The sequence below is a fragment of the Haliotis rubra genome, unplaced genomic scaffold (assembly GCF_003918875.1).
Source record: "Haliotis rubra isolate DU_JTF1 unplaced genomic scaffold, ASM391887v1 Scf229, whole genome shotgun sequence".
Classification (NCBI taxonomy): Eukaryota; Metazoa; Mollusca; class Gastropoda; order Lepetellida; family Haliotidae; genus Haliotis; species Haliotis rubra.
The window spans coordinates 1114696-1186784 of record NW_025766325.1 but is presented as its reverse complement, the minus strand read 5'-3'; the positions used below and the strand labels follow the sequence as shown (position 1 = coordinate 1186784).

General features: G+C 39.9%; 2 protein-coding genes across 4 annotated transcripts; both read left to right on the top strand.

The window, feature by feature from the left end:
• Positions 1-3234: 3234 nt before the first annotated feature.
• LOC124277880 lies at positions 3235-7607 on the top strand. Of its 3 annotated transcripts, none has more exons than XM_046713608.1 (2): positions 3235-4499; positions 4585-7607. In XM_046713608.1, the coding sequence occupies exons 1-2, from the start codon at positions 3235-3237 to the stop codon at positions 4586-4588; spliced, it is 1269 nt and encodes a 422-aa protein (XP_046569564.1). In that variant the 3' UTR covers positions 4589-7607. The 3 variants fall into 3 exon arrangements, with proteins under 3 accessions (XP_046569564.1, XP_046569563.1, XP_046569562.1); XM_046713607.1 differs by having other exon boundaries at positions 3235-4502; positions 4588-7607; XM_046713606.1 differs by having other exon boundaries at positions 3235-4583; positions 6251-7607.
• Positions 7608-19213: 11606 nt separating this feature from the next.
• On the top strand, positions 19214-51784 carry LOC124277879 (solute carrier family 41 member 1-like). The gene is given in 13 exon segments (XM_046713605.1): positions 19214-19457; positions 26682-27230; positions 39586-39630; positions 39632-39694; positions 40418-40489; positions 40954-41098; positions 41402-41548; positions 42100-42247; positions 42816-42889; positions 44272-44327; positions 44329-44407; positions 44926-45074; positions 47765-51784. Coding segments are annotated over 12 exon segments (1656 nt in total). The 5' UTR covers positions 19214-19457; positions 26682-26738; the 3' UTR covers positions 47951-51784.
• Positions 51785-72089: the final 20305 nt, after the last annotated feature.

Below are 72089 nucleotides of genomic sequence, written 5' to 3'. Positions count from 1 at the left end.
TTTTGGAGAATGTTTTTTGCTTTGGTTCAAACCTTTACCAACTGTTCTGTTTTTATACAATTACTTTAAAAGTGATAACTTTCTTTTGCCCGGTAGTTTAATAGCAACCAGACAGGACATCGGAGGTGAACACAACACGAAGGTCAACCATGAGATGGAGTAAACAATCCTGACTATCGGGGCTGTACATACAAGATAAGGTCGGCGTTCCTCCATGGACGCGGCCCCAAGATTATATCAATGAAGCGAGCAGGATAATGGGATCTGATATGAAATTGTGCATTTGTATACAGAACCTTCACAATACGACCACAACCAGACAGCAACAACAACGATTGACACATCACTTTGTTCCTTCGGCGGTAGGGTAGTCTAGTGGTTAAAGCGTTCGCTCGTCACGACGAAATCCCGGGTTCGATTCCACAAATGGGTACAATGTGTGAAGGCCATTTCGTGGTATTGCTGGAATATACGTAAAACTAACTCACTCACTTTGCGCCTGAATGATTCTTGTTAGGCTTAGTTTTCAGCAGCAGTTTTTGTAAGAGTCAACTCATGGTATCGGTTGGTGAGACTCGCTGACTAAAGGATCTATATCATGTTTTCTTATTTGAGTAGATGCATTCTCATGATGTCAGTTACTGATAGTCTGGTCCATACACGATTAAATGACAACAGCTGCTTTAAGCAGTTGCAACACACATAATATTACAGTGCCATTTATTTATTTATTTATTTATTTATTTATTTATTTATTTATTTATTTATTTATTTATTTATTTATTTATTTATTTATTTATTTATTTATTTATTTATTTATTTGAGCTATCGTTCTATTCATTCATACATTTATTTATTTAATTATTTATTTATTTATTTATTTATTTATTTATTTATTTATTTGAGTTATCGTTATTGTGCTGATAACTCTAAACGCATTGTCATTGAAGTAAGCATAACTCTCAAAGCTCAATGTTTATGTTATACCGGACTCCGTTTTAAAGCCTCGGTTTTCACAAGAACCTCTCCATACCAACATACCACAACATCAGAAATAATTGCATTATCAGGAAAACATATCAATCCACGCGTGACTGCATTTCTCATTCAGGCTTTCATTGTATCTCGATTGTATGAGTACAATGCTCTACCGTATGGGTTACCCAAATACAAGATTCAGCATGTTCAAAACGACCCTACCACAGTGGTGACGCGTGCAAAACGTACAAACATATTACATCCGTAGTAATGCAACCACACTGGTTTCCTATAGCAAAGGGCATCAAATTAAACATACCTTTGGTAATGTGCAAAGCTTTTGTTTGTTTCTTTGTTGTTTACGCAACAAGTCAACAAGCCTGACCCCCCGATCCTGTAAGTCGCCTCTTACGACAAGCACGGGTTGCTGGAGACCAATTCTAACCTGGATCTTCAAGGGACCGAATACAAAGCACTTGATGACATTGATCAGGGCGGCGGGGTAGCCTAATGGTTAAGATGTCCGCTCGTCACGCAGAAGACCCGGGTTCGATTCCCCATATGGGTACTATGTGTGAAGCCGTGATATAGATGGAATATTGGTGTAAGCGGTGTAAAACCATACTCACTCAATCACTCTGAACTGATACAGTATTTATTACCAGTAAGATCACCCAAGTCTGATGCCAGTCACCTCCTGTGTGTGCACCAAACCAAATCTAGATGATCTATGCAAAGGCCGATCCTTACGACAAGCACGGGTTGCTGGAGACCAATTCTAACCTGGATCTTCAAGGGACCGAATACAAAGCACTTGATGACATTGATCAGGGCGGCGGGGTAGCCTAATGGTTAAGATGTCCGCTCGTCACGCAGAAGACCCGGGTTCGATTCCCCATATGGGTACTATGTGTGAAGCCGTGATATAGATGGAATATTGGTGTAAGCGGTGTAAAACCATACTCACTCAATCACTCTGAACTGATACAGTATTTATTACCAGTAAGATCACCCAAGTCTGATGCCAGTCACCTCCTGTGTGTGCACCAAACCAAATCTAGATGATCTATGCAAAGGCCGATCCAACGTCTTTGGAGGACAGTTTCGTCAACATGAGAAGCGCCATGATATCAACCATATCAAGGGAAAGTTAAAAATCATTGTTCCAATCGCCTACAGCTCTAACATACATTCATTTACCATTACCATGTGAAAGCGCCTCTTGAGCAGATCCAAACTGGAAATTTGTGTTATATGAATTTATAGTGTTACTATTAATCAATATTCTATTGATGATCATCAGTTAAATTCTATTCATGACCCTCCAACTACTAGTATGTCATAGCTGTCGACCCTCCTCCTATTACCTAACTGTCGACCCTCCGCTAATGCCTAACTGTCGAACTTCCGGTAATGTCTATCTGGTTAATCACTTCACCTACAACGGCTGACATGGCGAGGCACTATTTATAGAGGCTAATGAAGGGACAAGCTGAAAGTCACCGCAGATGACAATATAATGATATGAGTGGGAGATTGTAGTGGCGGGGGATCAGTGGGAGGGGGAGATACGAGACATCATCCGGGCTATATCTATGTCAGATGCAGCTACACTTCCCTCTCCGTCTCGCTGCCTACGACGGATGTCGCTGCTGCTGTTTCCCACCGATAGCCACGTGCGCGTCACAGATGCCGCTACTAGCTGTAAACATCTGCAACGTAAGGAAAATGATATTTTAGTTAAGATTTATTACTATGGGAATCGTCCGACAACAATCTCGTCCGACAACAAGAATCCGTAGCTGCGCATATAAATTGATCCATTTACTCTAAGGCATTCAGCGACATAGGATACAGTGAATCAATTATTTATTAAGAGAGAGCTCTCTCTCCCGTGAAAATATTTTCCCGAAGAGCATTTCCCCCTAACTTCTGGACTTCTCTAGCCCTGGGTCCGCCCATTCTCCTTCGGCATCAGGTCACGTGACCTCCCATGAGATTGCGCGTGAGGAATCGGCTTCAGTGCGCTTCCGCATCGGCGCGAGGTCAATTAGTTTTCATTATCGCTCAGGACTTTAATTGGATTTTTACTGTGTTTTCTTGGATTAGACTGTGGAAGCTGTTTGGATTTCCCCAACCTGTTGAATGTAAGTCCGAATTTGACTTTGGTCGTACTCGATACCCTGTCTGAACTTTCTACCTGGGGGGACAAGTTTTGAACTTTGACTGTGTCCAGTCTAGATTCTAATTCCTAAAATGGCGACCTCGGGCAACGACGGCGCCAGCTCCAGCAATTTGCTTGAAAAGTTACATTCCGAATTTTTGCGGGGGAAATCTTCCACTGTTGATGCTAGCAAATCCAAGGATTGCAGCAAAAGCCCATATACACTGCCTACTGACGAAACTGATTGTGAAGAAATTGAAACTCGGCCAAGCCCTGCACGGGACAGCCACATTGTGCACAACCCGCGCGATCGGGGTGCTTCAAGTACTGCAAGTACTTCCAAGGATGACACCGAGAGTGCATCGAGTGATGAACATATGAACTTGCTAAAATCTATGCAAGCAACCTTGAGTGCTGTAGTTTCGAAGGTTGACTTTATGCAAAATCAGTGGTTTGAGGAAGGTGACGATGGAATGGACACAGAAACAGGAGACAATTTAGCTATTAATAGATCGCCCAGGGACCAAGTACCCTATTTGCAAACCCCATCGGCAGCAAGCGGTGGCCAGTCGTGTCACGTGACACTGGCGGATGCAGAGCACGGAAGAGGAGTTACCTCCCCTGGCGCTGTCATGGCCGCCCCCATGCCATCAACATCCGAGAGCGTCGAAACTCCTTCTGCCATTCGGAATCTGGCCGAGAAGTTCAGGCCAACTGAGAAGGTTAGCCCCCCTGTCGACAAAGGGGTTGCGGAGCTTATTGACGGCCTCATGACAACAAGGCTGGAGGAGAAACAAAGACAGGATCTCGGCGAGAAATATAACCCACCATCAAACATGACAAAATTACAGCCTCCTAGAGTTAACCCCGGAATTTGGCAGATTATGGACACAGACAGCAAATCAAGGGATGTAAAATCCCAGAAAATACAGGAATCTCTCTGCCGTGGACTAGTTCCCATCACCCTGGCTATCAATAGCCTGAATGCGTTAAGCTGTGAGTCTGAACAAATCACACAGATTTTGAGTCAGGTGGTCGATGGTGTGGCCCTTATTGCCAGTGCCAGTTATGAACTGAGCATTCGTAGGCGTGACCTTATTCGTCAGGACATTACTCCAGAATTCAAATCTCTTTGTGCACATGGTATGCCAGTGTCAGACTTTCTATTTGGGGACAACCTCAATGAGAAAATAAAGGAACTCTCCGAGACAAATAAGCTTATGCTCAGAGTTGGCCAGCGGTCCTTCGCCCCTAGGGGTCGTGGAGCAGGCCGTGGAGGTTTCCGATTCAGAGGACGTGGTGGCCGTTTTTTAGACCAGCGCTCATTCCGCCAGTCTTACCCCAAGCACCCACCTCATTACCCGACATACAGGCCCCAGTCTCAGAACAACCGCAGGGCTCCATTGAGGGGGGTGAAGCGACGCTTTCAGGAGTAGGACAGGTTAGTGACACTGTTTTTCCTATTGCAGGTAGGCTAAAGGAATTCATTGATGAATGGGAACGATTGACATTTGATGAACACATTCTCCAGATTGTGAGAGGATGTAAGATTGACCTTGTAGATCTACCATGCCAGAATTCTGTCCGAGAAACCAAGCTAAATGCTACACAAGGTGCATATTTGGATAAAGAGGTTAAGACCATGCTAGACAAAGGTATCATAGAAGCAGTTCCTTCTACTCAGGAGGGTTATGTGAGCACTGTGTTCCTAGTGCCAAAATCAGATGGCACTTATAGACTCATCCTGAATTTGAAAAAACTGAACAACTGTGTTGAAAAACTCCATTTCAAGATGGAACACCTTAAATCTGCTCTTTGTCTCATTTCTCCGGGCTGTTTTATGGGCTCTATTGACTTAAAAGAAGCCTATTATGCTGTCAGTATTGCAGAGGAGGATAGAAAATATTTGCGTTTCATTTGGAGAGGTAGAACATATCAATATCAATGTCTTCCCTTCGGCTTGACGTCAGCTCCTCGCATATTCACAAAACTTTTGAAACCTGTGTTCAGTACTTTGAGGGAGATGGGTTACTTATCAGTTATCTATATTGATGACTCTTATCTCCAGGGACAAACATTGGCATTATGCAAGGAGAATATTCATGCTACGAAACATCAGCTTGAGAAACTAGGATTTCTGATTAACTATGAGAAGTCAGTGTTACAGCCCTCTCAGAAAATTGTGTTCTTAGGTTTCATACTGAACTCTAAAGAAATGACAATCTCTCTCACAGACAAGAAAGTCCAAAACTTTCATCTTCATTACCGTAACTTGATTGAGAAAGACTTTGTGACAATTCGGCAGTTGGCGAAAATCACTGGAATTGTTGTTTCTTATACTATAGCAGTGCCATTCGGCAGTTTGTTTGTGAAACGGCTGGAAATTGAGAAAACGTGTGCCTTGAAAGCGGCGAGAGGTGATTTTGAAGCTCACACCTCCCTTTCTGAGAGTGTAAGACAAGATTTAAAATGGTGGGAGGACAATGTTGACTCTAGTGGTGCTCCGATTCGCAGAGAGGAGCCAACACACACACTGACTACTGATGCCTCTGGTCAGGGCTGGGGGGCAGTGTTAGATCATGAACAGCAAAAAACTGGAGGTAGATGGTCTCTGGAGGAGCTGGAATACAAAACCAATATCAACTATCTGGAGCTAAAAGCTATCCTCCTAGGCCTGAAGTGTTTTGTAGACAATTTATCAGGGCGTCATATACGCCTTCGCATTGACAATGCTACTGCTGTCTCCTACATTAATCATATGGGAGGTACCAGATCCGAGCTGTGTAACAGTATGGCCCGTGAAATTTGGCTGTTGGCGCAGCATTATGGTATGTGGTTGTCAGCAGTCCACCTTCCAGGTACCCAGAATTGGGTAGCTGATAAAGAGAGTAGAGTGTTCGAGGACTCAACTGAATGGATGTTAAAGCGTGAAATTTTTCAATCAATTACCAGTAACTTTTTTGTGCCTACAGTTGATTTGTTCGCTTCTCGTTTGAACAGTCAGGTACCTGTCTATTTTTCATGGAAGCCAGATCCATATGCTTATGCCTTTGATGCTTTGATGTATAGTTGGACAGAATATAAATTCTATGCATTCCCACCCTTCAGCCTACTGGACAGAGTCATGGAGAAAGTCAGATCAGACCGGGCGGAGGGCTTGGTGATCCTACCAAGGTGGCCAACGCAGAACTGGTACCCAGCGATGCTGAGAATGTGTGTGTCTCCACCCCGTCTACTGCCGAGGGGGAGGGGTACACTTGTGCTTCCATTCAAGGAGTTGTCGGTTCACCCTCTCCACAGGAAACTTCAGCTGATGGTTTGCCATTTGTCAGGCAGTGTCTACAGACTCAGGGACTGTCAGATGACACCATATCCATTGTCATGCATTCATGGAGGGGAGCACCCAAAACAGTACAGAACATACCTAGTAAAGTATCGTGATTTCTGTAAAAGGGAGGGTAGAGACCCCTTTGTACCTAGTGTTAATACAGTGTTGGATTTTCTGAGAAAGCTCTATGACTCTGGTTGTGGATATAGTGCCATTAACACGGCTCGCAGTGCTTTATCTGCCATATTACAATTTCCATCAGGCTTACCTATAGGTCAGCATCCCTTAGTAAAGAGATTTTTGAAGGGCATTTTTAATCTTAGGCCAGCCTTACCAAGATATCAACATACTTGGGATGTTGGTGTAGTGTTAGATTATCTAGTTAGCTTAGGTAGCAATGATCAGTTGTCCCTAAAGACCCTCACGTTTAAACTTACTATGTTATTAGCCCTAGTTAGCGGTCAGAGGGTACAGTCTCTACAGTTACTGAGCCTGGATAACATGAAGAGATCCAGAGACAAAATTGTGTTTGTTATCCCTAGTTTAGTCAAACAGTCTAGACCAGGTGTTCATGTGAAACCTGTAGAGATCTGCCAGTTTGAGAAGGAACCTCTGTGTGGGGTTCGCTGTTTGGATGAATATATTTCAAGAACAGAGACCCTAAGGCAGCATTATCAGTTGCTTGTTAGTTTCATTGCCCTTACAGAGCAGTGTCCAGAGACACAATCTCCAGATGGCTGAAGATTTTACTGAGTGCAGCTGGAATAGACACTGAGATGTTTAAAGGACACAGCACACGGGCTGCTTCTACCAGTGCAGCTCACAGTGCGGGTTTGTCTATGCAGACTATAATGAGTGCAGCTGGTTGGTCTTCTGCGGGTGTGTTCGCCAAGTTTTACAACAAGCCTGTGGACACTCAGCTGTCTTTTTGGTGAAGCAGTACTTGCCTCAACTGAGTGACATTTGTTCCCAATGTTGAACACATTTCCTGATATTAATTCCCTAAAAGTTACAGATGTCATGACAGGATTGCATTGATGTGACTGTTTTCTCTATTTTGATTCTTATTGATGGAAACAATACTGATACATCCTTGTATTACTGAGTCAATTTGTTTAATTAAAGCCATTAATCCTTTTGTATGGTTTTCCTTGCTCTGAAGAACTGCTTTGAATTCTCATGGGAGGTCACGTGACCTGATGCCGAAGGAGAATTGAGAAATTAAACGAGACTTACCTGTAAGTTGAAGTTTGATCGAGATTCTCCGAGGCATCAGGGAACAAGTGAGCTCACATGCCACTCCCACCCTCCCAGTATATACTCAGTGGTTTCTAGTTGGTTCAGTTTCTACAGAGCAAAGTACTTTAAAGACTGAAGCCGATTCCTCACGCGCAATCTCATGTGAGCTCACTTGTTCCCTGATGCCTCGGAGAATCTCGATCAAACTTCAACTTACAGGTAAGTCTCGTTTAACATCGTTGTCTGTACGCCTTTGCCCTGCAATCTGAGCTGTCCAGATGAAATCTCGACTCGTCAGTGAACAAAACACCGTCCCAATCCTGTCTCATGTGCCCTAGATGCTGTCTGCACCAGACATGACGTGCATGCCGGTGACGTTGGAACAAAACTGGACGTATTGCAGGCATTCGGGTTCTGATGTCGATGTCTGGAGTCGATTCCAATGTGGTTGTCTTTCTGACGTGACGTCACGCGTGAATGGCCGATCCGAGGCAAATCTCTCGTGTTGCCATAATGTTGAAAACGTCTCCATAGAGATGAGATCGTGATCGATGGACATTTCATTTTGGGCCATTAATGTATACCCACAGCGCGGAGACGCTGGTTTTTTGTAAGCCGTGGCATGACGTACGCGCAGTTTAGGTTGAAATTAACGTGTTCTCCACAAAATTCAAAGATTAGAGAATAATCAATCGTTTTTTTCAATTTTCAATATCAGGTGTGCGAACTTAAGGTGTCAAAAAGCATGCAAAAAGTGAGTAAGTTCATTGTGCACAAAATGTACATGCCACGCGCGATGCGTGACATCAAATTCCGTGCAAAGTGCTTTGCTACATATATATTTAGAGTTATTTTTATAACTTTTCAAATACATGTAACTTTTATTTTATGCAATTTTATGTTATGCACAGTTACTTTTTTCCGTTAGTATATTATAAATATGTTTGTAAAGGTCTTCATAAAGCATTTCGTTACATGTTTAAGTACAGATTACAGTACCCTTGAGGGTTTGAGTCTTAACCGGGATACGCACCCACACTATCAGAGTGAAGCACCGGGCCACGACGTATACAAAGTCAGCCATCTAACCCACTCGGCCACTGGGGCTTTCACAAAAATCTGACAACTGGGAGTCTGAGTCAGGTACTTTGTGTACCCCTCTGACTTCGTTTGTCATAAGAATAGTTTTTTGAATACGTATTAACTACAGGTGACCAGATATCGACGGGGTGGGGGTAGAGGATGAGACAGGTGAGGGTAGCAAGTCAGTCTCCAGGAACGCTGTGCCACCCTACTCTGTTTGTACAAACTTTCTTTAAAGAATAGAAATGTGGGTGATTGAAATATGGCCTTATGGGTAATTGAATAGAAAGGTTCATACATTTCTAGTCCAGACAACTGTGCCTATAACATGTCTTTTTGGACTAATAGTTCTCTACTTTTCTGTTGTGCAGTTATATTTTCATTCAAAGTCAGAAATGATTGACTTTTATTTGAAAGTTAAAATCAAAACCCAGAGAAATATGGTTTTTTTCTGAGAAGGTCATGGGACGCTTAATAGAGTAGAAGTTACATGCATTGGTAACGAGAAAATACTTGAAATAAGTATTAAGGAGAAAATAATCGGGATTGTTTTCAAATGCTCTGTAATTGCACATGTTGGTCACAGATGAGATTGTTCTGTACTGCTGACGAAATGGGGATTTTACAGGCACTTCAAGGAATACAGTAGTCTTTTCAAGCGTTTCATCAACGTCCTTTTGAATCAGGCTGAATTTGAAATATCACCAAAATATTTACTCAATACTCGTAGGTTTAAAACTGTGTTTTAGCTAAAATGTGGTTACATCCCAACACATATGATATTTAATTTGATAAACAATATCTTTCACCGAAAATGTAAACAAAACAACCTAGTGGTGAAACCTTTGGGGGGAAGATTAAAGAAAGATGCTAGATTTTAGTGCTTTCTTTGCGGACCTTGTTTGACGTTTCTCAGCCAGTTTCCCTGGTATGCTGCGCTTGCGCTATACAAGCTCACAGCACACACACTGAACAAGGCTGGACTGTTCGCAAATCCATTGTGTCCGGTGACAGAACAGAATGAAACAAAGAGTTCAGAAACCTGTTTTTCATCTAGTGATGCCTGAAAAATAGTGTTTCCTAGGAGAAATATAATAAATATACAATGAAAGTAATATTTTTTCCGGTGGTTGAGTTGGTTGACACATGTCATGGTATCCTAATTGTGCAGGTCGGTGCTCGTGATATCCACCACTGGAATGTCTGGTCCAGGTTCGACTGGAATGTCTGGTCCAGGTTCGATTATTTATTTACGTCGCCATGTAGATGGACTATTGCAGGGTGCAACGATGACAACTCAGGGCCTTACTGAAAACCCAAGAGTTACCCGACGTATGACAAATTTGTGTTTGGCGTTTCTGTAAAATAACATCTAGAAACGGGCCTTACTGTTCGGTGGAGAATATATTCCCATCAAGATACACTATCAATCTGGGGCTGTGGGGTAGCCCAGTGGTTAAATCGTTTGCTCGTCATGCCGAAGCCCCGGGTTCGATTCCCCACATGGGTACAATGGGGCAAACCCATTTCTGGTCTCCCCCGGTGGAATATTGCTAAAATCTCCGTAAAAACATAATCACTCACTCACTCACTGTCTACAGTGATACAGGTAATGAAGTCTCGGTACATCCAATTTAATACCACATCAACATATGAAAAATAATGTTAGTATATACGGTGTTTATTAAGACATGGTGACAGAACCTTCACGATGTTGGTTCCACAACTGCCCACATTTAATGCGATGTGTAAGAATCTGTTCTACATTAATGTTTGGACTGAAGGTTCGGCGCGTGTAGGGGTGAGCCAACGACATAAATGAACTCGATAATCGTCTCTTAATGGTTTACCCAGTGTGTGTACAGGACACCCAATGTATGTTTGTGAGAGGCAGACAATAGTTTGGTGAACAAGTCAGACAATAGTTTGGTGAACAAGTCAGACAATAGGTTGGTGAACAAGTCAGACAATAGGTTGGTGAACAAGTCAGACAATAGGTTGGTGAACAAGTCAGACAATAGGTTGGTGAACAAGTCAGGTTGGTGAACAAGTCAGACAATAGGTTGGTGAACAAGTCAGACAATAGGTTGGTGACAAGTCAGACACTAGGTTGTTGAACAAGTCAGACAATAGGTTGTGAACAAGTCAGACACTAGGTTAGTGAACAAGTCAGACAATTGGTTGGTGAACAAGTCAGACAATTGGTTGGTGAACAAGTCAGACAATAGGTTGTTGAACAAGTCAGACAATAGGTTAGTGACAAGTTAGACAATAAGTTGGTGAACAAGTCAGACACTAGGTTGGTGAACAAGTGAGAGAATAGATTGGTCAACAAGTCAGACACTAGGTTGGTGAACAAGTGAGAGAATAGATTGGTCAACAAGTCAGACAATAGGTTGGTGAACAAGTTCGACAATAACTTGGTGAACAAGCCAGACAATAGGTTGGTGAGCAAGTCAGACAATAGGTCGGTGAGCTAGTCAGGCAATAGGTTGGTGAATGAGTCAGTCAATTGGTTGGTGAGTAAGTCAGACAATAGGTTGGTGAGCAAGTCAGACAATAGGTCAGTGAATGAGTCAGACAATAGGTTGGTGAGTAAGTCAAACAATTGGTTGGTGAGCAAGTCAGACAATAGGTTGGTGAACACGTCAGAAAATAGGTTGGTGAACAAGTTAGACAATAGGTTGGTGACAAGTCAGACAATAGGTCGGTGAGCTAGTCAGACAATTGGTTTGTGAGCAAGTCAGACAATTGGGTGGTGAGGAAGTTAGACAATAGGTTGTTGAGCAAGTCAGACAATGGGGTTTGAGCAAGTCAGACAATAGGTTGGTGAGCAAGTCAGACAATATGTCGGTGAATGAGTCAGACAATAGGTTGGTGACAATTGGTTGGTGAGACAATTGCTTGGTGAGCAAGTCAGACAGTAGGTTGGTGAACACGTCAGACAATAGGTTGGTGAGACAATTGGTTGGTGAGCAAGTCTGACAATAGGTCGGTGAATGAGTCAGACAATAGGTTGGTGAGTAAGTCAAACAATTGGTTGGTGAGCAAGTCAGACAATAGGTTGGTGAACACGTCAGACAATAGGTTGGTGAACAAGTGAGACAATAGGTTGGTGACAAGTTGGACAATAGGTTGGTGAGTAAGTCAAACAATTGGTTGGTGAGCAAGTCAGACAATAGGTTGGTGAACACGTCAGACAATAGGTTGGTGAACAAGTGAGAGAATAGGTTTGTCAACAAGTCAGACAATAGGTTGGTGAACAAGTTCGACAATACCTTGGTGAACAAGCCAGACAATAGGTTGGTGAGCAAGTCAGACAATTGGTTTGTGAGCAAGTCAGACAATTGGTTGGTGAGGAAGTCAGACAATAGGTTGTTGAGCAAGTCAGACAATGGGGTTTGAGCAAGTCAGACAATAGGTTGGTGAGCAAGTCAGACAATATGTCGGTGAATGAGTCAGACAATAGGTTGGTGACAATAGGTTGGTGAGACAATTGGTTGGTGAGCAAGTCAGACAGTAGGTTGGTGAACACGTCAGACAATAGGTTGGTGAGGAAGTCAGATAATAGGTCGGTGAATGTGTCAGACAATTGGTTGGTGAGCAAGTCAGACAATAGTTTGGTGAACAAGTCAGACAATAGGTTGGTGAGTAAGTCTGACAATAGGTCGGTGAATGAGTCAGACAATAGGTTGGTGAGCAAGTCAGACAATATGTCGGTGAATGAGTCAGACAATAGGTTGGTGAGCAAGTCAGACAATAGGTCGGTGAGCAAGTAAGACAATTGGTTGGTGAGCAAGTCAGACACTAGGTCGGTGAGCAAGTCAGACAATAGGTCGGTGAGCAAGTCAGACACTAGGTCGGTGAGTAAGTCAGGCAATAGGTTGGTGAGCAAGTCAGACAATAGGTTGGTGAGCAAGTTAGACGATAGGTTGTTGAGGAAGTCAGACAATAGGACGGTGAATGAGTCAGACAATACGTTGGTGAGCAAGTCAGACAATAGGTTGGTGAATGAGTCTCATGTACACGTTTTGGTAGTTGAACATGGCACCCTTTGAAACAATATAAGACCTAACTATTATTAAATATAATGCGCATTTGCAATTTGTATGTATTTCGTTTTATTAGATGGAGAATATAAATAACATTTTCACTAACAAAATCTCCGAGAATTTAAATCTTCAGGGTAAAAAACTGGCTTTTTCGCGCCTTTTCTGGAATGCAGCGGTCTGCTCTTGCGGTCCAGATTTGTATACTGGAGGTTTTAACCTGATGCGAAAGATACATACCGTATTTCCTCTATAGACCATTCTTAGCCAATATGCATGACCTCGAGGTCAAATCGAAAGCGAGGCTTAAATAGGTTGACCCAACCTTGAAAATGGCGACCTCGAAAAGGAAAGATTACTGCTGTGTGCCTTTGCGTTGGAGTGATGCCCGTAAGAATTTTATAGTATCTTTTCACCATATTCCCAAGAATAAGATCATAAGAAGGCAGTGGTTGACGAAAATACGGAGAGATCCTGGAAAATGATTCATAGTAAGTACAAAATAATTACGGCACATGGCATAGTCTAGATCTGCCGTGAAATGTACAAACTGTTCACTATATATGCAAGGTTTTAATATTTAGGACACATGTACAATGTGAATGTCACACACACAGACACATTCAAACACCACCCCCCCACCCCACCCACCCCCACCCCACCACACACACACACACATATTGTCATGTTCAAAATCAGTGACCACCCTCCTAGTTCATATGTACACAATTGACCCCCCCCCCGCCTCCCAAAAAACTGGGAGACACCCCAACCCCCACAAACACCGCACCTGAAATCATCATCACACCCCCTAGTCATAAATTATGAACGGTCCATTATATTATTTGTTTTAAAGCATATGGACATATGGAGACACTCTTGTCATGATGGCAAGGGAATTTTATTTGCAAATATTCTGTATCAGTGAAATTTGATTGGCTGCAAATCAAAGTAACATTTCAAGTACATGTATATGCAGGACACACACATGCTGTTAAAAAAAATCTTAAATATGTACTTTCAAAATTACTGCATGCTGACCAGTACTTCAGGGATACAGGACATATTACTGGACAATCTAATTACAACAACTGACACATATTTAGTGTTTAAATATCCATTTCAGATGCTGCTAATTAAGAGTCAGAGAGCATGTCACCAGCTCAGGAACCTCCCATAAGGAAGATACCACAGTCACCATCTCAGATACAGTAAGAATGCCAGATCGTATTAAGTTAATTTTGCCAACTGACATGGTTTTAAAGGATTTAATACAACTGAACTTTATTATGCTATGTTACTTACATATACAAATATTTATTGCCCATACTGTCTTAAATATGAAATGATGTTAGCCTCTACTCCTTGATGTATATTTGTAATTCCAGAGATATATTTATTGTTGTGTGGTCGAAGAGATAATAGTGATGCTTTACAATGCTTATATTACAGTGAAGCAGAGAGTGATACAGCAGCCACTGACCCCAGTCCTACATAGAACAACTCCATCAAAATTACATGAACACGAGAGGCAACTCAAGGAAAAGGTTGACAAAATAGAACCATTGAACAGAAAACTTGAACTTGAAAAGTTTGGACTTTGTAAATTCATGTATGATGATAAAAAATGATTGAACAATTTACAGTATTCCATCATTTCAAACATTGGCACTGATTAGCTGGAACTTTTTCATTTGTTGAATATCTTCCCAGGTTTTGCGAAGTACCTTGCCCAAACAGCACAAGAATTGACAGACATGAATGTAAATGAAATTGTTTCATGCTTTTGTGTTGTGTAAATGATGGATGAAAAAAGAGACAGCTGTAATACATACACATTGATGGATTTAACTGAATAATAGAAAGGTATTTCATAATGGCATAGTTGTAGATGTAACTCATGTAACAGGTAAGAGATTATGATCATGTGTAAGGGGAGAAAACTATGATAAATTATGAATTGATCCAGCTGTAATTGTTGCCATTCATGTCAGACTAATCTAAAAAGATATTTCTATCAACATAAATATTGCACCCAATATATTTTCAATTTGCATCCTCTGAAAATTTTATTGTTATTCATCAGTGTTACAGTTGGAAGCTATTGTGAATGTGTCTATTGTTATTGGACTTTTAAGACACCATTAATAACAATCTCAAAGTCAAGTCGTTGACACAGGTCAACGCGATACGACACGTGTGACGTACGAGATTAGTAATTCAACTACCCATACGTTGACCACGTGGGTAATAAAACACTTTATTACCCACGTGGTCAACGTATGGGTAGTTGCATACTAATCTCGTACGTCACACGAGCGTCGTATCGCGTTGACCTGTGTCGTAACGACTTGATTGATTGATAACCGATGACCTCTCAATTAGGTCACATTCTGACGTAACTATTTTTTCATTCATAACAAACACGTGAATTCATTCATTCTACAACTTAAATGCATTGTGGGAATGTAAACATTGCAAACGTTGCCGTGTCGCTGTTTAATTGTGAGTCGAACTGAGACATTATATCCGTTGAAAAACATAAACGCAATGTTTCCACCAGTGATGTTAGCCGAATGAAGCAACTGCAAACCAAGAAACGGGGTGCTACGGAGTAGTTTACTGTAGGAGGCTGTACGAGGCGATGACAACTGACATGCATCGTGACGTCGGTTACCATGGCAGTGACGTCATTACAGTGTGACGTCATGCAAATATTGTACTACAGTACAAAACTCTTCCGCAACCTCTTTATGAAACCGGTTTCGGTTTGAAACCAAAAACATAACAAAAATACGCTATTTGGTCAATTTTAATGCATGTAAGAAGTGGGTAAGAAATAAAATACCACACTCGGTCTCATTACATGCAGATCATACGAAACTCGTGACCTTCCTATGGTATCTGACCTCGCTTTCGCTCGGTCAGATACCATAGGAAGGACACTCGTTTCGTATAATTCGTATGTAATGAGACCTCGTGTAGTATTCTCTATTTATCAGCCGGGAACGGCTCGGGGGCTGCCAGACCTGCTGCGTGACGTCATATCTGGCGATGCTGACGTCTTGGGCTTTGTCCCTGACCATGGCCTGTGTACGATCGTAGCGCTACGACAGTCGTAACTCCCAACTTTAACATAGACTTACGACTGTCGTAGCGCTACGATCTCTTTGAGGAACGGTTCCAGAAAGCGATCGTAGCGCAAAGGTGATCGTAACTCCCATACTTTAACATAGACTTACGACTGTCGTAGCGCTACGATCGCTTTGAGGAACGGGGCCCTGTTGACACGATACGAGGAAAGCGACAAACATCAGCAGCTGTGAACGGCTGAAAAGGTCAAGAGGCGATCTTTTCCCTACTCTTGAAATGCATTCTAAGTGGTCCTATAATTTTGATATCCGTAATACTCATGTTATTCTGCTTATGCAGCTACAGCACATAGTTAAATTACGAACATTATAAATAGTATCTAATGAGGTCACGTGACCGTCGCCATGCCGCTCCCTGAAGGTTGACAAGTTGTTCAAAATAACATTCAGACAACAACAAAATCAGTCTGCCATTGGTCAATCTATATTTCAAATATGTTTTATAATTGTTTGCGTTTTTGTTTATTACGAATGGTTTTAAATAAAAGGAAGTTTATTTTCAGGGTTGAAAAGGACTTACCACCTAGACGAAGCATGTGAGTTTATGGATAACAACTTCTTATTACTGCATAGAGCGACGTTTCGTTGTAGATTCTTTCGCTGTTATGTTTTATTATTGACTTACCAACTTCTAGAGTACAGATCAAAGAATTGACGTCCATTATTAAAATTCATTTACAATTGTACGCCACCTTCAGGAAAAGAATGCATCAGTGGACACGCTTAACAAAACAGGACTACAGATAAGGGCCGTATCGGCGTATGTACGGATAAAAAATATACACGATACGGTAGGAAATAATTTAGAAAACGTAGCAGATACGCACCACAGCAATTGTGTACGGTCTTAGAAACATTTACAGACATATTTATCTGAAAAAGTATTGTTTAATTGTTTATTGACCGTTTACACCAGAGTAGCAATGCTGTCATGCATATATGAAACGAAGCACAAGTTTAATGATACACCATTAAATTCCATTCAGTACTCAAAATGTACTCTTATTGTTTTCCAGTACTCATATATTGAAAAAATAAGGAGTACGGACTTGATTGGATAACCGATGACCTCTCAATTAGGTCACATTCTGACGTAACTATTTTTTCATTCATAACAAACACGTGAATTCATTCATTCTACAACTTAAATGCATTGTGGGAATGTAAACATTGCGAACTTTGCTGTGTCGCTGATTAATTGTGAGTCGAACTGAGACATTATATCCGTCGAAAAACATAAACGTAATGTTTCCACCAGTGATGTTAGCCGAATAAAGCAACTGCAAACCAAGAAACGGGGTGCTACGGAGTAGTTTACTGTAGGAGGCTGTACGAGGCGATGACAACTGACATGCATTGTGATGTCGGTTACCAAGGCAGTGACGTCATTACAGTGTGACGTCATGCAAATATTGTACTACAGTACAAAACTCTTCCGCAACCTCTTTATGAACCGGTATGAAACCAAAAAGTAACAAAAATACGCTATTTTGTCAATTTAATGCATGTAAGACGTGGGTAATAAATAAAATACTACACTCGGTCTCATTACATACGAATTATACGGTCAGATACCATAGGAAGGACACTCGTTTCGTATAATTCGTATGTAATGAGACCGAGGGTAGTATTCTCTATATATGGCCTTGAGATTATTTAACCATCTTAACTATCATTGGGTTTCTTTACATTGTGGGCGGTTGGGTTGCCCAGTGGTTAAAGCGTTGACTCGTCACGCCGAAGACCCGGGTTCGATTCCCCACAGGGGCACAATGTGTTAAGCCCATTTCTGGTGTCCCCCGCCGTGATATTGCTGGAATATTGCTAAAAGCGGCGTAAAACTAAACTCAGTCAGTCAGTCTTTACATTGTTTTCATGAAGAATGTGTGTGAACCAAATACTTGAGATGTTGTTGAATATCAAGATACTGATTCATGATTTATTAGCGAATATTTATGTTTTTACTGTAACAATACTGATTTATACTGTGAGAAAAGTTTAGGCCATATTTTTATAACATGCTTAAGGGATTCACCTACTGTAAATATTGTTGAAATAAAATAGAAAGTCTGAATTTCTTTTTGTGTATAGCACCAGTAAGCTGATAGTATTTGGCACAAAAGAAATGTTCTCTGAGTGAGTGAATTTAGTTTTGCGCAGCACTCAGCAATATTCCAGCTATATGGCGGTGGTCTGTAAATAATCAAGTCTGGACCATACAATCCAGTGATCACCAAATGTTTTTTTGAGGAAGGACCGATAAATGGAGAAAATAAAAGGAACTATTTTCAAGTACTGACAGGTGTATTTCTGTGTAAAACAGGCAAACCAAGTGCCCAAAAAGTGTGGCCTTAAGAAGTACCGAACTCTTTCATATTGCTGCAAATAATCTGTCATATCATGAAGTCAAGATGCTCATCAAGTAATTTATATTCAACCTATGACACTAGCCTCTAGTTTGTAGTCCAAGTCCTCTTGTATGTAAGACTGCATGTATGGGGTAAGTATGGTTGTGAATTTCACTCACTGAGATAGTGGATATTTATAGACTGTTTCAGCAGAAAAGCAAAGGGGCTATCAGTCCTCTGTGTCACTTGTTGGTTATGTCCACCAGTTATGGTTTTGTTCATAAATATCTGGATGATAATACTTGAAATCAAGACATATTTCATTTAATGGTAGCAGTCTGAGACTATAACCACTATTTCAAAAAAACAAATTTATAGAAAAAAATAGACTTAGGTCCTTTGAGCTATGGTGGGTGTGGGGTAGGCTAGTGGTTAAAGCATTCACTTCTCACACTGAAGACCCAGATACGATTCCCCACATGGGTACAATGTTTGTCCCCTGCCTTGATATTGCTAGAATATTGCTAAAAATGGTGTAAAACTAAACTTACTCATTAAGCTCTGCTTCTAATAATGGTCCATAAATATTTAAAATACATATTTGTAAGAAATGGTACTGAAAGTCCAAATTGGGTTATGCGTGTAAAAAAAATTCACACAGGTTCAGCTGGTTCAGGGGCGGTGGGGTAGCCTAGTGGTTAAAGCGTTGGCTCGTCACGCCGAAGGCCCGGGTTCGATTCCCCACATGGGCACAATGTGTTAAGCCCATTTCTGGTGTCCCCCGCCGTGATATTGCTGGAATATTGCTAAAAGCGGCGTAAAACTAAACTCAGTCAGTCAGTCAGCTGGTTCACTTTCTGCAGAAAAAACATCAAAATGGCCTCTTATTAACATGAATCGTATCTGTATGAACCATAATTACAGACTTCAGGCAATTTGGACTGTGATTATTACTTTCACTTAGAGACTATAAACATGACAAGCTATGGTACATTCCAGCATGGAACTGGAAGCTATTGAAGTATAGTATTACACTGATAAATGCATTTGACTAGGACCAACAGTGCTTCACGTCTGCTCACCATAGGAATTTTGATTTTGCTGGAGATAAATGCCGTAAGTTGTTTTTCATTTTGTTATTAACTTTTGATAGGTCATTCTTCAAAATCTTTACCCATTTCCAAATCTGAAACTTTCAGGACAAAATCTTGGGTTTGAATCTTGGATATGATTGTTGGTTTGTCAGCTAAATAACCGATGATGCTTGTGGGTGTCAAGAAAGGCCTCTGTGACTTTGGCCACTGGTCCCAAAGCCCAAAGCGATTGCAGCACTACCACTGTCATAAGCCTATGTTAAAGTATGGGAGTTCTTATGAGGCTTAATGGTAAAATCACTGAAGACCCGGGTTCGATTCTCCTCATGGGCGCAATGTCTAAAGCACGTTTCTGGTGTCCCCTGCAACATTGTTGGAATATTGCTATAAGCGGTATCACACACTCACTCTAGTCTGAAATTATAGAACAAGCATTATAGTCCAGACTAGTACAAGCAGACACACATGAGCGCATATCACTATATAAATGCAACAATCTCGAGCTATTCACAATCCTGGGGCGGTGGGGTAGCCCAGTGGTTAAAGCGTCTGCTTGTCACGCTGAAGACCCGAGTTCGATTCCCCACATGGGTACCATATATCAAGCCCATTTGTGGTGTCCCTGTGATATTGCTGGAATATTGCTAAAAGCGGTGTAAAACCCAACTCACTCACTCACTATTCAGAATCCCATGTTAGTTCAACTCACTCACTCATACAATGGTGCAGCATGAGGTGGGTATAGTACCAAATAAATATATGGTATACAAAATGGCTCCTTCGACATCAGGAACATCCTGCTGTGCCTGTCCTACGTCTGTGTTGAAGCAGTTGAAACACTGACAATGCTTACTACCCATCATGTGACACAGATGTGGCTATTGATTGGCTCATTCAGACAACTATACATGTATACTGATACGAATATGTATGACTAGTGCAGTGGTTGACAGATGCTGGCATTCAATAAACGGAGTAAAACGTGTGGAAGAGGAAAGATGTAAGCATAATTTTCTGAAATACCAGTGTTGTCATGTAACATATACTGAGAGAAACAAATAAAGGATCACAGGAAAGTTCAAGCGTTCCTTAAAATTTTTCATTTTTCATCATCAGCTTTGAATAGCCCTGTGTTGATAAAACTGGAAAATAATAAAGGAACGCTCAAATTTTCCTGTGATCCTTTGTTTCTCTCCATATATTACAGTCATGTTGAATGTCAAGTTAGCCTATTACTATAATTACATGGAGATTATTCATGTTCTGTAAACATGGTTGTAAATTCTGACATTCAGTAATTATGTGTAACATTGTTAACATTTATTGTTTTTGTGGTTTCGTGGTTCAAGATGGCCATCCTGTAATCATCATGTATCATTGTATATTGAATCCTGGATATTTTCCTGAATCTTTTTGTAAGGGTTGCAAAATGTTAATGAAATGGACATTTTGTGCATGTGATCCCATCATTGATAGGATTGATCTGATGTGCTTACAAAATTCTCATAAGATTCTAGATGTTGCCGTCTCAGTGTTGAAAATGTCATTATTGTAAGCTGTCACATCAACATCACCATTGGTTTATGAATCGGAGGGGCGGTGGGGTTCCTAGTGGTTAAACATGTTATAGCGTTCGCTCATCACACTGAAGGCCCAGGTTCGATTCCCCAAATGGGTACAATGTGTGAAGCCCATTTCTGGTGTCCCCCGCAGTGATATTGCTGGAATATTGTTAAAAGCCGTGTAAAACCCAACTCACTCATGAATTGGTGCATAATTATATAACACTGGGCACTTTTCTGGTGTTTTTAGAGTCAAGTATTTTGTTCCTTTTGGGTCTTTTTAGATAAAACAAAGGGTCATCCTGACCCTCTGACCAAGTGATAATTTAAATTTAAATATTAGAGAGTCTGCCTGTTGCAGTTTGTGAATTTTGGAATTGATTCTAACTTTACAGAGTTCATGAATGAAGTGTGAACCTTTACAGACTGAGGGCCAAACTTGTAATGTTTAGCCCTCTCTCTGTGAACATGGTGAACGTCAGATAACACAAAGGGAAAGTCAGTGCTTGTCCATATGATATTTTACCATTCTTGCCACTTTTATCATTTTATTCCTGAAAGAAATAATACACAATGTCATTTAATATGGGACCGCCTCCGTGGTGTAGTGGTTAGAGCGTCCGACCGGAGAGCAGAAGGTCGCGGGTTCGTCATACCAAAAGACTTTAAAATATGGTACTTGTTGGACCCTGCCTGGCGCTCGATATTAATGGGCACAGCAAGGACTGGTCGGCTCGGAGTCAGTATAATGTGTCCGAGTGGGGTATTCATGCTTCATTGCGGCGTGGTATCTCAGTGGGCTAGCACTATAACACCAGCTTAAGTCTGGGCTGGTACAAGCAGCCGCACATCCACATACACATACACATGCATCCACGTCGTCATATGAGCGAAATATTCTCAAGCACAACGTTAAACTCAATTTCACATGTGTGAGTCTATGTTTACTCTGACTACCTTACAACATACTGTATCACATATTAGAAACGTTGATCAAAAGGAGAGGTGACACAAGGGTATGAATACTTGAATTTCTCTACAGTAATGTCTTTTGTAGTTTCGTTACAACCTCTGAAGATCTGGGTTAGAATTGGTCCACATCCAACCATCAGCTAGTCATAAGAGGCGACTAACGGGATTGGGTGGTCAGGCTCACTGACTTGGCTGACACATGTCATCGAATGTCATTTGCATAGATCATGTTCATGCTGTTGATCACTGGATTGTCTGGTCCAGACTCATTTATTTACAGACCAGGGCCGAATTCCTCAAAGCGATCATATCCCTATGACAGTCGTAAGTCTAACGTTAAAATATGGGACTTATGATCATCTCAGCGCAACGATTGCTTTTAGGAACGGGGCTATCATGGAATAATAATTCATACAAAATTCATTATTTCCTGCTACATTATAGCAGGAATATTGCTGAGTGCAGCATTAAAAACAAACGAACAAGCAATGTTTCGTTCCAAGAAATAGATACACACAAAAACATCATTACCAATGACGGCATGAAGAAGGTTTCTTGATAACTCATGTCTGTCACAGTCATAGGGCATCATAATAAATTTGGGGCGGTGGGGTAGCCTAGTGGTTAAAGCGTTGGCTGTCACGCCGAAGACCAGGGTTCGAATCCCCACATGGGTACATTGTGTGAAGCCCATTTCTGGTGTCCCCTGCCGTGATGTTGCTGGAATATTGCTAAAAGCAGCGTAAAATTAAACTCAGTCAGTCAGTCATAATAAATTTACAGTCAAAGTCAATGGCTGACAGATGGATGTGACAGGAGATATGTGGTAAGTCCATAATGCATCTATGATCATAACATGTTAGTCATCATTGATCAGTTGGCTATTGTTGAAAGGTGATTATGTGTGTCATTTACATAGCGAGGTGAATTCTGTATGAATTGCTGTGTCTGTCAGTCGACAATACATTAATCATGGCAATAGTGTGCTTCTCTAAATTTATTCACAATGATGGCTGATATTAAGGAAGTTCAAGGTTACAGAAAAACAAATATTTTCCCATTGACTTCTGTGGTAAGGTTATGTTTTATTTTTAATTAACTAAGCCATCAACAGCTGTTACATGAACATGTGTGCCTTAAGGAAGCAATAAAGATATAAGAAGTGACCACTTCATCCATTTCCTTTTCTGAGAACAGGAAGCTAAATGGACCAACCCCAGTTCCGCACAAAATGTCTACCGTTTGAAAATGCCTGTGGTCACATTTAGCATAATTCAGTCATGTAAAAAATGACAGCACTAAATATTAAAAAATATGATCAGTTTTAATTACTGGATGCATGTACTTTAAGAAACTAACAAATCTTACACAAAATCACCCAATCACAGCTGTCAAATGATTCAGTCTGCCCTGAAGTCTTACTGCGAAAAGTGCTGATTCTGATTGGTGTAGTATATCCTCAAGCATGGGCATGCAACCAAACTCTCAGGCTTGCATGCTGGAAAGCTGAGATCAAGATTAAAGGGTCTAAGTTATTAGAAATAGTTTATCCATGGAATTATCAAGGATTTCCTCAGGTAATAATGAAGTTGTCAGTGTTAGTCATTTCAAGGCTACAGTTTCAAGAGAAACCTATGAACATCAAAATGTATCGGTCGTACAATTATGACCGTCAGACTCACTGTCATGTGACAGGCTGCTCATCAGTGGGAAAGCCATAAACTTCACGTTCAATAATAATTTCACAATAAACTAAACTGTCTCATTATTAAAATGATGTCAGTACTTTCACAGTGGAGCAGGTCTATGTTACAACTCTAGTCCATGTTTAGAGTCGGTATGGTTTTATGCCGCTTTTAGCAATATTCCAGCAAATATCACAGCAGGTGACACCAGAAATGGGCTTCACACATAGTACCCATGTGGGGAATCGAACCCAGGTCTGCAGTGTGACGAGCGAACGCTTTAACCACTAGGCTATCCGACAGCCCCTCCATGTTTACGGATACAATGAATAATTGAAGTAATATTACTGTATGCCACAGCAGCAATTTTTCACTAGTTGCAATGATTTAGAGTTACAAAATGGCCTTGTCATGATCATTGCTGATGAATCTTAGGATTTAAATGATGTTTTGGGGGTATTTTTTTCATCATGGAATGCAAGCTCTGTTATATCTCCATGATATATTTGTTAACGCAAATGCTGATTTATATTCATAATGTAGTAACACTGTTCAATATTTAGTGACGTTTTTACTCATCCTGAGTCTTTGGTACATGCTTTAACCACAAGGATGACAAGACTTGTTGGTAGTCCAGAGGACCATCAGGCATATTAGTAGTTGGATCTCTTGTGGCTGTATCAAACAGTGTGCCTTGAGATTCAAATTTTAGTGCAATGGACCAGTTATAATGAATGTTAAACACTGGATTATTTGTAAAAAAAAGGGGTTGTTGTCATTTCTCAATAAACTTGTTTAATGAGAAACATTACTGATGGGACTAATATAAAACTTTATGATTTTTGAAAGCAATTGCATGTTGATGGCAATATGTCCAATTATGGTATACAAATCCCTTTGTGTTAAAATGTTAAGTACTGGTACTTTATGTGATATTTTGTAACACTCTGCAGCAAAATATGATGGAAATATTGAAATGACAGTTTGAACTGGTTGGGACTCAACCCAACAAAAGTACTAGAATCTGTACTTTACAAAGACAGTGTAATCCCAAATATAACATACGTTATATTTGACCACTTTCTAAATGGCATTGTGTATTTCATGGTTTGAGGGATTCATGGAAGATTCTGGAGCTAGAGTTCATGACAAGCAGATTGGGGAAGAAATGTGATAATGTTTACAGTAAAATGTTTTAATGTTCTTATTTCCTAACCTATCGTGAAATGGGAAACTTTAAATCCAGATTGTCTTGTGCTGGAGTGAGTGAGTTTAGTTACATGCGGCTTTTAACAATATTCCAGCATATATGGAGGACACAGAAAGGGCATTGTACTCCATTTGTGGAGGACACCAGAAAGGGCTTTAACACTATTGTACCCATGTGTGGAGGATCGGTGGATTACCCTGGCTTTACCGTTCAATTCCTCACATGGGCAATTAGACTAATGCTTTAACCACTAGATTTTGATACCCCACCAGCCCCCTGTCTTGTGCTGGAGGGGTGGTGAAATTAGACCTTTATTTGTCAGCACTGCGAAGAGGTTGGCCCAGGGGTTTAATTCCTCACATGGGCACAATGTGTGAAGCCTGATTGTGGTGTCCCCCGCTGTGATATTGTTGGAATATTGCTAAAAGCAGCTTAAAACTGAACTCACTCACTCACCTGTGCTGGAGACTTGGTGTTGAATATCTCATTTAGCATGGTTTGTTATAAGACTTGTGAAGCTTATGTGTTTTGGTATTAATATTGATTGGGACAAAATATAGTAGAGGAATAATTGGAGAACATTCGATCACAGGTTTCATTATAGATTCAAGGTTAGAATTAAAACCATCCAATTAACTATAAGATCAATAGGATATAGAGTAGTGTGCCTAATATTCTGCCAGATACTATTGATCATTGTGTTTGGGGGGTTATCTCCCAATTGACAGACACCCATTTGACAGACACCCAATTGACAGACACTGAACTAGAAGGTTAATTAGGGTAACACCTACGGGTATAATGGAACAGTCAACTGTCTTGTGAGTAGAGTAGGGTGAGCCTGAAACAGGTTCGTTACTGAGAAGTTTGATTGTGGGTAAATAGAACTTTGTTGTGATTAAATAATAAATGATTTCTCTTCTCAAAAATAATTTTACTATCAATTACTATCGAATATAAAACAGCTTTGTCACTGAGAGGTTTGATTGTGTTTATTGATAGAAAAGACCCCTCCCAATAATAGCATATGTACAACAGAAGTTAACTGAGAAAACGTTTTGTTGGAGAGATATAGATATGTACATATTTGAAAACATTCTGATTTACAGTAAATGATACACCTGCATTGCCATGTAAGATGCGATTAATACCAATCAGTGTTCTAACTTTAACAATACTTTCTAAAGACTGGAACAGTTTGTGTCTTTGAGTAGTATACAATAGACATTCAAGGAAGTAATGAAAAACATTCTCACACCCATGGCCACATTCACATGATGCGTCATATTTTAAATATTTATTCTAAATAAATTGTAATTAAGTGCACTCGTCATATATCTTAATATTGTGTGCAAAACATATAACTTCTTTATTCCATATGAATAATATTTAGGTTCACATTTGTCTTTATTTGATTTATATGATACAACAGTGTCGCAATTTCCAATAGCTAAGCTAATGTTTTCAATATGATGATGCCGACTCCCGTTAGACTAGAAGGTTAAACCGAAATGTTTATGAAAATATATTTATTTTTTTATATTGCAGCAATAAAAATTCAAATTACTGTCTTTTCGTCCATCTTTCAAAATAAATAATATAGCTTCAGTTTGTTCCTGTGTTTTTATTTGGACTATTCCATTATAATGTGTAGGTAACAGGTAGTAGATAATCTGTTCACTGAACCATAAATGTTGTTGTTTTAAGGTGTCTGCGAACTGGCTGTCTGCGTAATGGGAGGACACCGTTTGGGGCAGTGACTTGTGACAGTTCTATGGCTGTTCTAGTTTTGATATGATGTGTTTGACATATTTCAGGTTGGAATCTAACTCATTTCTGGTTGTGTTGGGCAACATTATGAGGGGGTGTTGAGAATGTCATCCTACGGAGCAGCAGCGTATAGTCTTCGCAACCGGCGTAAAGGTGATGACAAGATAATGGTTCCACGTGTCACTTCAATGACTTCACAAGACGTCGGCGTGGAACTTCAGGATTTTTCTGAATCCGCTTCCAATCAGAACCAAGAACCCAGCAGACAGTCTGACAGGGCAGAAATACATACAAAAATATCTCAACTACCAAATGGGGATGCATTTGCAAGGACGTCTTTCAGCAACCAGTTGGAAGATTCCGACAATGATGACATGACAACCAGCCTCACAACACCACTGCTTGCCGATGATGATGATGATGAAAATGAAAATGATGGTGATGGTGATCGTACCAGTACCAGCGTGGCAAGGACTGCTGTCATTGATGATGGGTCTGAGGAAAAATGCTGGAGCATAGCTTTCCAGGTGGCGCTCCCATATATCATAGCAGGATTCGGGACAGTTGGAGCAGGTTTGGTGCTGGACATTGTACAGGTGAGTGTGTTTATGTACAGGAAATTTGTTGGGTATTTTTAAGTCGAGTCCAGATCAATAGTGAACACCTAGTCCTCCTTGAACAAGATTAAAATGTTGTTGTTTTTATACATACCGGTACCGGTTTCATTGAGATCTGTTCCAGAATTGGATTTATGCTTGTTCAAGTCTTATACTAACATTAATTTTGAGTGAGTGAGTGAGTGAGTATGATTTTACCGCTTTTAGCAATATTCCAGCAATATTACGGTGGGGGACCCCAGAAATGGGCTTCACACATTGTACCCATATGGGACATTAATTTTGAAAGCTGGCTATATAACCATGATAATGCAGTACCTACATGGGTACAACGTGTGAAGCCCATTTCTGGTGTCCCCCGTGATATTGCTGGAATATTGCTAAAGGGGGTGGTGTAAAACTATACTCACTCACTCACTCACTCACTAGAAAAAGTTGCAGTTCTATCCCTACTGTGAAATGACAGAGCAATGTGTGGAAACACCTGTACAGATCACCTGACAGGGTATCCATATGTTTTTGCCACTATGATCACGTAAACTGATGCTGTTCTACTGTCACAGAGCTGAATGGAAAGTTTCATATTTCCTGTTAGAATTGCTGGAACTGATATGTCTAATATATAACCCTAATGTCCAATCTCTTCTGTAATTTCTATATAGTACAGCACAGTAGAATAAGTTAGCCATTCCGGTATGGTCATGTTGATGTTATCATCGTTAAGGAGCCTTGTGTCATATCACATTACAGTGTCTGTAAACGTTTATCAGGAGTGTAACGTTTATCTCTGGAGATGCATACACTAAATGACCTTGCTGTTACCTTGCACTCTGAGCTGAATGTGTGCATATCATAATATAGTCACATTGACTCCAGAAGCAGTAATTTAAAATAATCATCCCCAGCCAGTGTTTACGTTAGGAGTCAAGGAGTCAAGGAGTCAAGGAGTCAATGTTATTATTGGATCACTAATGTTAAGATACCCTTGAAAATCTGCTTGTTGTAAGAGGCGAATCATGGGATTGTATGGTCAGGCTTGTGACGTATCACATGACATTGTATCCCAGTTGGTTGCTCATGATGTCAGTCACTGGATTATCTGGTTCAGACTTGATTATTTACGGACTGTCGTCATACAGCTGGAATATTGCTGAGTGTGGTGAAAATAAAGAAACAATCAAAACAAACTAATCATAAGAATCCAATTTACATGGTTGAGGGGTCCAGATTCAAATACTGTAGTTCTCTGTTCCTAATACTTTTGTGCCTACTGGTCCTAACTTGACCGAAGGATAATTTTGTGCCAGTTTTGATGTTATTATTAGACTATTAATAGCTGAATTGACTAGACCAACAGGTTTTAGTTGACTCAGGCCTCTGGCAAGTGGCTAGACTGCTATAGATCGAACCTCAAGGCCCCCTAAAGTCGAAATACCTTTTATTATGTCAAATATTGTTCCAGATTATTGGCTAAAAGTTATTTAGGCTCTTGGCTGATGTACTGCCAATATGACTTTAAATTTTTATTCACTCACACTTGTCCTAGGGCTTATAGCCAATATATCTAGTTCTGTGTGACATGCGGAACAGAGCCCACATCACCACCACAGAATAGCCAGGCTGGGAGTCAGTGTGTCCAGCGTCACCCATTCCTCTATGCAATCGTAGCACTAAGGTGGTCGTAAGTCTGTTGTGCTACGATTTCTTTGTGGCACTGCCACATTGTGAGCACAATACCTTAGACTGGTGCTTAGTCTCTGAAAATATGTAATGTTGATAGAAACCAGTTTCTTAATTTGCTTTTAAAATTGAAAAGGAGCCAAGTGAGATTGGAAATTCAGAACTTGCTTCATTTAGGGCTTTTACATTACAGAAAGTGTGAAAGGTAATGTGGTTGACGGATTATGACACAGACCGTACAATCCTTGCGCAAGAGGTTTTAACCAACATTGTAAATATCAAGACAAGCATCACCTTGTACTTTTCTCACAGTTTAAGATGAAATATTTGCACTGTTCAAAACAACATTCAGTCTTACCCCCACACTGTCAGTATGGATACTGGAACTTTAAGATGCGTTCAAGATTATACATTATCTGTGACCGGAGATGTGTGACTGCTAGTGTGAGTTACAGATGCTGCATCGTCTTCTCGAATATATAACAATATGAGCATGATTAGGTTCAGTCTGACGAGGTGTCACACGGCATCCAGCGTGTCAGGACCAGATTCCATCATCCATTACCCAGATGTTACCACGGAAACAGATGCTGGGCGATTCTCAGATTCATCCTGGCCTGATGCACGTGCACCTGATGCCTTGCTTATACAAATATTTCCAATCATGGCAGCTCATGAAAGTCTATTGGTTTATTGATGCAATCATTGCCTTGTAGGGGATTTATTTCCTTATATGTTATCACTGTTGGGGTAATAATGTTATCATGGTTGGGGTAATAATGTTATCATGGTTGGGGTAATATGTTGTTATCACTTTTGGGGTAATAATCTTATCCCTGTTGGGATAAGAATGTTATCACTGGTAGGGAATGTTATCACTGTTCAATGTTGGGGTAAGAATGTTATCACTGCTGGGGTAAGAATGTTATCACTGTTGGGGTAATAATGTTATCACGGTTGGGGTAACAATGTTATCACTGCTGGGATAAGAATGTTATCAGTGTCAGGGTAATAAAGTTATCAGTGTTTGGGTAAGAATGTTATCAGTTTTAGGAAAATAATGTTATCACTGTTGGGATAACAATGTTATCAGAGTCAGGGTAATAATGTTATCAGTGTCAGGGTAATAATGTTATCAATGTTTGGGTAAGAATGTTATCACTGCTGGGGTAAGAATGTTATCAGAGTCAGGGTAATAATGTTATCAATGTTATCAGTGTTAGGATAAGAATGTTATCAGTGTTGGGGAAAATAATGTTATCACTGCTGGGATAAGAATGTTATCAGTGTCAGGGTAATAAAGTTATCAGTGTTTGGGTAAGAATGTTATCAGTTTTAGGAAAATAATGTTATCACTGTTGGGATAACAATGTTATCAGAGTCAGGGTAATAATGTTATCAGTGTCAGGGTAATAATGTTATCAATGTTTGGGTAAGAATGTTATCACTGCTGGGGTAAGAATGTTATCAGAGTCAGGGTAATAATTTTATCAATGTTTGGGTCAGAATGTTATCAGTGTTAGGAAAATAATGTTATCACTGTTGGAGTAACAATGTTATCCTGGTTGGGGTAAAAATCTTATCACTGTCCAATGTTGGGGTAAGAGTGTTTTCACTGCTGGGGTAAGATTTACTGAGAGTGTAACAGTGTTAGGGTATGACTGTTTCAAGTGAGTTTACATTGCTGACATGACCTATGACTAGGGCTGTGACGAGTCCAGATTTACTACCTGGAAACCTGACCCCTATTACCCAGCCCTGCCTTGGTACCTGCTGTTGTTCTGAAGAGTTGGGTATACAGTGTCCCAGTGGGAGATGTTTTACTGAGACCTGGAAAATCCTATTTACATGTATAAAATCATTTGATTGTGCATGCTTTGAAGTTGATGTAGGCTTCTCTTTACTGAAGCATATAGAAGCAGAAGAAATATGTGTAGTGTCAGAAGGACATAAGAACATTAGTGACTTGTGGTAAGACCATTGAGTTTTACTGTTATTGTCATTAAAGCCCATCTATCCCAGCCTGGCCTCCCAGTCTTATTTATGACTCTTGCAATTGAATAACTGCAAGATTGAGTTGCGACACTGAGCGGTCTCACTGATGATAACGTTCTGAAGTCGTCTAGACTAATATTATGCAAGTCTACACTGGATGCTGCTAGTCACAGTGATTGTGATCATTGTCTTTAATATCAGGTTCAATGAATGGCTGTAAGTGATAAATATTCATCTTCATCAGAAAATCGTAGTGTTGAGTTCGGAACTAGTTTGTCACATTTGTTATATGCCGTGCTCTGTGTGTCATCGGCATATGATCCGTGTCTCTCATTATCGGCATATGATCCGTGTCTCTCATTATCAACATACGATCCGTGTCTCTCATTATCAGCACACAATCCGTGTTTCTCATTATCAGCATATGGTTTGTGTGTCATCGGCATACGATCCGTGTCTCTCATTATAAGCATACGATCCGTGTCTCTCATTATCAGCATATAATCCGTATCTCTCATTATCGGCATACGATCCGTGTCTCTCATTATCGGCATATGATCCTTGTCTCTCATTATCAGCATACGATCCGTGTCTCTCATTATCAGCATACAATCCGTGTTTCTCATTATCAGCATATGGTTTGTGTGTCATCGGCATACGATCCGTGTCTCTCATTATCAACATACGATCCGTGTCTCTCATTATCAGCATACGATCCGTGTCTCTCATTATCAGCATACGATCCGTGTCTCTCATTATCAGCATACGATCCGTGTCTCTCATTATCAGCATATAATCCGTGTCTCTCATTATCGGCATACAATCCTTGTCTCTCATTATCAGCATACAATCCATGTCTCTCATTATCAGTATGTAATCCGTATCTCTCATTATCTGCATTCGATCCGTGTCTCTCATTATCAGCATACGATCCGTGTCTCTCATTATCAGCATACGATCCGTGTCTCTCATTATCAGCATATAATCAGTGTCTCTCATTATCGGCATACAATCCTTGTCTCTCATTATCAGCATACAATCCATGTCTCTCATTATCAGTATGTAATCCGTGTCTCTCATTATCGGCATACGATCCATGTCTCTCATTATCAGCATACAATCCGTGTCTCTCATTATCGGCATACGATCCTTGTCTCTCATTATCAGCATACGATCCGTGTCTCTCATTATCAGCATACGATCCGTGTCTCTCATTATCAGCATATAATCCGTGTTTCTCATTATCGGCATACGATCCATGTCTCTCATTATCAGCATACAATCCATGTCTCTCATTATCAGTATATAATCAGTGTCTCTCATTATCGGCATACGATCCGTGTCTCTCATTATCAACATACGATCCGTGTCTCTCATTATCAGCATACGATCCGTGTGTCTCATTATCAGCATACGATCCGTGTCTCTCATTATCAGCATACGATCCGTGTCTCTCATTATCAGCATATAATCCGTGTCTCTCATTATCGGCATACAATCCTTGTCTCTCATTATCAGCATACAATCCATGTCTCTCATTATCAGTATGTAATCCGTATCTCTCATTATCGGCATACGATCCGTGTCTCTCATTATCAGCATACGATCCGTGTCTCTCATTATCAGCATACGATCCGTGTCTCTCATTATCAGCATATAATCAGTGTCTCTCATTATCGGCATACAATCCTTGTCTCTCATTATCGGCATACAATCAATGTCTCTCATTATCAGTATGTAATCCGTGTCTCTCATTATCGGCATACGATCCATGTCTCTCATTATCAGCATACAATCCGTGTCTCTCATTATCAGCATACGATCCTTGTCTCTCATTATCAGCATACGATCCGTGTCTCTCATTATCAGCATACGATCCGTGTCTCTCATTATCAGCATATAATCCGTGTCTCTCATTATCGGCATACGATCCATGTCTCTCATTATCAGCATACAATCCATGTCTCTCATTATCAGTATATAATCCGTGTCTCTCATTATCGGCATACGATCCGTGTCTCTCATTATCAGCATATAATCTGTGTCTCTCATTATCGGCATACGATCCTTGTCTCTCATTATCAGCATATGGTTTGTGTGTCATCGGCATACGATCCGTGTCTCTCATTATCAGCATACGATCCATGTCTCTCATTATCAGTATGTAATCCGTATCTCTCATTATCGGCATACGATCCGTGTCTCTCATTATCAGCATACGATCCGTGTCTCTCATTATCAGCATACGATCCGTGTCTCTCATTATCAGCATATAATCAGTGTCTCTCATTATCGGCATACAATCCTTGTCTCTCATTATCAGCATACAATCCATGTCTCTCATTATCAGTATGTAATCCGTGTCTCTCATTATCGCATACGATCCATGTCTCATTATCAGCATACAATCCGCGGTTCTCATTATCGCATACGATCCTTGTCTCTCATTATCAGCATACGATCCGTGTCTCTCATTATCAGCATACGATCCGTGTCTCTCATTATCAGCATATAATCCGTGTTTCTCATTATCGGCATACGATCCATGTCTCTCATTATCAGCATACAATCCATGTCTCTCATTATCAGTATATAATCAGTGTCTCTCATTATCGGCATACGATCCGTGTCCTGTCTCATTATCAACATACGATCCGTGTCTCTCATTATCAGCATACGATCCGTGTCTCTCATTATCAGCATACGATCCGTGTCTCTCATTATCAGCATACGATCCGTGTCTCTCATTATCAGCATATAATCCGTGTCTCTCATTATCGGCATACAATCCTTGTCTCTCATTATCAGCATACAATCCATGTCTCTCATTATCAGTATGTAATCCGTATCTCTCATTATCGGCATACGATCCGTGTCTCTCATTATCAGCATACGATCCGTGTCTCTCATTATCAGCATACGATCCGTGTCTCTCATTATCAGCATATAATCAGTGTCTCTCATTATCGGCATACAATCCTTGTCTCTCATTATCGGCATACAATCAATGTCTCTCATTATCAGTATGTAATCCGTGTCTCTCATTATCGGCATACGATCCATGTCTCTCATTATCAGCATACAATCCGTGTCTCTCATTATCAGCATACGATCCTTGTCTCTCATTATCAGCATACGATCCGTGTCTCTCATTATCAGCATACGATCCGTGTCTCTCATTATCAGCATATAATCCGTGTCTCTCATTATCGGCATACGATCCATGTCTCTCATTATCAGCATACAATCCATGTCTCTCATTATCAGTATATAATCCGTGTCTCTCATTATCGGCATACGATCCGTGTCTCTCATTATCAGCATATAATCTGTGTCTCTCATTATCGGCATACGATCCTTGTCTCTCATTATCAGCATATGGTTTGTGTGTCATCGGCATACGATCCGTGTCTCTCATTATCAGCATACGATCATTGTCTCTCATTATGAGCATACAATCCGTGTCTCTCATTATCAGCATATAATTCGTGTCTCTCATTATCGGCATATGATCTGTGTCTCTCATTATCAGCATACAATCCGTGTCTCTCATTATCAGCATATAATCCGTGTCTCTCATTATCGGCATACGATCCGTGTCTCTCATCAGCATATAATCTGTGTCTCTCATTATCGGCATACGATCCTTGTCTCTCATTATCAGCATATGGTTTGTGTGTCATCGGCATACGATCTGTGTCTCTCATTATCAACATACGATCCGTGTCTCTCATTATCAGCATACGATCCGTGTCTCTCATTATCAGCATACGATCCGTGTCTCTCATTATCAGCATACGATCCGTGTCTCTCATTATCAGCATATAATCCGTGTCTCTCATTATCGGCATACAATCCTTGTCTCTCATTATCAGCATACAATCCATGTCTCTCATTATCAGTATGTAATCCGTGATTCTCATTATCGCATAATGATCCGTGTCTCTCATTATCAGCATACGATCCGCGGTTCTCATTATCAGCATACGATCCGCGGTCTCTCATTATCAGCATATAATCAGTGTCTCTCATTATCGCATACAATCCTTGTCTTTCATTATCAGCATACAATCCATGTCTCTCATTATCAGTATGTAATCCGCGGTCTCTCATTATCGCATAATGCATCCATGTCTCTCATTATCAGCATACAATCCGTGGTTCTCATTATCGGCATACGATCCTTGTCTCTCATTATCAGCATACGATCCGTGTCTCTCATTATCAGCATACGATCCGTGTCTCTCATTATCAGCATATAATCCGTGTCTCTCATTATCGGCATACGATCCATGTCTCTCATTATCAGCATACAATCCATGTCTCTCATTATCAGTATATAATCCGTGTCTCTCATTATCGGCATACGATCCGTGTCTCTCATTATCAACATACGATCCGTGTCTCTCATTATCAGCATACGATCCGTGTCTCTCATTATCAGCATACGATCCGTGTCTCTCATTATCAGCATACGATCCGTGTCTCTCATTATCAGCATATAATCCGTGTCTCATTATCGGCATACAATCCTTGTCTCTCATTATCAGCATACAATCCATGTCTCTCATTATCAGTATGTAATCCGTGATCTCTCATTATCGCATACGATCCGTGTCTCTCATTATCAGCATACGATCCGTGTCTCATTATCGCATACGATCCGTGTCTCATTATCAGCATATAATCAGTGTCTCTCATTATCGCATACAATCCTTGTCTCTCATTATCAGCATACAATCCATGTCTCATTATCAGTATGTAATCCGCGGTCTCTCATTATCGCATACGATCCATGTCTCTCATTATCAGCATACAATCCGCGGTCTCTCATTATCGCATACGCATCCTTGTCTCTCATTATCAGCATACGATCCGTGTCTCTCATTATCAGCATAATGATCCGCGGTCTCTCATTATCAGCATATAATCCGTGTCTCTCATTATCGGCATACGATCCATGTCTCTCATTATCAGCATACAATCCATGTCTCTCATTATCAGTATATAATCCGTGTCTCTCATTATCGGCATACGATCCGTGTCTCTCATTATCAGCATATAATCTGTGTCTCTCATTATAAGCATACGATCCGTGTCTCTCATTATCAGCATATGGTTTGTGTGTCATCGGCATACGATCCGTGTCTCTCATTATCAGCATATAATTCGTGTCTCTCATTATCGGCATATGATCTGTGTCTCTCATTATCAGCATACAATCCGTGTCTCTCATTATCAGCATATAATCCGTGTCTCTCATTATCAGCATATAATCCCTGTCTCTCATTATCAACATACGATCCGTGTCTCTCATTATCAGCATACAATCCGTGTCTCTCATTATTAGCGTACAATCTGTCTCTCATTATCAGCATACAATCTGTCGTTATCAGCATATGATCCAAGTCTCATTATAGGCCAGAGGATAAGCAGACACTTCGATATTAGTGCTGAAGTTCCAAATAACTTCCAGCGCATCTGATAACACATATTCATTATAATCCGCCGTGATATTACTGGAATATTCAGGTTAAAGCGGCGTAAAACTAAACTCACTCACACTATTCATGATATAGTTTTTTATCTAAAGTTATTCCATTTTCAGATGTCAATTCTATTACATTAATGTACTTGTATGATCAGGTGCTGATCATCCTCCACCTTTCTGTCATATGTAAAGCTATGGTTCTCTAGTGTAACGAGACCTCGTTTGTCTTGTACACAACGGTCTGATTGTTCCGAGGGATACCAACGTTAATTCACAAATGAAATGAAAATTCATGAAACGCTTACAAGTATTACATCCAACCTGTTTCCAGTTCATCCTCCTTGTCACGCTAACTGATCAAGTGAAAATATGGTTACAGCTGGTGTGTGGTGCTGACTCTATCAAATATGGAGGATGGGGGTCTTGTTACAGGGAGGTTAGGGAGCTTGTCAAAGTGATCATGAAGCTAAAAAGGAAAGGAAATTATGTGGAGTTTGGTTTAAGATTTGGTTCTATGTTTACATTTCTTCAACAGGTCGTATTCATAATTGAATGGATTTCTAATACATGTGATGACAATCTCTTTGAGTCAAGAAAAAAACAAAATGAATTTTTCCAGCTTTGTGGAACTTTTGACAAGACCATATGAATTATGCATTTTGTTGGAATAATTCCATCAGTTGAATAATTTATCATTTTTTTAAAACCGTATTAAGTGAAAATTAATACTTCCATTCAATGGGATACCTGTGTAGTAGTCATGGTAACTACACCTATTCAGAGATCTTTGCACCAGAATGGTCAGGAGGTTACCATCTGTGACTCTTTGGTGCACAAACACACAAACACAAAAGTGTCATCAAGCTATTTTTTTGTCTTAGCACTTTCATGTTGTTATGGAACATGGAGATCGCAGCAGCCTGTGACTCTATCCAAAGCACATGTCTATGAAAATGGTCGGTCCAGTAAGCTCAGCTAATTGTGTCACATATAACAGGTGCGATGAATTAGCTTAGTGGTTGAAGTATTCGTTCATCACGCTGAAGACCCGGGTTTGATTCCCCTCATTGGTACAATGTCTGAATTCTGGTGGTCCCCTGCTGGAATATTGCTGAAAGTGGCGTAAAACAATTTTCACAATTCACTCACATATAATCTGATGATATTTGTGATAGGACTTAGGCTTAGGCTGGCTGGTTCTTGTTAACGCTGTATTCCAGCTATATGGTGGCGGTGTGTAAATAATCGAGTCTAGACCAGCCTATCCAGTGATCAACAGCATGAGCATTGATTTATTTTTCACAAGGTTGGATTTGTCTGTTACATTTCATAAGAACTACAAGCTCATTCCAAGTCAGGATTTAATTTGTCGTAAAGACTCCAGGAAATTTATGTTCCTAACATACTAGTAATCCTTTAAAGATGTAAAATTTGCAAATGCATTTGGTGCAATTTGCAAAACACTCGAAAGAACCACATTTTTTTCTTTATTTTTAGTGCATTAACAAAATGCAGATCTTTATGGGTTACTTTAAGGCTTAGGCGTAACTGTTATAGGCCTTAGCCTAACTGAAATGTTTTTGGCATGGACTGTTTGAAGGCAGAATAGCAACTCAGTACCCCAGAACAATTGCGTTTTCATTCTTGATTTTTCTTTCTCAGCTTTCGTCCATCATATACCACATAAATACCTTTCCTCTCCAAAACACTACACACATGAATCTTACAGTTCACAAGCCTCCACCCACCAGTGATAAGCCCAATTTGTCATACAGCTTACAATCTTGTTTTAAATATGGCTGCCACATCAGCCATATAGTAAAATCTTTACTGGCCAAAATGTATCTAATAATTTAGGCTGAATACAGCTTTGACTTTCAGCTGTTTGTTTAGTTTTGACCAGGTTCATAAATACTGAGGATTTTTGGCTCTGTGGAGCATCAGAATTTGGCGTGTATGGTTTTACTAATCTTACTTCATATTTTGTTCAGTTCATGAGGATTTGTCAGTTTATCTGTGTTTGTTGACTTTTTATCCCCCCAGCATGTAATGCGGGGAGGTATAGTCGACGCCTCGTCCGTCTGTCCGTCCGTCCGTAACTGGAAAACTGGAAAACTTCTTGATATCTTTCAGCAAAAACCTGGCAGATATTTGAGGCAGATGCCAAAGTGGTGCCTTTTGCTATTTGGCAGAATTTTGGCATATTTAGTTTTCCCGGTTTCATTGAAACGATTAGGACTTAGTTCCAAAAGGGAGGGGTGAGCTTCATTTCCGGAGCACAACTGGAAAACTTCTTGATATGTTTCAGCAAAACTTGCCAGATATGTGAGGCAGATCTTGAAGTGGTGCCTATTGCTATTTGCAGATTTTTGTGATTTATTATTTTCTCAGTTTCCATGGAAACGATTCGGACTTAGTTTTAAAAAAAGTCATTAAAAAAAGTCAAGCTGGACTTTAAGTAACAGATGATTTGTTTTTTCAAATATGTGGGGGCCGGGGGAATATGTCATCTTCTGATGACTCTTGTAATACTCGTTGGCTCGTCACGTCGAAGACCCGGGTTCGATTCCTCACATGGGCACAATGTGTTAAGCCCATTTCTGGTGTCCCCCGCCGTGATATTGCTGGAATATTGCTAAAAGCGGCGTAAAACTAAACTCAGTCAGTCAGTCAGTCTTGTAATACTATGACTACATATATAACCAGGTGAGTCCAGACCTATTAAATTTCTTGCTTTATGGATTTTTATCCCCGCAGCACGTTTTGTGGGGGGTATTAAAATGGACTCCGTCCGTGCGTGCATGTGTGCGTCCGTCCGTCCGTCCGTCCGTCCGTCCGTCCGTAAGGCTCAACAGTATATGTATAGATTCCAGATGAGATTAATCAGTTTAAGAGGACTGAATTTTACTAGACTCTAGAGTAGTTGCCGGTAAGCACTATATTATTTCTGTAGTGTAGGCGTTATCCATGTTTGATGGTGTATCACTCCTAAAATGTGTGGAAGTGTATCATGCATGTCTTATTTCCTCACCTTTTTTCCAAACTCTAGAAGGGTCAGTGTACAAGCTACTTCTGTAGCTACTTCCAAATACTTCAGTCACCATTTTTGTTCAATTTCCGATTACCCAATGCTGCCCCTTCTACAGTTTACCTGTTATGTTGTTTCAGCACTGGGAGGTGTTCAGGAAAGTGTCGGAAGTATTCATCCTCGTCCCCCTCCCTACTGGGTCTGAAGGGTAACCTGGAGATGACTCTGGCATCAAGGCTCTCCACGCAGGTAACCATAGCAACAGGAGCAGCAGCAGCAAGGAGTTGATAAATGGAGGAAATGACTTGCTGTTCAATGATGCTCATTGTTCGAAATTACGAAAGCAAATCAAATTACCAAAATGTTTGGCATGTAATGATAAAATTCATAATATCCAGTCACAATCTCTCCACTGACAGTGCTAGATGGAAACAAATATCAGTAACTGAAAGAAAATGTTCACTTTGTAAATCAATTGATTTGGAATATGAATTTTATTACTTGTTTACATGTCCCATTTTGGAAAATGAGACAAAACAGGTAATTCACAAATATTTTTACACTAAACCAACGTTGTTTTAGATGAATTTACTTTTTATGTTTAAAAGCTAGAAGCTCTGTGGAAATAATTCAAAATATGTAAAACCATTATGCTGCTATCTAACACAAACATCATGTTTGACTTGGTCATTTGTCAAAGGAAGGGAAGTCAGAGAGATAATACAATTGAATTGGGGATGTGAAAAAACATAATGCAGTTCTATTTATTTAAATAAAATAATAGCAATAAATCTGAACCACTTACCTATTATAAGGGTGGTCATGAAACAGATTACATGTATAAAATATTTTGATTTTGATTTTTCAAGGCGGACTCATGGGCAGGGGATGCATGTATGTTACATAAATGGGGTGAGTGTATGATGAGATGAGTCCCAACACTGTAATAACTGTGACATTTCTGTTCCTCAGGCCAACCTTGGCAACATGGAGAAGCGTTCCGAGAAGTTAAAAATGATTGGAGGGAATATGGCGCTTGTACAGGTAACACGTTCCACCATTCAAAGACTATCTTTTTGGTAACAACGCCTTTAATAGCACTTTTTATTATGCTAACGCAGATCAGGATTATCAGGAATAAGAGGTGATGATTGAGGATTATGGGTCCAGTTGGTAGCCTAGTGGTTAAAGCAGTGCACTTCACTCCAAAGACCGGGTTTGATTCCTCACATGGTTACAGTGTGTGAAACCCATTTCTGGTGTCAGTCATCATGACATTGCTGGAAAATTGCTGAAAGCGGGGTAAGTCCTCACTAACTCTTAACTAAGGACCAGAAAGTACAGATGATCAACTGCTTCACCAGTCTATGGAGTTCTATGACTCCATAGCCGTAGTAAAGTATTAGTCATTCGCTCAAGTAAGTTTTGCTTATTAAAAATCCATATATGAACCCGAAGACCTTCACGTCCTGGTACAAATATTGATATGGTTTTTGTCACATCTTTAGGCTCAGGCGATAGTTGTGGGTTTCCTGGCATCCATGGCTGCCATGGTGATGGGCTGGATCCCGGATGGGAAGTTTGATATACAACACGGCCTACTCCTGTGTGCCAGCAGTATATTCACAGCGTCAGTAGCCAGTTTGATATTAGGTGAGTGAGTTCAAGCTGGTGTATTGAGATCTCTTGTAATGTTTGCAGGTGCATTGACCTTACCATTATGTATTGAGACCTCTTGTATTGTTTAGGGGCGGTGGGGTAGCCTAGTGGTTAAAGTGTTCGCTCATCATGCCGACGGCCCGAGTTCCATTCCCCACATGGGTGCAATTTGTAAAGCCCATTTCTGGTGTCCCCTGCCGTGATATTGCTGGAATATTGCTAAAAACAGTGTAAAACCATACTCAGTCAGTCAGTCACCTGACCATTATGTATTGAGACATCTTGTTTTGTTTACAGGTGCAGTAATGGTGGTTGTAGTGTTGGTGTCCAGCAAATTGCGCATCAACCCCGACAATGTGGCGACCCCCATAGCAGCAAGTCTGGGGGACCTGACTACTCTGTCCCTCCTGGCTGGAGTCAGTACTCTGCTGTATGAAGCAATAGGTACGGCAACTTGTCCAAACAGAAACAGAATAACTATAGTAAAAGGGAAGCATTAGGTGTTTTTTTATATTTTTCTTCTGTTGAATGGGGGCGGTGGGGTAGCCTAGTGATCAAAGCGTCCGCTTGTCACACCCAAGGCCCTGGTTCGATTCCCCACATTGGTACAATGTGTGATGCCCATTTCTTATGTCCCCCACCGTATTATTGCTGGAACATTGCTGAAAGCGGCATAAAACCATACTCTCTCACTCACTCTTCTGTTGAAAAGCATATACATGCACCAATATGTTGTTTCCTCTCCTTCAATAACTGGAGTCTTTCTTCTGATTAAGCATTGACGGTGGCTATTTTCTTTCAACCATTTTCTGAATTTGTCGGACCATGCTGAAGAGAGATTCCTCTCTAACATTTCTCTAATTTTATTAAAAATACATATTTGTAAAAATTTGTCATGTTCACAATACTGCTCAAATAAGCAATTATACTTTCACATCTATTGCTGTTTGTATTTGCCAATGGCACCACGGTAATTGGTGGTGTTTTGTTTTCAGGAAAACAGCACTGGCTGGCTCCAACTATCATAGTGTTCTTCATGTTGCTAATACCTGTGTGGGTTGTGATATGTGTTAAAAATAGGTATGTGAATGACGTGATCTACTCGGGGTGGATTCCAGTGATCAGCGCCATGGCAATCAGCAGGTGAGTCTCATGTTGTGGATAGTACATTATACTGGGAAGATCAGGTTAGAATTGATCTTCAGTAACATATGCTTGTCGTAAGATGCGACTAACGGGATCGGGTGGTCAGGCTCGCTGACTTGGTTGACACATGACATTGTATCTCAGTTACATAGATCGATGATCATGATGTTGATCACTGGATTGTCTGGTCCAGGCTCGACTATTTACAGACTGCCACCCTATAGCTGGAATATTGCTGAGCGCTGTTAAACAATAAACCTAACCAAATGTGGTCAAGCCTTGGTAATACACCAATACAGCTGTTGTGATACTCCTGGACTCCAACAGTTAACATTTGTCTATAGCAACAGTAAACATGACAGTTAAAAAATTATCGAAAATATTTCCCTAACCGAAATTTTGTGAAAGGAAAATATTTTTTGTAGTCTTTTATAACAAGTGCTTGTAAAGTGTATTTATAAAATCCCTTTCTAGAAGACTGAAGCTGGCCAAGTTATATAATGGTTTTTGTATACATGTTCCTGTAAATAGCAGTTCTTGTACCATTTCTCGATATCTCTTTCAGCATTGGAGGATTGATTTTAGATTATACAGTGTCAACACATGATGGAATAGCGGTCTTCCAGCCCGTCATCAATGGTGAGGACTGGCCATATTAGTGTATTATAAGCTTTACAAAATCATAGCAACCAACAAGTAAGGGACTGTTTATAATTTATGGCAAGGTGGGTGATGATGATTTTAAGGGGGGATTTCCTATTTTGTTCTGGGGAGGTAGGGGGGTCATCAATTTTGTACACATGTACTTGAGGGGATGTCATTGATGTTGTACATGACATGCAGGGTGGGGGTGGGTGGGGGTTACTTACTTTGTACATATATTTTGGTGAAGGTCATTCACATTGTACATTTTTCTCCATTAAAATCATTATCAACACCCCAGCCATAAATTATGTATGGTTCTTAAGAACCTTCATCCAAAGTCACAAGTGTCCTTGGTATCTAAAGCACAGCGGTGTTATGTCCCTTTGGCATATCAAAAACTTACGACCATTTGTTTAATCCTAGATTTATTATTTTCATGGCTTGATAGCACCCTACTGAGCTCTATCTATCATCTAGTACCATGACAAGTCAGTTCTCTCCCTTGCCCAGTAACAGGTACCTACACATACACCATTAATTTCCAGGGTGGAACTGGTCTTCAGCAACCCATACTTTTTCTAAGAGGCATGACTTTGTTGATGTATGTCACTGTATCCCAGCTGAGCTGAACAATGCTCATGATGTCAATCACTGGATTGTCTGGTCCAGACATGAATATTTACAGACTGCTGTCATACAGCTGGAATATTGCTGAATGCGGCGTTAAACTACAAACAAACACATGGTGAAGATTTCAGCCAGTGTTGGAAGTGATTATTACTAACCATCTACTGGTCTCTATGTACTTCTGTTAGTAAATATGACAGACCCATGCTGTAACTATGGTAGCTGTGCTCTGCTAGTGTTTTCTCATGTTCTCAATACTATTGAAGCAGGTTGTAGAGTCATCCCACAGTTGGCATCCTTACCTTGTCAGCTTCATGACAGGCGTTAATCTCTTTGGTCATGTGGACAAGGCATGTGCCTTAAGGTCAGGTCAATGGTTCATATCTAAACCATCACAGGATTCAGAAAATTGTGTGGTTTCTACATTTATATATACAAACCCATGAAGATACGGGTTAGAATTGGTCTTCAGCAGCCCATGCTTGTAGTAAGAGGTGACTAACAGGATCGGGTAGTCAGGCTCGTTGACACATGTCATTGTATCCCAATTGCGCAGATCGCTGCTCATGATGTCAATCATTGGATTGTCTGGTCCAGACTGGATTATTTACAGACCGCCGCCATATAGCTGGAATATTGCTGAGTGCGTCGTTAAACAACAAGCAAAACAAAACAAAATATCATGTACACTTAATACCATGTGTTGTTGAAAGTCTGGTGTTAACACATAATACCATGTCATGTTGCAGGTGTGGGCGGTAACCTCGTCGCAGTACAAGCCAGTCGTATATCTACATCCCTACATAAAAAACTGTGTGATGGGAGAGTTGCCAGACAGTGCGCCTCGTGGCTGCCCCAACCCTATTTCAACTTTCTTTGGCAGTAGTAAGTTCACCATCCCTAGCCACAGAAGCTGACATGATATACTACTTACCCATAAACAAGTCATCATTTTCGTTGTTATTTTGCAGAAATATTCGTGATTTTGATTTGTTACTGATAACTGATAATATGGATATTTTTAACTTTGTACTCGTTTCTGATGTTAAGAAGTATGCATTTGCTTTGTAGTTATTTTTTTAATTATTCTTCAAAATGTAAGAATATGTTTCATTATAATTTGATATGTTACATCTCTGAAAAATGGAATGGTGAGCTTAGACAAATTTGTTGTACAAGGGAGATAACTCTATGGATATACTGCTTCTTCATTAGTATTTATGTGTTCGGTGATAGTATCTACACCAAAATATTTTATGTAGTGATCACTTGGTATCAGTGTCAATATCTACACCAAAACTTTATGTTCATTGTAAAGAAGCTGTATACCCCTAGAATTATCTCCCTGTTCTTCATGCCAACTTGAAATTGTCATTTAACGAGGTTAAATTCTGTGTCCACAGGTACCAACTCCAAGGCAGCCAGAGTGTTGTTGATGCTGGTAGTGCCTGGCCATCTCATCTTCCTCTATGCCATCTCCTACATGCAGGCAGGTCACACGTCTATCACCCTCATCTTCGGGGTCAACTACTTGACAGCTGCAGTCCTTCAGGTAAGACTCTGGGCAAAACTGGTCCCTTATGCCCATTGCTCGTGCCCCATTATAATAGTGGGCATGAATTGTTCCCCTGTACCCATTGCTGGTGCCCCATTGTAATAGTGGGCTTAAACAGGTCCCTTGTGCCCATTGCTGGTGCCCCATTGTAATAGTGGGCATGAATTGTTCCCCTGTGCCCATTGCTGGTACCCCATTGTAATAGTGGGCTTGAACAGGTCCCTTGTGCCCATTGCTGGTGCCCCATTGTAATAGTGGATATGAATTGTTCCCTTGTGCCCTTGTCTGGTGCCCCATTGTAATAGTGGGCTTGAACAGGTCCCCTGTGCCCATTGCTGGTGCCCCATTGTAATAGTGGGCATGAATTGTTCCCCTGTACCCATTGCTGGTGCCCCATTGTAATAGTGGGCATGAACAGGTCCCCTGTGCCCATTGCTGGTGCCCCATTGTAATAGTGGGCATGAATTGTTCCCCTGTGCCATTGCTGGTGCTCCATTGTAATAGTTAACCCATTGTTGGTGGGCCCAATTGTAATAGTGGGCATGAATTGTTCCCCTGTGCCCTTGTCTGGTGCCCCATTGTAATAGTGGGCTTGAACAGGTCCCTTGTGCCCATTGCTGGTGCCCCATTGTAATAGTGGGCATGAATTGTTCCCCTGTACCCATTGCTGGTGCCCCATTGTAATAGTGGGCATGAACAGGTCCCTTGTGCCCATTGCTGGTGCCCCATTGTAATAGTGGGCATGAATTGTTCCCCTGTGCCCATTGCTGGTGCCCCATTGTAATAGTGGGCTTGAACAGGTCCCTTGTGCCCATTGCTGGTGCCCCATTGTAATAGTGGGCATGAATTGTTCCCCTGTACCCATTGCTGGTACCCCATTGTAATAGTGGGCTTGAACAGGTTCCTTGTGCCCATTGCTGGTGCCCCATTGTAATAGTGGGCATGAATTGTTCCCCTGTACCCATTGCTGGTGCCCCATTGTAATAGTTGGCTAGAGCAGGTCCCCAGTGCCATGGGGCTGTGGGGTAGCCTAGAGGTAAAAGCCTTCGCTCGTCACGCTGAAGACCTGGGTTCGATACCCCACATGGGTACAATGTGTGAAGCCCATTTCAGGTGTCCCCTGCCGTGATATTGCTGGAATATTGTTAAAAGCGGTGTAAACTCACTCACACCCTAGTTCCCTCTGCTGCTGGTCCCATGTGATGGGTTGTAGTCAAAAGGGCTGAAAAAAAAGCTCAAAGGGCCGAGGCTAAAAGTCAAATGGGCCGAAATGAAAAGTCAAAAGGGCCGAAAAAAGGGCTGAAAAATAAAAATGTAATAAATTACATAGTAAAATAGTGTAAATTGTGTTTAGTTGTTGTTATTGTTATTTAAATGGAATTTGAACATGAAACTCAAATGTTTTGTTGTTGTAAGTTTTTAATCCAAATCTAATTAAAACATGGGATGTTTGTTTTTGTTGTTGTAAGTTTTTGATCCAAATCTAATTAAAACATGGGAGTCTTAACGTTTTTATTGTAAAGTATCTCGACTCAGTGTCTTAACTAATGAACTCTCTTCAATTGACATGGACATCTCATCCAGTTCACTTGCTTATGAACCAAACTACAAAGCAATAAACAAAATCAATATTCCAGTTAAAGTTGTAACACCTAACTGGACTCAACAAATAGAAGGGGTTATACAACTAGACCCTACAATAACACAACTAGATTCTCTGGTCCAAACAGCTAATGACAACCAAACACAAACTAAAATTATTTCTGTCAACAGCACTGTTCTCAGTGTTCTGCCAACAAATATACCATTTGCGAAGTGTCTCCAATATGACCATACTCAAAAGACTTGTACAGAAAACCAACATTACACTAAATGCGGCAGAAATAACCATACATTTGATAAATGTAAAGCTGGTCTTTACTGCATCCATTGCCGGATATCAGGCCAACGAATGAATTTGTGTAAATCATGAACGAATGAACTTGTGTAAATTATGAACGAATGAACTTGTGTAAATTACCAGTATATTATTTTTGTTAATTATGTGAACTTGTGTTAATTAAGTAAATTATGAACTATATGTATTGCCGTTACATGTAAACTTGGCTACATGCTTGGCTATTACCATGCCATTACCATTTTATTAATGTTATGATGATATTATGTTTCAATGCTATATGTGTCAATAAATAATGTAAAACCTTTCTAAACTTTTTTTTCTGTTAGGAATAAGGCCCATATGACTAGGAATAAGGCCCTTTTGACTTTTTTTCTCGCCCATTTGACTAGTTCCCCATGTGATCCCTAGTGTAATACTTGGTAAGACTGGTTCCTAGAGCCTAAGTTCCCAGTTCGTGCTTGGTTCCCTCATTCATTGACTTTTTCTATTTTACACCGGCCCTTTTGACTTGGCACCTACTCTCGGACTTGGTCCCAATTTGTCCTTGAACTGAGTAAATTGATCAAACTAGGTGCCCATTTGACATAAAATCAATAGTTCCCATTGGGAACCGATGACATATGTCAACCAAGTCAGGGAGCATGACCGCCTGATCCCGTGAGTCGCATCTTACGACAAGCATGGGTTACTGAAGGCCAATACTAACCCTGATCTTCACGGGTCGTTAGTCACCAGATCTTCAGACCCACAGATTATGAATCTTACTGTTTGTGCTTCCATGTTGCAGGTGATATTGCTGCTGTATATTGCCAACTGGATGGTCCACTTCATCTGGAGAACGGGGGAAGACCCAGACAATATTGCCATCCCATACCTCACAGCTCTAGGGGACCTCCTTGGAACTGGTCTCCTTGCCATAGCTTTCCATATTCTTTTTCTCGTTGGAGATGGGGATGCTGATGTTGGAGAATAGAGTGACCTCCCTTGACTGGTTTCTCTCATTCTGTGACAGGAAGATTATGTTGATGAAAATGTAACACAGTGCTCAAGGACTACACAGCGTGCGCCTCACTACATCCATAAATCCCTGTCCACGTCTTCAGTCGTAACAGTAGGAGCATGAAAGAGTTGCTTCCCTTGATATGAATTTGAAGCCTGTGAGGTTGCCCGTCACTATTTGCATATCTATGTCCTTGACCTTGAACTGTTTTTGGAGAGTGAAAGAGAACGTGTAAACTATGTCATTGTGTATGTCAGTAAGTTATTACACCTTATTTGTCATCCTATGGGATTTATGATTGACATTAATTTAACATAATGCTGTATATGGAAGATGTCATTGTAATCTGGGCAACAGGACTGATATATTGAGGAATATTTACCCAAGGAAACTAAATGTAGCTATCCATTTCTATAGTAATGGAGTAACCTCGTGGAATCTTGGCACAGCAGTTTGCTGTACAGACTTATGTCCCTTAGCCAGCCAGGATCCGCCTATTTGTTCTCTGATATGCTGTTTTATTATTGAAATATTGTTCAACATGGCATTGACTCCCTCACTTTTAAATTTGAAATTGTTTTATTATTTTTCAGAAATATTGAGAGACAACTCAATGAAATCAAAGTTATCAATGATGACAAATGTCTAAAAAGCGACTAAAACACTTCGTCTGTTAATGTAAGTGATGCAATAAGGTACTGAATCATTGAAAAGAGTATGGTGTTGGGGAACCCTAGTTGTAAAGTGTTCATCAATCACGCCAAAAACCTGTCTTTGATGATTTCCAACATGGGCAGTGTATGTGAAGCCCATTTTTTGTGTTCCCCGTTGTAATATTGCTGGAAAATTGCTATAAGTGATGTGAAAACAAACTCACTCATTGAATAGGGTTTAGTCCTTGTTCTTTTCAGCAAAAGGTTCAGTGAGTTCAAAACACGTAAGCCATAATTGTACAAAGGCAGTTATTTATCTTGTATATATCTATAGCCAAAAACAGGAGGTGCTCACGCTATATAATTCAGACAAAGCGTCAATATGTGTTATTTTAATGTTAATCTTGTTCATGTTTCCAGTCAGTTTTAGATACAATTGAAGGTTGTTAGTTACAGGGTTAAATACACAGGGAGAATCAGTACCTGGCTAATGGGTTACAGGGTTAAATACACAGGGAGAATCAGTACCTGGCTAATGGGTTACAGGGTTAAATACACAGGGAGAATCAGTACCTGGCTAATGGGTTACAGGGTTAAATACACAGGGAGAATCAGTACCTGGCTAATGGGTTACAGGGTTAAATACACAGGGAGAATCAGTACCTGGCTAATGGGTTACAGGGTTAAATACACAGGGAGAATTAGTACCTGGCTAATGGTAGTGTTTATGCATGTTATTTTAATGCTTTGAGGTTTTTTTTATAACAGTTAAGCAGCTGAGATTCCTTTCAATAAGCTTTTAGTCAGAGTAACTGTTATTTCCCTAATAATGCTAACTACCATCTAATTTTCTCTGAATGACCAATTCTTGATATTAAAAGTCATTCCTTAATACATCAATAGCTATGATTATGTTGTTTCCCGGAAAGATAATTTGAAAATCAAATAATTGATATTCTCTTCCCTTTGAAACAAGGACAAGGTGATTTGGGGAATTATTTTTAGGTGTATTTTTTATGGTCAAATTCAAATACATTCTTATGTACTCGCATCACTTGCTCAAGCAACGAAGGGGGCCGTGGGGTAGCCTAGTGGTTAAAGCGTTCGCTCGTCATGCTGAAGGCCTAGGGTTTGATTCCCCACATGGGTACAATGTGTGAAGCCAATTTCTGGTATCCCCCACCGTGATATTGCTGGAATATTGCTAAAAACGGCATAAAACCATACTCAGCCAGTCAGCTCAGTCAAGCAACGTAAACCTACTTTGTGCGATATATGTCATCTGTCAATTCCTGTAACATTTGCATCAATTGTAACCATAATCGTCTCAAAAACCGATACACTGCAATGTGAGAGTCTGTGATACGAATAAATACTGTAATGCTTCATCCTGTATCAGTAGTCTCATCAGTTAGAGATGGTGGCCTAGTGGTTCAAGCGTTTGCTTGTGACAACGAAGACCCGGGTTCGACTCCATACATGGGTACAATGTGTGAAGCCCATTTCTAGTGTCCTCGTCCTGATATTGCTGGAATATTACTAAAAGTGGCGTAAAACTAAACTCACTCATCAGTTAGTTATTTACACATCATTTGGAAATGTTGGATGAACCAGAAATATTCCCATAGTTGAGATCATCTCTGTTTGGTGAAGGCTTTATAGTGTTCATTCATTACAAGTAAAGTGTCTGTTTTATCCAAGACGAAATCTTATCTATTTTGTAAATATAGTCATTAAGTCAGAGAGGAAATATAACCCATCATCCAGTGATGAGAATTTTCCGCAGATCCGCGGAATTCCGGGAATTTCATAAGGCCAAGGGTCATTTTTGTGAATCGACTAAATCCGTTGACAATTGTATGAATGTGCTTCAGCAGATTTAAAGTTTTTTAATGGTTGCTGTGTCCATGATATTGTCATTTCTGAGCCAGTTTTAAAGGTCTAAAATGCCTAAATATCAGGAGCTTCAGCTAGTTTTCATAGTTTTTCTCAAACTTCATTCTCATCCCTCATTATTAGCTATTTACTGTTGGGCAGGATGATATGATCAATTCAGCCAGTGAGCAGAGGGATTCAGGATTTTGAATTTTGCTTGCAACTGCCTAAGTCAAAAGTTGAAAAAACTTGAAAAAAGCATTGATAAATATGGCATCTATAAAAGTGGAGTGTAGGAGAAGAGGGGGTGTTAGATTCACTGTAGCCAAACTGCATGCACTCCCTGTCTGCCTTGTGCTACTCACCAACTGTTAGATTCAAGTCGATGACTCGCTTCTAGATGTGGATGTGCATACCAGGACAAGCACGTCCATGTCTTCTTAAGAAGCATCCAACTTTGTTAAGTTGTTGTACGTGTATTTGAAATACTGAGTTAGATTTGGTGTGATTAACTGTATGGTCAGCCATACTATGCAAAATTTGTCATACATAGTGCCTTATACGAGTTAGATGCTGTTATGTTTAATGTGTTGGTGTGTGACAGGAGTCGTGCTGCTGTGTATGGAAGATGGGGATGTGGCGTGAGTATTTCTGAGAGTGGTGTGAAACAATAATGAAAACAATTAAGGAAACATTGAGCTTTATTTGTAGCAAGAATTGACCCAAAACCTCAGGGCCTGCACTAGTCTGCTAGTCCTATATTCCCCTAGTCAGAGACAGGTGAAAAGTTTGAAGGAAATAGTGATATTATTAAAATCAGAATTTTTACTCCGATACAATACACATGTACAGGATTATCTGATGACAACCCATAGCAGGGCCACATCATACCAGAGAGGGGGGAGTCAGGGTAGCCCAGGTGGTTTAAACCCAGGTTCGATTCCCAACATGGGTGAAGCCAATTTCTGATTGCTGAAATATTGCTAAAAGTGGCATAAAACTGAAGTCCCTCCCTCCTTCACTCACTCACTCACTCACTCATTCATACCAGAGTAATGGATCGGATGTTAATAAGACTGAAATTGTACAAGTGACTGACAAGTCTTACTGGAACTTCTTTTTTGAAAAGATTTGAGTTCTGCTTATGGTGCCTCTTGTTGCTACTGCTAGTATTTATATATACTAGTACTTGCCATCAAAAGTTTAGACTCACTAGTGTAATATAGCCACTTACCTCAGGCAACTGTTCTAAACTAGATTTGGCAAAGTATTCCATACTGTTTAAAGGTGCTGTTTACACATGAACTGATGTATTGTAAAACAAATTTGTAACGTTGAAAAGATTATTGTCATGAGTTCAATAAATGATAAAAATCAGTGAACATTGAAGAATTTACAGCACTTTACACCAAAATGCAGCTGTTCGCATGCACGATATTTGCACATGCTTTTAAGCAATTTGATGCATGATCCTCGTGCAATTCATTTGCATAAGGTTTGCAGTTGGTTCCCCCAAGTTAGTGGAGAAATCAATCTTCAATGTAACCATAGTTATATACATAACATATGGTGATTGTTTTAAGTGAGTCTAAACTTTTGATGGGAAGTATATGTTAGTTTGGATAGAAAGCTAACTATCTCCGGCATTCTTACATTGAATATATTAGAGTAGGGCTTTTTAACAAATGGTATATCCAGGTTAGATGCTAAACTATATGACAGCATAGCCTCATGAGACGGTTTTTTACCACATCCAGGTAGTATATCTGTGATCATTATGTAAATAAATATGTTGGTCTGCTATGAATTTATTTGTCAAACTTGATGTATGTGACAAGCTGACACAGTTTTTGTATTTGTATTTTTCACAAGCATGTATGTCACTTTGTTTAATTGGCCCAGTCATGGTGAAATTTATACACGTCCTACTGCTGGTCATATGGGCATATTTTATTTAAATCAACTCTCATCAAAGCTATCTGATGTTAAAATACAATCAAATATATCACATACAAGCATGAGCTGGGTCAGTATGGGTGACCAAGTGATCCTAGGCACTTGGCTTGTCAGAAACATGTGTTAGTGGGTTTGAATCCCAGCCTTGTCACATTGTGATTTTAGGTTCCTCTGTACCATACCAATGGTCATGATTTTCATCAAATTGGTGGAATATGACTTAGAAGTTCCTACAGCTTGACATAAAACTGACATGCTTTATACTTGACACATAACCCACTAAACGTACAAGGGGCGGTGGGGTAGCCTAGTGGTTAAAGCGTTCGCTCGTCACGTCGAAGACCCGGGTTGATTCCCGACGGGTGCAATATGTGAATCCCACAATTTGTGATTCATTCAAGACTTTGATAAAGTTGTGTTCTCTAACTGGATGTCAGAAACAAATTTAACTGGTTTTAGGAAATATAAATATCAACATATAACTATGGTTACTTTTTAAAGATTTATTTATAGTTTTTGGAATTAAATGCAAATGCAATTTATCTCTGTTATCTGTATTCGAGGTCAGAATATGTCCCCAGCATCACCTACTTGTCATAAGACTGAAATTAGTGGGGTAGCCTTGTGGTTAAAGTGTTTCCTCGTCCCCAGCATCACCTACTTGTCATAAGACTGAAATTAGTGGGGTAGCCTTGTGGTTAAAGTGTTTCCTCGTCCCCAGCATCACCTACTTGTCATAAGTCTGAAATAAGTCTTGTGGTTAAAGCGAAATTAGCATCACCTACTTGTCATAAGTCTGAAATTAGTGGGGTAGCCTTGTGGTTAAAGCGTTTCCTCGTCCCCAGCATCACCTACTTGTCATAAGTCTGAAATTAGTGGGGTAGCCTTGTGGTTAAAGCGTTTCCTCATCTTACTCGGTTCGATTCCCCACATGGGTACAAGGTATGAAGCCCATTTCTGGTGTTCCCGGCTGTGATATTGCTGGAATATTGCTGAATGTGGTGTAAAACCCAACTCACTTACCTACTGAAATTAGCATTGGACAGTCTCTGGTGTGACCTTGACCTTTCGCCACATCCAACAGTGCTCATGACATCAACCATTGGTTTGCGTAATCAAGGCTGCTGTAATGCTGTGTAAATATTGGTGAAATATTGCTGACTACAGCATAATAGAACATCAGCTCAATAACTTTTACCTGTACTATAAACAATATACTAAAATATTTAGCTTTAGTCAGGATCTGTGTTTGATTTATTATATATCGGTGATCAAAGGTCTCTGGTTAAGTATAGCCTAGAGAATAACCTAATAGTTCACGTGTCTCATCGCTTTATGCAGTGTATGAAATAAGGCCCGTCCAACCGCCCGAGACGGTCTAGATTTCTGACGGACGGTCTAAATTTATAGCTAGCCAGCCCGATGGTCTGGTCAAAATTTAAGATGTTCCACACATCTGAGTAAATTCACCATATTTGGTCTGGTTAAATCCATTTTGGGCTGGTAACATTTTGAAGTTACCAGCCCTGATGTCTTGCTGGATTTGGGCCTATTTCAGACACTGCTTTATGTTACTATGTAGTATCTAGTCAGCATGTTAGGTGATACTGGCAAACTGTCATAGGAGTATCCAAACTGGACAAATACTTCAAGCGAAAAGTATGAGTTGGACTCAATGCTGCCATCTCTGTAAGATGATAACTAGCTGGTTGGCAATATATTATGAAACTTTTATGAAGTACATCCAAGAAATATATGCAAACAGATGCTGTAAGATTTTCACGAAATAATGTAAAGATGACAGAATGAATTATAAGTTTATAAAGAAAAATTGTTTTGTGTAAGTTATAGGTAAACATTTCATGGTGTCAAGTATCCTATGTTGCGGGGAGTGGTGGGGTAGCCTAGTGGTTAAAGCGTTTGCTCGTCACGCCAAAGACCCGGGTTCGAATCCCCACATGGGTAAAATGTGTGAAGCCCATTTCTGGTGTGCCCTGCCGTGATGTTGCTGGAATATTGCTAAAAGCGGCGTAAAACCAAACTCAGTCAGTCAGTCAGGCTATGTTACGGTGGCTGTAATATACAGGCTTGGCATCCAGTGTATCAGATTTCATTTTCAGTCAGCCCATATTTTATTTATAGAATGATTTTGTTTAATTGAATTTCAATTATTATCTGGTAAATCTGGTTTGGATCTGTAAACTGATCTAAAAATTAGGTAATTAATGATCACACTGTGATTGCAAATGTTTCTGTATGAACTTAAGAAGTAAATAGATTTATTATGTATTGTACTTCTTTTGAATAATGGGGCATCAAATTTGTTTTTGTGGTGTATCAATCTACCATCGCCATTTATTGGCAGGGACACGCAGATGTTTATTACATTGTATGTCAGTTCTTTTCTTTGATGTAAGGCACACAGTCACTTATATGTCGCCAAAACATATTTACACTGGTGGTACTGTTTTTTATATACTCAATGGACATACATACATTTCCAGAAGCCAAAACATGCGCTCTGCTTTGGCCAGAGCAATTTTATTTCTTGTTTTACGGATCCGCCGGTCATATTTTAACAAGAATAAGAAAAAAAGAATTTTTTCCCACTCAAAAAAAAGAATCCTTATGTTTTTAATGGCCAAAAATGGAATGTCCCCAAATACACTTCATAAACTGCCCAAAGTAAAAAACTTTTAGTATTTAAAAGGAATATTACTTTGACTGGTGATTTTTCTTTTCTCCTGCCTTTAGGTTTTCTGAGGACAAAGATCCATAAAACAAGAAATATAATTGGTCTGACCTTTCTATGTTATGTTGGTATTATGAAAGAGGTAACATATATATGTGGATTCACCTTTGTTATATTCAGAAGTGGGAAGTGTTGATCAGTACAATGTATAATTTGATATCAAAACAAACCAGTTTTTGAGTAGATGCTCATTACATGATGTACACCCCTAGCCTGGTATTTTGGATGAAATATGAATGTTACACACCATTTCTCTCAGTATAAGTGTATCTTCTTTTAGTTATAGTCATTGTCATCTAGTTTAGTACAACTGGGCCCAGATCCACAAAGTAACTGTATCGTTGCAACCTGTTGTAACTGTATAGTTTACCATAGGCTACACATTTTAAGGGGCTGTGGGGTAGCCAGTGCTTAAAGCCTCTGCTTGTAATGCGAAGACCCCATTCGATTCCCCACATAGGTACAATGTGTGAAGCCCATTTCTGGTGTCCCCCGCTGTGATGTTGCTGGTATATTGCTAAAAGCAGCATAAAACTCACTCACTCATGAATGTCGTAGCGCTACGAACGCTTTGTGGACCCTGATCTGTAACTGGTTATGTTACATTGGTGTGTTAGGCAACAGGTAACTTCTTTGAGAGGCATTTAGAAGTTGGGACAGTAAGGAAGGATGACAATATATGGATGAACATCTGTGAGAGCTCTCACAGCAATAAAGAAGTTGTTCATCCATATATAGTTATCCTTCCTTAGAGTCAACTATGTTCACTGGGTGGCCGGGCTCATTGACTTTGTTGGGGCGGTGGGGTAGCCTAATGGTTAAAGCGTTGGCTCGTCACGCCGAAGACCCGGGTTCGAATCCCCACATGGGTACAATGTGTGAAGCCCATTTCTGGTGTCCCCTGCCGTGATATTGCTGGAATATTGCTAAAAGCGGCGTAAAACCAAACTCAGTCAGTCAGTTAGTCATTGACTTTGTTGATGCATGGCATTGTCGATAGATTCTCTTGTCAATAACTGGAGAGCCTGGTTCAGATCTATTTAATTATTGAGTGGGATGAACATCAAACAAGCAAAGTAAATGTCTGGTTTTGTTTTACCATGCCGATGAGCAGTGTATGTTTGTGATGTTGCAATGTACTGTGTTTTATAAGTGTAAGGTTGTATACTATGTTTGGTGAATGATGGTGTTATTGGGAGATGTGCTTTGTATATTTTGTTCTGTTGTGTACATAAAAAAAACTATTTTATCCTTTGTGATAATGTCACAAATGCGTTCTAAAACTATTTTAATAAAACATATCAACAGGATTAGTTGTTTTTTATTCTTATGTTCAAATAACATCACTTCTCTGGCTGTCTCTTGTATGTTCTTCGGTGATCTATCTTTGAGGAGAGCTGTGTCATGATTGACTCAGCTTAGAGCATATAACATCAGTTCTCAAGCTGGCTGTCTCTTGCATACACTTCCAGAATCTTTCTGTGTGGAGAGTTCTGTTATGATTAACTGCGCTTAGAGCGTATAACATCAGCTCTGTCTGTCTCTTGTATGTACTTCATCTCGTAAAAATCTTATGCTGGAATGTAAGTGTTTTTGCAAGACCAACCAAACTGACCAAACATTCACCCCAATTATGATGTTCTGTTTTTAGGTTTAGGGTGATCATCATTTGCACCTTAAATCAATATTCATTGTCTAATAATATCCCAGAAAAGGGGGTTCACTTCAGCACACTGGAATCCCTACCCCCCCTTAAAACAATTTTAAAAAAATCAAATTAAATTTAAAAGATAAATAAATAATAAAAAAATTATATAAAAAAAATAAGCACCCCCTGTATTTTTGCAATGATAGGTTTTCGACAGTACATACAAGTTCCATTTTTAATGTTCACATTCACCAATACATTTAACATTAAACATTCCAGGGCAATAATTGTACAGACATGGTTTTGTATGAAAATGAGTGGGGTATTTTTTTATAAAATGAACAATTATCATCATAGAATCAACATGGTTTCCAATATATTTGTCGTTTTTATGAGTCAAAGGGTCATATTTTTAAAGCCGACAGGAGTTGCTGCCAATATACCAAACTCGAATGTTCACAGTGTTTGTTGGTTAACGCCGCACATCGTAGGGACACAATGACATGTGTCAACCAAGTCAGCGAGCCTGACCACCCGATCCCGTTAGTCGCCTCTTAGGACAAGTATGGGTTACTGAAGGTTCATTCTAACCCGGATCTTCACGGGTTGGTATGGAACCATGTTAATGTTCATGGTTGCATACTTTATTTTACCAAAATGGGTTGTGCCGGGATTTCAGGTTGGAAATTCCGCTGCCAGGTTGTATAAAAGTAGCGACCCAATGCGCATGTATACATTTATCAGGGTACCTTTATCAGCACACCCGACAAACATCGGAAAAAACATCCTTCTATATGTGTGTAACACTTCAGGTGTTTACTATTACATAACATGGTATGGTATCATTTCATATCTGCGTCACTCTGGCGGAATATGTACAATGCAATCTGATTCAATGTACACAGTTAATGCGTTAGAATGCAATAATCGCTTTATCAACATACATGTAAGTCAGTATGACGTCAGGGACTAGCGATATACATAAACGATCACGTGCACTTCCGGGGTTCAGCAGCGATGTACTTATATGTGACCTCGACACTTTGTGCTTGTCGTAGGAGATGTTGCAATACGTGTCGCCGTTCCCTGATGGTTGATGATGCTGCAGTATCAGCTGCTAGTTATTCTCGGTCACTAATTTACTTGACCCGTGAAGGTCCGGGTTAGAATATTGATCTTAAGTAACCCATGCTTGTCGTAACAGGCGACTAACGGGATAGGGTGGTCAGGCTCGCTGACTTGGTTGACACATGTAATCCGTTCCCAATTGCGCCGATCGATGCTCATGCTGTTGATCACTGGATTGTTTGGTCCAGACTCGATTATTTACAGACCGCCGCCATATAGCTGGAATATTGCTAAACTCACTCACTCACTAATTTACTTACTGACATAAAGCAGATATAGCAGAAGTATTACCGACTGGCCAACCTGACCCATGCCATTTAATTTCTGATCACTGCCACAAGCCATCAACAAACCGAAGCATACACCGACTTTTGAACGCTGTCACATGCATCCCCTGAAACTAACCCAACTCATCAGTGAATTACATTAATGTATTCCCTATTTGCGGAAAGAAGGAAGAAAAAACTTTCAGGATGACCCGTGAATTGTTGGCTTCGGATCAACTGCAGCTTTATTAGCGTGACGTCATCATAATGATTTAACTGCTTTGCATTCCTCGACCTTCGTCATAGCATCCTCCTCTAACAACGCCAGATGCTTCAGTCGTGACGCATTCGCAGCAGCTTGTTCACGCTGGTTCAATACCATCGTAAACATCGTCGTCAACAACATTGTTTATACTGACGTACGCTGCATAGTCAAATATATAATTGTAGACAACAAGGAAGTGACCGCTCACGTACCTCGGCGAGCTGATACGCCTTCAGCATGTAAACAAACGAAACACGGATATCTTACTAGTAAACTATGTACTCATCAGGGGGTGTTATAAAATTTATCTTAATACTTCCTGCTTAAGTAACAGGCGGCGTCAAGGTATAGACGTGTTTGTCATATACAGTCAGTGGAGGTATCGTGTTATGGCTGCAATGGCGGACCTGCCAATGCGACCCCAAACAAATGGCAAAAAACTACCTGTATGTGATAACTGTGTACAAATAAGTAGAGGGAGGTGGGGTAACCTAATGTAACATGTTATATTTGGGATTACACTTTCTTTGTTAAGTACAGATTCTAGTACTTTTGTTAGGTTGAGTCCTATACGGGATTCGAACCCACACCCTCAGAGTCAGGCACCTAATCGCCAGCACACAAAGTCAGACGCCTATACCGCTCAGCCACCGCGACTTCCACAAAAATTGAAGTCGGACAATTGGTAGTCTAGACTGCAGACTTTGTGTACCCCTCTGATAAGTGTTAATAAGTAGTAAGCTAATGATTCGATCGTCCGCTCGACATGCTTGGGTTCGATTCACCGTATGGGTACAATGTTTGAAGCTGGAATATTGCTGAAGGCGGCGTTAAACAAGAAACAAGCAAACTTAATACCAAACCGGGCGGTGGGTAGCCTAATGGTTAAAGCGTTGGCTCGTCATGCCAAACACCCGGGTTCGAATCCCCACATGGGTACAATGTGTGAAGCCCATTTCTGGTGTCCCCCGCCGTGATGTTGCTGGAATATTGCTTCACGCCGCCTAAAAACTAAAGTCACTCACTCACTCCTTTGGGCTCCCTGCTCTCTCTGTATAGCCAGCAGATGGAAGCATCAAAGCCTGGGCCCCGTCCGTCAAGCGATCGTATCGATACGACAGTCGTAACTCCCACGTAACTCTTTAACATAGACTTACGACAGTCGTAGCGCTACGATCGCTTTGTTTTACGCTGGGTTTAGCAACACTAGTCACCTCATGGAACTCCAGGGCCTAGATTTTCGAAGCTCTCTTAGCGCTAAGATAGTCGTAAGTGCCATACATTAACATTAGCTTACGACTATCTTAGCGCTAGGAGAGCTTCGAAAATCTAGGCCCTGATCTGCATCCCTACCAGTTGGTTGGTTGTTGTTTACGCCGCACTCAGCAGTATTCCAGCAATATGGCGGTTGTCTGTAAATAATCTAGCCTGGAGAAGATAATCCAGTGATCAACAGCATGAGCATCGATCTACGCAGATGGGATCTGACGACATGTGTGAACCAAGCCAGCAAGCCTGACCACCCGATCCCGTTATTCGCCACTTACGACAAGTATGGGTTGCTGAAGACCATTTCTAACCCGGATCTTCACGGGTCCCACCAGTGGTTTACGGAAGAGCCGACTGATATGGGCAAAGACTGGCTTGTTTTCGTATGTCATCTAGCCCCATAGTGTGGACCTAGCCTCATGCTGTCAGCACAAAGTGGGACGGTGGCGTAGGCCAGTGGTCAAAGTGTTCGCCCGTCACGCCGAAGACCCGGGCTCAATTCCCCATATGGGTGCAACGTGTGAAGCCTATTTATGGTGTCCTTCGTCGTAATATTTCTGAAAACATGGCCAAATTCTGTATAAACCCCTACTCATTTTCTCACTCACTCGAGCAAAGTCGATTGTTTACAGGGCGGTGGGTTAACCTAGTGATTAAAGCGTCACGCCGAAGACCGTGGTTCGAATCCCCAAATGGGTACAATGTGTGAAGCCCATTTCTGGTGTCCCCCGCAGTGATATTGCTGGAATATTGCTAAAAGCGGCGTAATGCTAAACTCACTCACTCGATTGTTTAAAGGCCGATATGTTTTGAAAATCGCTGACTGAGATTTAATATAATTTCTGAGAAACTAGCAGGCGCGAAAGACACTGTATTCCTGTGTCTACATTCCTCTTAAACAAATTTTCTTGGAACAAGAAATTCCTCGCCATTCAGCTCCCAACGGGGGCGTCTATATCGGTCTGGTATATCGGTATGAAATGTTCAAAAAGCCCTTGGCACGCTTCAGTGCTTGTATCCTGTTTGGTGTCGATTGTGTGAAAACACTGTGTTTATGACCGATTTGGCAATCAGACAAGACGTCAACGTGTCTGTCACACACTCGCCGTCACGGCTCGCAGGCCAACCGTACCGAGAAAACAGGTTACCTGGCTACCTTATCCAGTGTATGAAATAAGCCAAAAATCTAGCCGGACAAAATGGATTTAACCAGACCAAATATTGTGAATATACTCAGGTGTATGGAACATCTAAAACATTTTACCAGACCATCAGGCTGGCTAGCTGTAAATTTAGACCGTCCGTCAGAAATCGAGACCGTCTCGGGCGGTCAGACGGGCCTTATTTCATATACTGCTGTATTAATGTAGGAATATTGCTGTACGCCTCAGCGATAGTTTTCCAGCTATAACTACTCTGTATTAGATTAACCTCGTCAATCCGAACTCAAGGGTCTAGATTTTCGAAGCTCTCTTAGCGCCAAGAGAGTCGTAAGTGCCATACATTAACATTAACTTACGACTACCTAAGCGCTAAGAGAGTTTCGAAAATCTAGGCCCAGGGTTGAAATGTGAGGCGTCAAACAACGTGTATGAAACATTACTATGCACAAAGAACTGAATTAAGCACCCCCTGTATTCTTACAGTGATAGGTTTTCAACACGTACATAAAACTTCTCGTGGTCATCACGATGGAAAAACATGAGATTTTCTGACCCGTATGATCCTTTGATTCATAAAAAAACGACAAAATGATTGGAATCCATGTTGATTTTATGATGATAATTGCTCATTTACACACAAACCCATGTCTGTACAAGTATGGCCCTGGAATGTTTAATGTTGAATTCATTGGTGAATGTGAACATTCAAAATGTCATTTTGCGTGTCTTACACGATTCAAGGTCAATACCGAGTGTAACCTCCATACAGTCGTATGACAGCCAGCACTCTCCTCCTCATACCCCCTGTCGGCCTCCGAATCCTCTGTAGGTGCAGGGTACGCCATTCCTCGTGTAAATCAGCTTCCAACTGGGCCAGGTTCTGTACAGGAGGAGCCCTGTGTTGCACACAACGACCAATCCTGTCCCAGATATGCCCCAAAGGGTTAAGATCGGGGCTCATTCAATCGTGAGATATGTCAGGAGGTGCTTAACTAAGTTCTTTGTGTATATATATGATGGACTCATTAATCAGAATGCCTCACTGTTAGGTTGCTGAACACCACTTCTAATCCGGATCTTCACGGGGGGAGACAAGCATAGGTTGCTGAAGACCAATTCTAATCCGGATCTTCATGGATTGGTGTAATGATTCTAGCGTCTGAATGCTTGGAGTAACTTCAGAAAATTCCACGGATGCATCATGGCAATATAGTAGAGACTGATGTTTATTTTACCATATATAAACATTTTTTCATCATTGTCTACTAGACGGGAGCTCATACTTGACTTATAGATAGTTTGTACATTCTCTTGGAATCAACATGTTAGCGATCCTGGGCCCCGTTTCACAAAGCTCTCGTTGGCCTAAGATCTCGTAACTTTTCTCGTAGCATTCGTACCTCCTATGTTACAGTATAGCAGGTACCAATGCTACGAGAAAAGTTACGAGATCTAAGGCCTACGAGAGCTTTGTGAAACGGGGCCCTGATAAGGGTGTTCGTTCAGTTCACCAATTTGATACAAAAGAATATATTCACATGTTACATATTAATCTCACCAGCAGTGAATGGTATGGGGATGTTCCACGAAGAATACACTATACTTTATTTACAGTTCACTTATGCATAAAGGCGCACGTCTTTAAATTTGACAAAAACACGTCTACATAAAAGTGAAAGAATATAATTCAAAAGAAATGAACACAACTACAAAGCTACCCAAAACACTGGCACCAGCCAATGACCGTATGCCCTCAATGCAACCAGGCTCATACTCAAGATAAAATACCTCGTGCGAAAATACTATTATCTCGTTACCTTACATGTTAACAAAAGTAACTCCGGGATTCCCTCCCCCTTTACGCTGAACCGCCGTAATGTAACGCAACTATTCACAACATTACTTCTCCTTAAAACATGAACAGCCACGAACTTTGATCTCGTATTTAATAATGTACTGAGTCGTGCAAGAAGTATACGGACACTTGGCGTCATTTCCATGGACGTACATGTTATTTCAGTGTAGCATAAATAATTTTCATGAAGCGAGTTTAGGGTGGATCTTTGTCAAATTTGACAGGCAAATTTGAAATCATCTCTCCTCTGCGCAAATAATTTCAGTTAAATTCTCCGACCACTATTTAACTAATGACAGTACATTTATCAGCTTACGTACGGTTCCACAAAGCACAATCGCATAGGCCGCCATGTTAAAGGAGTTCACGGCACCGTGCAATTGTTGATTAAATTGTTGCCATTCGATAAATAAGCAACGGAAAATAAAACAGAAATTATGTGATTATAGGTACGATGATTCCTCACAAATGTGCAAAATTTCACTTGTATCCTACAAAAAATAAATTCAAGGAGATTATTTATGCTACTCTAAATTAACATGTAAGTCTATGGAAATTACATCAAGTGTCCGAATACTTTTTGAACGACTCTGTAGTTGCCGTGTTTTTTAGTCTCTTCTGACTTATGGCATGACGTTATTTTAAAATGTATTTTATTTTGTAAATACACAGCGTATGTAACTTGTAAGAATAAATCAACTATCTCTCTTACCCCATGCTTCCGTTCTAGTATACAAATCAGTAAATACAACCTGTCCTAATTCCTGTATCTTCCCCGAAATGTATTCAGGGCATAGTACTACCTGGGCTAGATAAAAGGTGTCTCTAAAACACACACACCACCACCACCCCAAGCGAACACTCACAACAAAGGTGACAGCCTTTGATATCTCCACTACATTAGACTACCGGACCTATGGTGATCATGTTCCTACCTGACTTCCGAATACCGCTATGTTAACAGTAAAGTAAAGAAAGCCTTCCCTTCCTATAGAACGACTGTCCGCCAATCGTATGTTATCGATTGTAACTTCCTGGTCGGGCCACAGACATGTAGACAGGTACATATTTGTAACACAATAAGTGAGTAGATAAGGTAAGTGATTTGTAATCGACAATAGATAACAAAGACAACTTCCGCGTTGAGACAACAATGATATGAAGACAGGTAGATATTTGTAATACAATAGGAACAAGGTAGATAGTGGCACGTGTATATAATTGACAACAGATAGATAACCATTGTTCTGTGTGTAGCAAAATCAATATGTAGATTAGGTACATAGGAAATACAGTATTGTTTGTTTGTCGTTTAACACCGCACTCAGCAACATTCCAGCTGTAAATAATCAAGTCTGGACCAGATAATCCAGTGATAAACAGCATGAGCATCGATCTACGCAATTGGGATACGATGACATGAGTCAATCAAGTCAGCGAGTTTGACCACCCGATCCCGTTAGTCGTCTCTTACGACATGCATGGGTTACTAAGGACCAATTCTAACCCGGATCGTCACGGGTATGAAATGCAACATATGCAGGTATAAGTGCATGTACATTACAGCTCTACACAGTAACAGGGCATCGTACTTCCGGGTTGTGAAAGTAGGTGAACTTTGTACAGCATCGACTCGTGATAAATGGTCATTGACATTCCATTGAGAGTAAAATATTTCCTTTCAAACCTGTATAAAACTGAATATAAGGAGTCAGAGTGAAACTGACGCGGAAGCATCCGCCTTGAAGATATATATGGAGTGACATTGCCTGATACTCGGAAGTGTAGGGAGCGGTATGACTGTTTTACTGCGGCGGGACTAACAACCTAACAGGCTATATTCACTGCCCACCTGGTGCAGGCACGTTCTCCAGCAAAAGAAGTAAAGAAAAGTTCTCTACAGTAAATACATTAAGCAAAATAAATAAATAAATAAATAAATAAATAAATAAATAAATATTAAATAAATAAATAAATAAATAAATAAATAAATAAATAAATAAATAAATAAATAAATAAATAAATAAATAAATATTAAATAAATAAATAAATAAATAAATAAATAAATAAATAAATAAATAAACATGTAATAACCCAACTTTATTTGAATTTTTTTTTTTTATGTTTTATTGGTTAAATTTGTAAAATAGTACGTAACAAGATGTAAAGCCCACATTAGTTGCTTTGCTTGCATAAAGCATGAATGTGTGGCGTGTCGATTGCATATGCAAGTGTCTTAAAGTACACAGTGAGTTAGAACGTAAACAACAACGATCAGGCACTTCATAACAATAAACATTCCACAGATGAAGTAAACATCCTTGTGCCGGGAACTCCTACTGACGTGGGTGGTCAGACAATAGTGAATGGGCGATTTTCTTGAAAGGAAAATATGATTGGCCAGTTAAAAGTACATGGTGTGCATTGAAATGTGCATGCGTTATGTGTCCGTGATATATCTCCGCGATATGTGTCCATGGAATGTGTCCTGGATATGTGGCTACGATATGTGTTCATTATGTGTGTCCACGCTGTGTCCGTTCTATGTGTCCACGATATGTGTCCACTCTATGTGTCTACGATATGCGTCCACGATATGTGTCCACTCTATGTGTCCACGATATGTGTCTACGAGATATGTCCATGATATATTGAACATGTGTAAAACAATTAGATCATATGGGCTTGTTGTAGTATTGCATTTAGATAAGGTGGGTAGTGGGCACAGAGTGGAAGAGTTTAATACCACCTGAGCTGTGACGTGTTTACAATAAATCAATACTTGCACCAGAAATGGGCTTCACACATTGTACCCATGTGGGGAATCGAACCCGGGTCTTCGGCGTGAGGTCTAAAAGCAATACTGCGTCTTTACGGTGCATCTGGAGTGGCCAGAACGACGGGTGAGGCATGTTTCTGGTGCATCTGGCATGTGGGCGGATGTAGGGCGGGTAATTGCTGTTATCAGTTGTTGCAAGATGCTGGTGATACAAGCACGAACTCATAATCCTTGGAAGACAGACCGAAACAGATGTGTGCCATTAAGACATACTGGGTTCACTTGCACGAAGCAACCTTAACGCTACGATGATCGTAACTTCCCTACTTTAACACAAACTTACGACAGTCGTAGCGCTCATACTTGTTTAAGTTGGACAGGAGCCGAGTTACACAAAGCGTATTGTTATGTATCTCCTGGATGATTGCAACTCCTATACTTTAACATCGATTCATGATACGATCGCTTTGTGGAAAACAAGTCTGGGACTCTCACACCGCTATCGTAGTGCTAGGTGATCTTAACTCCCATTCTTTAACAGTGATTTACGACTGTCGTCACGCTACGATCGCTTTGTGGAAAACAAACCTGGGACTCTCACACCGCTATCGTAGTGCTAGGTGATCGTAACTCCCATACGTTAACATTGATTTACGACTGTCGTAGCGCTACGATCGCTTTGTGGAAAACAAGCCTGGGACTTTCACACCGCTATCGTAGTGCTAGGTGATCGTAACTCCCATACTTTAACATTGACTTACGACTGTCGTCACGCTACGATCGCTTTGTGGAAAACAAGCCTGGGACTCTCACACCGCTATCGTAGTGCTAGGTGATCGTAACTCCCATACTTTAACATTGATTTACGACTGTCGTAGCGCTACGATCGCTTTGTGGAAAACAAGCCTGGGACTCTCACACCGCTATCGTAGTGCTAGGTGATCGTAACTCCCATACGTTAACATTGATTTACGACTGTCGTAGCGCTACGATCGCTTTGTGGAAAACAAGCCTGGGACTCTCACACCGCTATCGTAGTGCTAGGTGATCGTAACTCCCATACTTTAACATTGATTTACGACTGTCGTAGCGCTACGATCGCTTTGTGGAAAACAAGCCTGGGACTCTCACACCGCTATCGTAGTGCTAGGTGATCGTAACTCCCATACTTTAACATTGATTTACGACTGTCGTAGCGCTACGATCGCTTTGTGGAAAACAAGCCTGGGACTCTCACACCGCTTTCGTAGTGCTAGGTGATCGTAACTCCCATACTTTAACATTGACTGTCGTCGCGCTACGATCGCATTGTTGAAAACTCCCTCATGACTCTCACCGCTATCGTAGTGCTAGGTGATCGTAAGGTTTCGTGCGGACTGACGCTGCTTGTGAGGTGACATGAGTATCACCGTATAGTAGATGTAACAATGATCGTAACATACTTTACATTGACTGTCGTCCCAAAATGTTGCCCTGCATGGTATGACCTCACCGCTATCAGTTTTCGGCTGAGGTATTTTCCACTACGGACACGCTGCCTGTGACGACAAGAAGGTATCACATGTACAATATTATACTTTCCCAAAATGAACAATGAATGAATGAATGGTCAGTTTTGAATGAGGTGAATGAACAAGAAGGGAATGAATGAATGAATGAATGAATGAATGAATGAATGAATGAATGAATGAATGAATGAATGAATGAATGAATGAATGAATGAATGAATGAATGAATGAATGAATGAATGAATGTCCTCCAAAAGATATTCGAAGATTACATAAATATTACATCAGTCAGTTACATATATGCACATGTGATATTTCTGTTGTTATTATAGCATGTACTAGTTGCCTGGATATGTGCGCTATATAATATCCTATAATAGTAATAATAATAATATAATAATATTTATAGAGCACAGATATTTACAACATTGATAGTTCAGAAAGTATACATCAAAGAATCCTTTACAGAATAAATATACTTGATGGTTTGCCATGCTGTTTCATCAAGACCATGCAGGGATGTAAAGCTTTGCACCACATAAGAGTATAAGGGCATCTTCATCATCTAGCATTTTAATTAATACACATACATCTACATCCAGTAGGTCAAGTAATGTTATATAAACATGATTTCTTTGGCACATTGAATTTCACAATGTAAAATGATGTGCATCATGGTCATAGCAGTGCTTATTACACAGCATGCATTCTTTGAGAATTTGGACCGCCTCTGTGGTGTAGTGGTTAGAGCGTCCGCCCGGAGAGCGGAAGGTCGCGGGTTCGATCCCCGACCGCGTCATACCAAAAGACGTTAAAATATGGTACTTGTTGGTCCCTGCTTGGCACTCGGCATTAATGGGTACAACAAGGACTGGTCGGCACGGATTTAGTGTAATGTGTCTGAGTTGGGTATTCATGCTTCACTGCGGCATGGTATCTCAGTGGGCTAGCACTATAAAACCAGCTTCCGTTTTGGCTAGTACAAGCAGCCGCACATGCATTTATCATCCAAAACTGTGTTCCACAGGAGATATCGTTTGTGTGAGATCAAACGATATCTCCTAGGAGATATCGTTTTGACAGTAGATTTTGTACAATGCCCTGACAGTGCTATGACGTCATGTACTTGATGACGTCACAATGCTATGACATCGCTGCAAGTGTAATGGCAGTACCATGTTCAGAGATGTACATTTTTCATTGAAAATTAATGAAGAGTGATTTTGAATGATAAATAGAATCTCACCCTCGTGTCTTCTGATATCAAATATATCAACACTCGTTGATAAAGTAAAAATATCCTCAGCAAGCCTCGGATATTTGTAACTTTATCAACTCGTGTTGATATAATTGATATCAGAAGACACTTGGGTGAGATTCTCTATATACACACGCATGCACGTCGTCATATGAGCGAAATATTCTCAAGCACGACGTTAAACCCAATTTCACCCCACCTCCTTGAGAATATGGCTTTAGAACCGACTTGTACAGCAAGTTTTAGGTGGGCTTTATATTCTGGGTATAGATACATGAGAGTAATGTCTGTGTAGACTCAGTGTTTGATGTAATACAGCATATCTGGACATATCCTCTCTTATGGAGAAAAGATAGAACTAACAAGTAGTCTGCGCCACACTGTTTTTGAAGATACCAGCTTGCACACACGCCTCTATATATATCAGTAGATTATACTTCCGGGCAGTACATAACAGACTGTTGCAGATACTGCGTGAGTGTGTATATAAATGAACAGTGAGTGATAAGATCAGATAAGATAAGAATTGAACACTTAAATTATGAGTGGGCCAACCCGCCCATTTTGGGGACTATAAACGATTACTTGAATTATTGATAGTCGTTTCCCGGTTGTGAAAGATCTATTCTTAATGTCTGCATTATATAATGTTGTATTCATGTTTGTACTGTACAGTTGTATATTCATGTGTGCATTGTACAGTTGTATGTTAATGTCTGCATTGTATAATTTTGCATTAATGTTTGTACTGTAGACTTGTATAGTAATGTCTGCATTGTATAATTTTTATATTCATGTTTGTACTGTAGAGTTGTCCATTCATGTCTGTATTGTATACTATTCTATTCATGTTGTACTGTACAGTTGTATATTCATGTTTGTATTGTACAGTTGTTTATTATGTCTGCATTGTATAATGTTCTATTCATGTTTGTACTGTACAGTTGTATATTAATGTCTGCATTGAATAATTTTGCATTCATGTTTGTACTGTAGAGTTGTCCATTCATGTCTGTATTGTATACTACTCTATTCATATTGTACTGTACAGTTGTATATTCTTGTTTGTATTGTACAGTTGTTTATTATGTCTGCATTGTATAATGTTCTATTCATGTTTGTACTGTACAGTTGTATATAAATGTCTGCATTGTATAATTTTGCATTCATGTTTGTACTGTAGAGTTGTCCATTCATGTCTGTATTGTATACTATTGTATTCATGTTGTACCGTACAGTTGTATATTCATGTCTGTATTGTACAGTTGTTTATTATGTCTGCATTGTATAATGTTCTATTCATGTTTGTTCTGTACAGTTGTATATTAATGTCTGCATTGAATAATTTTGCATTCATGTTTGTACTGTAGAGTTGTCCATTCATGTCTGTATTGTATACTATTGTATATATGTTGTACTGTACAGTTGTATATTCATGTTTGTATTGTACAGTTGTATATTCACGTCTGCATTGTATAATTTTGCATTCATGTTTGTACTGTAGAGTTGTCCATTCATGTCTGTATTGTATACTATTCTATTCATGTTGTACTGTACAGTTGTATATTCATGTTTGTATTGTACAGTTGTTTATTATGTCTGCATTGTATAATGTTCTATTCATGTTTGTACTGTACAGTTGTATATTAATGTCTGCATTGTATAATTTTGCATTCATGTTTGTACTGTAGAGTTGTCCATTCATGTCTGTATTGTATACTATTGTATTCATGTTGTACTGTACAGTTGTATATTCATATCTGTATTGTACAGTTGTTTATTTATGTCTGTGTTGTATACTTTTGTATTCATGTTTGTACTGTACAGTTGTATATTCACGTCTGCATTGTACATTTGTATGTTAATGTCTGCATTGTATAATTTTGCATTCATGTTTGTATTGTACAGTTGTTTATTACTGTCTGCATTGTATAAGTTTGTATTCATGTTTGTACTGTACAGTTGAATATTTATGTCTGTATTGTACATTTGTATGTTAATGTGTGCATTGTATAATTTTGCATTCATGTTTGTATTGTACAGTTATGCATTCATGATTTTTTGTATTGTTATGTAGTCATGTTAGCATTTTGAAATTAAAGTGAATATCATGTTTTTTCTCTTCTAAAGGTCATATATCCCTTGTAATGTGTATTCCAGTTAAATGTTGACTAATTGTAGAACCGTCTGTGATTGGTCAGAGACAAGGAAATCGTTTATGTCCTGTTCTTTGCAGCAATTTTCCTAAATTCCCGAAATATACTTATCACATATGTTCCCGGATGAAAGTTCTATCTTAGATGAAATAATTTGTGAGAACAGAGATCATAATGTTTAACTCAAATTCCTTCAGAATTTATGTACCTCTTTTCCTCCTGAGGGTATTTTTTATCTTTATACTCTCATGAAACCAAAATAGATTACTGAACGTTACTGTTGGATTTGTGAGCTGGACCAGAATTTTGGTTTACCAGATCGGAGATGTTTTACAGTTCGGATAAATCCACCTGTGTGTGGAGATGGTGTTCACATACCAAGAGTCATACTCGGGCTGCACCTGGGAATTAAACCCAGGATTTTGCATTCATGTTTGTATTGTACAGTTGTTTATTACTGTCTGCATTGTATAATGTTCTATTCATGTTTGTACTGTACAGTTGTATATTAATGTCTGCATTGAATAATTTTGCATTCATGTTTGTACTGTAGAGTTGTCCATTCATGTCTGTATTGTATACTATTGTATTCATGTTGTACTGTACAGTTGTATATTCATGTTTGTATTGTACAGTTGTTTATTATGTCTGCATTGTATAATGTTCTATTCATGTTTGTACTGTACAGTTGTATATAAATGTCTGCATTGTATAATTTTGCATTCATGTTTGTACTGTAGAGTTGTCCATTCATGTCTGTATTGTATACTATTGTATTCATGTTGTACCGTACAGTTGTATATTCATGTCTGTATTGTACAGTTGTTTATTATGTCTGCATTGTATAATGTTCTATTCATGTTTGTACTGTACAGTTGTATATTAATGTCTGCATTGAATAATTTTGCATTCATGTTTGTATAGTTGTCCATTCATGTCTGTATTGTATACTATTGTATTCATGTTGTACTGTACAGTTGTATATTCATGTTTGTATTGTACAGTTGTTTATTATGTCTGCATTGTATAATTTTGCATTCATTTTTGTACTGTAGAGTTGTCCATTCATGTCTGTATTGTATACTATTCTATTCATGTTGTACCTGTACAGTTGTATATTCATGTTTGTATTGTACAGTTGTTTATTATGTCTGCATTGTATAATGTTCTATTCATGTTTGTACTGTACAGTTGTATATTCTGTCTGCATTGTATAATTTTGCATTCATGTTTGTACTGTAGAGTTGTCCATTCATGTCTGTATTGTATACTATTGTATTCATGTTGTACTGTACAGTTGTATATTCATGTTTGTATTGTACAGTTGTTTATTATGTCTGCATTGTATAATGTTCTATTCATGTTTGTACTGTACAGTTGTATATAAATGTCTGCATTGTATAATTTTGCATTCATGTTTGTACTGTAGAGTTGTCCATTCATGTCTGTATTGTATACTATTGTATTCATGTTGTACTGTACAGTTGTATATTCATGTCTGTATTGTACAGTTGTTTATTATGTCTGCATTGTATAATGTTCTATTCATGTTTGTACTGTACAGTTGTATATTAATGTCTG

Excerpts from the sequence above, each read along its gene's own strand:
- LOC124277880 (XM_046713606.1), top strand. The coding sequence starts at position 3,235 with ATGGCGACCTCGGGCAACGACGGCGCCAGCTCCAGCAATTTGCTTGAA.